This window comes from Ammospiza nelsoni, chromosome 5 (assembly GCF_027579445.1).
Source record: "Ammospiza nelsoni isolate bAmmNel1 chromosome 5, bAmmNel1.pri, whole genome shotgun sequence".
In the NCBI taxonomy this organism is placed as follows: Eukaryota; Metazoa; Chordata; class Aves; order Passeriformes; family Passerellidae; genus Ammospiza; species Ammospiza nelsoni.
Window position 1 is genome coordinate 19,879,785 of NC_080637.1, and position 71,601 is coordinate 19,951,385.

The 71,601-nt window shown below is 40.5% G+C and overlaps 2 protein-coding genes and 1 long non-coding RNA gene across 3 annotated transcripts; all 3 read left to right on the top strand.

Annotated features, from left to right (window-relative positions):
* The first annotated feature begins 1,430 nt into the window (after positions 1–1,430).
* MOV10L1 (Mov10 like RNA helicase 1) lies at positions 1,431–30,020 on the top strand. Its single transcript, XM_059471789.1, has 28 exons — positions 1,431–1,509; positions 2,602–2,793; positions 3,971–3,995; positions 4,821–4,960; positions 5,364–5,476; positions 6,276–6,466; positions 8,488–8,628; positions 9,431–9,657; positions 9,789–9,984; positions 12,440–12,634; positions 13,981–14,095; positions 15,400–15,577; positions 16,185–16,255; positions 16,631–16,722; positions 17,471–17,631; positions 18,077–18,192; positions 19,278–19,308; positions 20,416–20,594; positions 21,103–21,249; positions 22,025–22,146; positions 22,941–23,040; positions 23,419–23,583; positions 25,026–25,199; positions 25,939–26,088; positions 27,598–27,705; positions 28,412–28,549; positions 29,305–29,396; positions 29,916–30,020. Exons 1-28 carry the CDS (start codon positions 1,431–1,433, stop codon positions 29,923–29,925), a joined length of 3,648 nt encoding a protein of 1,215 aa, XP_059327772.1. The 3' UTR covers positions 29,926–30,020.
* A 17,627-nt stretch (positions 30,021–47,647) lies between these two features.
* Positions 47,648–69,531, top strand: PANX2 (pannexin 2). The gene is made up of 4 exons (XM_059472433.1): positions 47,648–47,888; positions 48,260–48,550; positions 64,457–65,908; positions 67,791–69,531. Exons 2-4 carry the CDS (start codon positions 48,325–48,327, stop codon positions 68,150–68,152), a joined length of 2,040 nt encoding a protein of 679 aa, XP_059328416.1. The 5' UTR covers positions 47,648–47,888; positions 48,260–48,324; the 3' UTR covers positions 68,153–69,531.
* Positions 56,568–58,744, top strand: LOC132073397 (uncharacterized). The gene is made up of 2 exons (XR_009418498.1): positions 56,568–58,241; positions 58,657–58,744. It is a non-coding gene; the product is annotated as an uncharacterized LOC132073397 (long non-coding RNA).
* Positions 69,532–71,601: the final 2,070 nt, after the last annotated feature.

Genomic DNA, 71,601 nt, shown 5'->3' on the forward strand with positions numbered 1-71,601 from the left:
TTTGTGATTTCTACAAAAAATTACACACTGCTCTGCTCAGCCTCCTGAAAGCATCTCCTGGAACAGCTTTATATGGCAGCTCCTATTTAAACTACTGGGACGCTGAGCTCATCAACCCAAAAAACTTTGCTTTGTGAAACAGCATTTGTTGAACAAAATGCAAAGAGGCCTTATACACGATACCCGAACTGCACTTTGTGAAGAGAACTGGTGTGAAAAAACGCCAATCATTTGTTTTTAGAATTTTTTAAAGTTTAATAGTAATAAAATGGTTTAAAAAATAGTAACACAATTAGAGTAATAACAATTTAGACAAATTGAATGAAGACGATATGAGACAATAAAAACAAAGAGTTACGGACGTCCAGGTACCTTTTTCTGGGCATCACGAGCCCGAGAAAGGACACCCGTTAACAAAGGATTAACCATGAAGAACAACAGCCCGATGCATATTCATACACTTCGTATATGATGCATAAATTCCATTCAAACACAGGATTATATCTGGTCTTCATCAACTTCTTCCTCATAATCCTAACAGCACCTTCGAGGCGGGAAGAAGTTCATTTCTTCTGATAAGAAGGCAATAAATTCCCTTTCTCTGAAAGATTTAGGTGTCCTGTGGCTGCTATTTCGCTGCAAGTCCTTTCTTTTAAACAAAGCATCTTACATAGCATAGTTTCTATTTTAACAATTTTCATAACCTAAAACTATATTTAACACAGTACTTAAGAAAATTAATACAGAATTACTTTCTGACACAACACATATAATAATCATTTTAATATTTGCAAAAAGCCAATCATAAAATACATTTTGAAACTGGCTGCTGCTGAGAGCATCACAATCTACCAATGTTCCATATGCATACTCTCCCAAGCCCAGCGTTTCACCACGCTGGAGGGACTCCGTGCCCGGCGTATTCCCAGAGCCACAGAGAGCTCAGCCCAGGGGAGGTCACAGCCGGTCCGTGGGTTCTCCCTGCTTCGGGCGCCCCATCGCAGGAACGCTGTCATACACTACGACCACAATTTCAGACAGCACCACCAGCAAGCAACAGGCTGCACACACCCTCTTCCTTTAAGCTCTTTGTGGTAGCCTCGCGCGACTCCACCTTTCCCGCGCCCTCAAGCGCAGCCGGCCGTGCACCTGCAGAGGGCAGCCCCGTCCCGGCCGCTCCCTGAGGGCAGCGCTGAGGGCGGCCCGGAGCCCTGAGGGCCCTTCCCGCCGCCGGGGCCGCCCCTGCGCGGGCCTGCGGGCGCCCCCGAGGCGCGTGGCGCTGCCACGTGACCCGGAGCGAGCGTCGCCATTGGCCGCGGCAGCAGCGCGGGCTCGAGGCGGCCGCAGGGAGACGTCGCGCCCCGGCTGCGCCCGCAGTGCTGGTTCTGAGGCCATCCTGGGGCTCCGGCTCCTCGCTGAGGCGCTCCGGGATGCTCTCTCTCCTTTCTAAGGCGGTCTCCTACTTCTGGAGACGCGCAGGCGGTGAAGATGAGAGAGGGGCGACCTCTGGTAGGAATTCCGGGCCTGTTGTGGGTTTGTGGTGTAGCTTCTGAGCCGCGAAGCGTGCTCGTCCCCCACGTGCCTGGAGCTGAGTGCAGCCCTGTTTCCTTAGGAAGGGATGTGAGGAGGAGATTGAGATGATAAGGCATCATTGTGACTCCAGAGCATGTGGAAGTTTTCCCGGAAGTACTTTTTTTGCCGTTTCCTGGGTAGGACAGGTTCCTGTTGCTGCTGAGTATGGAGTGAGGAGTGGGAGCAGTGCCCGGGCAGCCATGGGGGCCGGTCATGTCCTGCTGGGGTGCATCAGGCACTGCATCCTTGGTGTGTGAGGGAGGGATTCTCTGCTCTGCTCTGCACTGGGACAGCCTCACAATCCTCTGTGCACTTTCAGAGGCCTCAATACAAGACCTACATCAAGCCATTAGAGTGAGTCTAGTTGGAGGCTGGGCAAGACGGTGAAAGGTCTCGGGGGTGTGACTGAGGAGGAGCAGCTGAGGTCACTCGGCTTGGAGAAAAGAAAGCTGAGGTGGGACCTCAGCACAGCGCACACCTTCGGGAGGGTGCTGGTCTCCTATCTCCGAGTACCAGTGACAGGACACAAGGACATGGAAGGAAACTGCATCAGGGGAAGTTTCAATTGGACAGTGGGGAAAGGCTCCTCACTGGCAGGGTGGTGGTCACTGGAACAGGCTTCTCAGGGAAAAAGCACCAAGTCTGTCAGAGTGAAGGGGCATCTGGATGATGCACTGAGTCATATTGTTTAGTTTTAGGTAGTCCTGTGAGGAGCAGAGAGTTAGACCCCCATGATCCTTATGGGTCTCTTTCAGTGTGAGATATTCCATTAATTCATTTTTTTAAATACAGCTTTAAGCATGTTGGTTTTAAAATATTTGTATTTAACTAGCTTTCTTAATTGGTTGAAACCATAAATTGCCCTAAGATTCAAGACTTAATTGTGAAAATAATTAGTTGGCAGCTGTTGCTATTTTCATTTGCCCTTTTGACAGAATGGATGTCCCTTTTAATAGCCTTCATAACTTTTTGCATAGTTCTATAAACAAGTAATTTGGGTTTATGTCAACACTTTTCCTTTTGATGCAGATGAAAAAGCATTGAAAACAGTACAAGGAGTAGTGACAAGACTTTGCCATGATTATGGGATGATAGATGACACAATAGTCTTCACAAAGGATGTTGTTACAAAAAACATGTTGCTGGCTGTTGGACAAGAAGTTATTGCCACTGTGGAAGAGGATAAAACATCAGGTGGCCTGAAGGCTGTCAGGGTAAGAGGTGAAGATAAATAGTAGTCTCACTTTCTCCTTGAGTACCTTGAGGCTTTGTTTTGGAAGTTACTATAGTTTTAGCCTTACAAATTCTACAAAATAGGAGAAATTGCAAGCTGTTCACCTAGAGGGGATAAGCTGGGGTTTGTGGGTCATTTTATTGTTTCATTCCATTGCCTTTCAAACTATGTTTAATACTGATTCTCTGAATACAGGTGTAGGTGTAGTGAACAAGAAGCTATTACTTGAGATTATCAGGTCAAAATTTTAGTCATAGCTACTCCAGATCTGTATAACTTTTCCAAGAACATAAATAAAAACCTAAACCAATCTGTACTTTGTGATGTATTGCCTTACTTTTCATATACTGGCACAAACTTGAGATACTCTGAACATTTGATAAAAACAGACAACAGATTTGAATTGTAGTTGTTTTGCATGGTAGAGAATTAAGTCCACTTTCAAACCCCTAGTGAGAGGAGAAAATTTAGCTTCCTAACAAGCATAATTAATAACTACTGTACAAAAAGATACTTGAATACCAGTATCCAAATAGTTGAGATATTACCACTTTACTTTTTGTTTTAAGTGAACTAAAAGGTACTCCTCTATTGCAGACAGGAGCTCTGAAGCCTGGACACTGCCAGTGCAGTTTGGGGCAGAATCTGGAAGGTGCAGTTCAGACTTTGGTGGTGTCAGTGTGTTTATGTTACTTGCTTTTAGGAAGACCATGGTCAGCTCTCTGCTCAGTGTGCTCTTTGGAGCTGCTGGCCATGTGGTTTGGAAAGATCCTGGCTCCAAAGTTCGGATTTCAGTTTATTTGAGGTCCAGTCCTAATTAAACTCTGCATGGAATGATTATAGGTTTGTAGCAGGCTTTAAAAACAGGCTGCTACCAATGGTAGCAGGAAGGCCTTTTTAACCTAGTATGAGAAAGAACTTTAGTTTTATTGGTAGAGAAAAGTTGGGAAGTATCAAAAGAAAATGTATGTTGGGAGTTTTAAGGTGTTATCTATCATGTCTTAAAAACATTTCTTTAGGTCTGCAAATTACTTTCAAGTGTAAGTGCATGTGCAGTTTGCATGAAGTGTCAATTTACTAATCTTCTGAGGAACAGTTTGCTTATTCATGTTCTATCCAAGTGAAGCCATAAAAAGCACTTTGGAGAAAGTTTGATATTCTTAGATATTCCTAGTGAATGGGAAGATATGTCAGACTGGAACAAAGTATAGATTTTTCTTTCATTTTTTTACAGTAACTTTTCATGTTGTCAAGTATTATGTAATAGTAACTCTTTTAATGCAATAAAACAGTATTGGCTAAAAACAAAATAGCTATTTATAGTCAACTAGTGTTTACAAACCTCAGAAGTATGCATAGACTTACACTATTCATTACTATTGCAAATGGTAAGCATTGTGTTTAACAAAATAAATCATAAAATTTAGTAGGATAGTATGCTTCAGATTGGGTCAGACTTCAGTAAACTCATAGCTGAGGTGGTGATATGAAGAGTCTGTTAGAAGCTGCTCTAGGGGTTTTCTTAATCAAATTACTAAAAAGTGACTGGGTCAGTCTCTATATAAATACATGTAGTGTTTATAAATACCATCTTGAAAACATATTTTTTGCTTTCTGAAATAGTCATTTTCTACTTCCACTTTTGTACAGACAGATTGCTGGATATGGTGTTCCTGTCAATTGAAAAATCTTAAGTAGACCTAGAGCAAGGGAGGTATGAGAAAGTTTGAAAAATCAGCATGTAATTTTAGCAGTTGTCAGCACTGCAGCATGCATTGCTCTTTAAAAGAGAAGTTTTAAAGTTTCTCTTTAAAAGAGACGTTACTGTTTATTATTTACTCTTTTTGTGTCCAAAAAGTAACAGCTATAGTAAGTAATTGTGTAGTAAGAAGCTTTGTCTCCATTAGCAATTGAAATTTTGTATGTTTGTTGTAGGAATATGTATTTAATTATAAGTGTCAACTGTTTAAATGTTTGGGTTATTTTTGTATTAACAGGTAGACACCATCCAGAGTACCCAAGAAGAGTCCAGTCCTACTTGTGATGCCTCTGAACTAAATCAGAAAACATTAATTGGCAATATTACCTCTCTCTCTGTGGATGGTGGCTATATTAATCAGAATACATACTTTGCAATGGAAAACGTCTGGGAAGGTATGTAGGGACTTCTTGTTTCCTATTTCTTAATAATTTTGTGTATACAATAGAAATATCTTCTGACAAACTTGCAGTTGTCATCCCAAATAAATTCTAATGGAATATGCAGTGAAACATAATGAAACAGCCAGGCATGGATGGAGAAAGCTGCCAGTGCATTCTCACTGAGCACAGCCTGCATTTAAGCATAAGTCACATGTTAGCAGGTGGATTTTCAGCTAGCATCTCCTATGTAGTTTGCCACAACCTGCAAAGTAAAGGACTGCAGAGAAAACTTTGGACTCAGTGGGTCTGAATAATGCATTGTTCTGGCTTTTATTTAACTCACACTAATTCTGTAGTGGAGTAATGTAAATAGTATCAATAGTAATTAACCTTGAGAAATGTTCTGTTTGTATAGATTTCAGACCTTGTGAAGGTGACTGGGTGCAAGCTAAATATTATATTAACTCGACAACATGGAAGACTGAGGCAGTTGCTGTAAGGCCTTTGAGGTATAAACAAGTAAACAAGGTAAATGTTCTGCATGTTGTTTTTGGCAATAGGAATCCTGGGTGAAGTGGGGTTTCAAATTGGTTTCAGTTACAAATATTGGTAGATCTTCTATAAAACATCTTTAATTGAAAGATAAAATGTATTAATTCATCCATTTAGAGCATGTGTGTAAAATAATTTTGTTAAAAATAATAATTTTGAAAATGCATACATAACTTCCATTGAACAGAAAGAGTTACTAACTTACCTATTATGAATTGCTGGTTTGAATTCTTGCTATTAGTTATAATGAGGATGTGTCATGATTGGGAATTTATTAAGTTTAATTTATTCAAGTGTTTCAGCTTAAAAACAACCACAGTCTCTTCTTTTTATTTTAATTAAAACATTTGTTTGCTCTAGTAATGCATATGCTATACTAGGTTTGTGGTTTATTGTCTTTGTCTTAACTCTATATATTGAATATTTGCACATCAAGCATAGGAAAAAAAATGTCTCATTACTGCTAGTATGGAAGTGTAAATTAGTTAAGTTGAGATGTCACAAGAAAGGTATCATGGTTGAGTCTAGTGCATGTTGTAGCATGCACTTCAGTGGAACTTAATGCTTATGTGAAGTACTTGTGTTTCTTTACTCTTCTAAATCTGAAAGCAGGCGCAGTGATTCTGGGTTAGGGCTCTGTGTTTATCTCCTATGAATAACTGAAATTTCAGAATGCATTTTTGTTGATGCTAGAGGGGCTGCTTCAGGTGAAAAATGGTATGTGTGTTAGTTTAAAGAGATAATATCAAGTAACAGTGAATACAAACTATTACAGGTTTGCATTTCCAGCATCTGTGGCAGAGCTGGGACAATAGATGACAGTATATTTTTCACTTTGGATTCACTGAGACTTCCTGATGGCTACCTACCTCGGAGACATGATCTAGTGAACACGATTGTGGTGGAGAGCAGCCAGTCCTGTTACATTTGGAGAGCTCTCTGCTTGGTGCCAGTCAGCCAGGATGGGTAACATTACTTTGTTCTCTTTATAGCAGTTAGAGACCTGGTGTAGTTATGTACTTGACATTTTATTGCATCTGTTCAGCAAGAAATACTGTGACTATTTCCCTAGGTGACTAGAAGGCATAATAGACCATTGGTAAAATCAGAGCATGAGATGGTTTGGCCCTTGTTTGGGTTTTTATCTCCTTCCAGAAGGTGGGAACATGAGTGCTACTAGAGAAGCAAAACAAATAGCAGCTGCTCTCCGGGATATTGCTAGGCAGGGAAGGAGTTTTTTATGTATGTTAGTAAAATGCCAAGTTCATTGTGCTCCTCTAGTAGGGACTTCACTGTTTGAAAACAAATCACAGCAAAATTCATATAAAATACATGTTTCTTTAATCTATTTGTCTCAAGTTACAGTGATTGTTCGGATATCTGTCTTAAAAGGAAAAGTTTCATGGTCTAAATAATGGATTAATTCAACCTGCAAGTATTGATCTGAGAGGTTCTGCAGGCCCTTTAGATGTTAAATGTGGTATGAGGAGGATTTGGATACACTGCAGAAGAGGTTGAAAAAAGTAGGTGATCCTCAGTATGGCGAAGAAGCAAAACTTAGGGAAAATACACAAAAGTAAAATGGGCAACAGGTCAATAACAGACCTCAGCAAAGATCTGGAATTTGACTTTGGAGTTTAAGTGTCTGTACTGTGAAACACACAGTTACCACCTGAATAAATTGATATTTTAACTGTAAAGTCACTTTCCATGCTGAGGTCTTGGCAGGATTACATAGTCTAACTCTGCTGGCCAAAAATAAATTGTCAATTGGAAAGTCCAAGGGGAGAGCATTCTGATATCTTTCAGACATCATCTTTGGGAGATCTCTAGGAAATTTAGCCAAGGTCTTATGGCCATATATATGTCTTCAAAGGATCTACAAAGAATGATATAAGCTGTTTTGTTTTCTCTAGAGATAACAGATATAGTAAGTTGCACCTAAATGAAACTTGAAGCGTTTACATGATTTTGCAAAACAGTACAAATTGTTCATAATTTGTTTTTTCCAGTTGCACCTATTTTTAATTATGCATTTTATATAGAAAATTATTACTGAAGCCAAATTACAAAATTACACCTTAGGGTTGATTTCTCAGGTTTAGTGTACATCTACCATATCAAAAACTGCAGCTTAGGCTGCAGTGGGAGACATCTAGTGGGCTTGACTAGTAAATTGATACAGCTAATGAAAAGCAGCTGCACTCATTTTCTGCTTCAGTATGTCAGATAACTCAGGATTAATGAGGGTGTGTACATATTAGTGAGATTATTAAAATATTTCTAAATTATTTCCATGCCACTTTATCTAAATTAATAGTTTCTTAATTACAGAATAGGAACTATGTGGAAATTTGTTTTACAGGTAGAAGACACCAAGAGTTTAGACCTGTGCTCAGTGTTTCAGACAGGAAAGAGCACATGCCTGGTTTCATAGGCCTTTTTCATTAGTTGTGTGTAATAAAAGTTTTCGAGGGTAATCTTTGGTTTTCAACTGTTTGTTAGTTTTGTCCTCAGCTTGCTGATTTCAGATAGGAACAGTAAGCAGAAGACACAAGTGTATAGGGTGAAACACTTCCAGTCTAGTCATTTTATCTCTCAGCTGCAGTGCTAATCATGACTCTTGCTAAGGAGCTGCTCTTTGTTGTGTCTTTGTTCAGCTCCCAAAGAGAGCCATGGAAATTAAATTCCTTCACACATTTGATTTAGTTCTTTAGCAGGGATTTGTTAACTCCTCCAATCATTTTAGTCTTGCATCCAAAGTTTTATGCTGGTTTATGCTGACAAAAGACTTGTTGCTGCTTAAATTACTTAATCTAATTTTCTTGGAAGTATAAATGGCTGAGAAAACAAATGAACTATCTCACCTGCTTGTTTCTAAATATTGTGACTGTGCCTTGGTATAGTTTCCTAACCTTGTGCCGAGTCAAAAATATTTCCTGAGGCTATTAGTGTTTAAAAACTGCTACTTAAAATTATTTTTGCAGACAGTCTCACTCTAATGAAGGTAATGTGGATGAACCTTATGAAGACATAATGAGAGACAAAGGAGAGTTGAAAGTATCAAGAATGACTGACTTTGGAACTCTGAAGCAGGGGGAATCTAAAAGAATGATGGTCTGGATAGAGTAAGCCTTTCTGATTGTTTGAAGATTTCTTTATTTCTATCACTCTATCTGTTAACCTGTTTTACATTCAGAAGTCTTTGCTAGTTGAGCCTTGTGGTTTGTGTTATTTAAGTAACCTCCAGTTACTATGGAATTAAATTCACACTGAATTTAATGTCTGTAGGATAGCCTTTTTGATACTGAGCATTTATCTTGCAGACAGTGTTTTGAGACTCTCCAGTTCTGTATCTCTTTTCAATCCTAGTAAAATCTTTCCTAAAGCAAGGATTGAAGCAAAAGCTTTTACTTGTGTGTTTAACTTATTTTTTGTTTTTTTTTTTCTTTTTTTGTGAACTTGGATGCTGAAGAACTATTTGGCGCATCCTTGGGAGGGTTTTGTTTTGGTGGTGGGGGTTTATTGGGGGGTTGGTTGATTGGGGTTGTTTGTGTGTGGGTTTTTTTTCACATCTGGGCATCAAGGCTTACATGAAGACAAACCTGCATATCCATTCTTTGTTATTTTGTGTTCTTTCCTAAGAGTTGGTTACCCAATGATGAACTTTAAGCTCCCATTGTTTATATTATACATGGTATTTGTATATGCTTTAATGGTAATTGATGCGACCTAGAAATATTAACATAAAGCAGAGGTTCTTGTGCTCATTAGTTGGAAGCAGCAGTGCAATTTCTTTCTGATAGCAGTTATGAAATAAGGGGAACTAACCTGCTGCAGACAATTGGATTTGACTTCAGGTAGAAATAAACTTCTCAAGAACATTCACCCTGCACTTAATTATGTAACTAATCATATAACTACTTCTAGGAATAAAGGGAGCATACCACAGTCCTTAATCAGCTGCAGATTAGCTGGATGGGTGAAAGACAAGCAATTCAGTATTGAGATTCCTCAAAACTGTGAAAACAGTCCATCTTTTCCAATAAATCAAGAAAACCTCTCAAAAGCTGCAATTAATTCATTTAACAACAGTGAAGGAACAGCATGTGAGTCATTGAACCATACATCCATTATGAAGAATGGAGTCATTCCAGGTACAGTGAAATGAGTGTTTGAGTGCTGAATGTTAGCTCCTCAGCAGACCAGTAGGTTTGTTTGAGAAGATTTGCCTGTGTTAGCAATAGAAATTGTGATAACAAAGTTTATTGTTATACATTTACTCCAGAAGGAATTAATTTTCAAGATACAAATTTATCAAGGACAAAGGAAAACAATTCCTTGGTGAAAGATGAAAATATGCAAAATGGAGAAAGTGAGCAAAAAGACCATGTGGAGCAACCAACTAAGCACAGCAATATTACTCCAGAAATTGTGATAGCACCAGGTGAAAAAATATCCATAGTGATTATATGCACAGCTGTGTAAGTATTTCTTTCCCTTATTTCTAACCAATACAATGCCAAGAAGTAGTGAACATAGACTTAGCAGTTCTTTTCTGAGCATAGTTCTCTTCTTGGCATGTTGTGCTTTAACCCCAGCTGGAAACTGATCCCCATTCAGCTGCTTGCTCAATCCTTCCAGTGGGACCGTGGGGACGATGGGAAGAGTAAAAGTGAGAAAACTCATGTGTTGATATAAAGAGAATTGATAAGGTAAAGCAAAAGCCACATCAGAAGCAAAGTAAAACAAGGAATACATTCACTTCCATGGGCAGTCAGGTGTTCAGCCATCCCCAGCACAGCACGGCTCCATCACACATGATGGTGACTTGGGAAGACAAATGCTGTCACTCAGAATGTCCTCCCTTCTTCCTTCCCCCAGCTTTATGTACTGAGCATGATGCCCTATGATGTGGAATATCCCTTGGAGCAGTTGGTGTCAGCTGTCCTGCCTGTGTCCCCTTCCAACTCCTTGTGCACCCCTGGACTCCTCAGTGGTGGGACAATATGAGAAGGGGAAAAGGCCTTGACTCTGTGCAAGCCTTTTTCAACACTGTAGAAACATCCCTATGCTATCAACACTCTTCAGCACAGATCCAAGCCAGAGCCCCATACTAGCTACTATGAAGAAAATTAACTCTACCACAGTCAAAACAGGCACATGGTGTAGTATAAAGTAAGCCAATACATATTAGCAAAACATCTGGAAATGTATGTGACTGTGAAAGTAGTTACCATTTCACTGCTTGATTCTGAATTTTTATTGAAAGAAAATTGTAGTAGCTAATGAAGCAATATGAGTGGGAGTAGGTTGCATCTCTAAAATGACACAGTGAGGTGAGGATAATGCCTGCAGATGGATATATTCTTAGTAGTAAATCCATTGCTCCATGAGCACTAGAGCTAATGCAGATTTCCTCTGTTATGTCTGATGCATTTCTTCTAGTCTTTAGTATCTCGTATTGCTACATGCCCTGATCTCAAGTTTTCCTGTTCTGTGATGGGAAATTCAAGCTATGTATGCTGAAATAGAAAAGAAAATGCTTTCTTCACTGAAGGTGTAATTCACAGAGGAAGTGGTTTGCAAATCTTAGAAAACCCCTGAAAAAGAAAAAATACTCAGCTGCACAAAATACTTTCTTCATTTAGTTAAGAATGGAAGGTGGCTTTGTGGGAGCTCCTGCATTCAAGGAGGGGTATTACATTTGTGTAACTTTCACTCACTTCCAGCTGCAGCTCTACAGACTTTGTGTTCCACAGCCATTGATTCCTAGGATGGTAAAGGAATAGTTGGACAGAGGGAAATAAGGTTTAATTCATTGAAGTAATGCTGCAATAATATTCACACTACTTCTCATTTTAAATAGTGAAGTAAAGGGTAAAAAATTTCTTAGGAGGATGATTTAGCTCTAGTTTGAAAGATAGAGCTGCAGGCATGGCTTGCCTTCATGGAGATAAACATGTAGAAAGGATGATTTATATTTCGCTGTAAAGCCATAAAAGACACAAAGTCTTAGAGTCTTCTAAGAATACAGAATAAGCCACACAAAGCTTCATGGGAGGCTGCAGCATTAAGTTAACAAGGGTTAACTGGGTTTGCTGGCCACTTAAGAGGCCAGAGAGACTGCAAATGTAGACCATAAATTTGGACAGTTTGGTGTCTGTTTTGAGTTTTTATGTCAGAGAAAACCAGGATATAGTTTTAACCTGAGCAGATAGTCTTAGTTGGCAAAAGTGGTTTTCCTGCCAAAGAGAAGGTAACCTGGAATTCTTCTGGGATGCATTTGTTTCCAGCACTTGGTAGCAGTGTTGGACCATGTAGTTAGGGTATTGCACTGTAGCAGTGCTTAGGTTTCATAGAAACCAATTTGACCAAACCTCCTGGTTTTGTCCCATGTGTCACTACCCAAGCAACACTTGCAAATATAAAGTATGTTTTCCAGATTTAGAGGATTTTTCCTGCTTTCTCCATTCATGTCTTGAAGTTAGGGTTCAGTTTTGAGTAGCCTTTCACAAGGTGCTGCAGAGCAGTTACTGCAGACAGTGAAGGGATTTGCTTCAGGTTCCTCTGTTGGACCTGTTTGGCTCTTCTTTTGCAGTAGCAGTAATTCCAGGATGTTCCTTGTAACAGAAGTATTAATTCTATGCCCTAGTAGGTGGAGTGGAGGGATTTTGCATTTTACCCAAGATTTTGATGAAATTGTGGGGTTGAGATTTTTTGCTGGGGTTTTGAGTTGATATTTTTTGGTTGAGTGGGCTGGGTGGGTTTTTTTAATTTTTTGGGATACCTGGATTGAACTTGAGGTGGGGGAGCGTTGAGGAATTACCCTAAATTAGCAATTCTCATATATAACTGAAATGAGAATTTATCTCATGGCTGGGGAAAATGAAGTGTGACCATGTTGGTTTTAAGAAGATAACTTCTGTTTACTTGAAGGATTCATGGGTACAGTAAAGAGCTCCTGCTGCTTGGCTTTTCTGATTTTACTGTTGGCCGCTATATTGAAGCCACTGTAACAAATGAAGAAGAATTACTTATAGCACCTGTACAACCTTATTCTCCAGGAAAGCCTAAAAATATTCCAGATTCTCAGCTAAGGAAGACAACAGTGGCTGCCCCTAAACAAAAAAGGTACTGCCACTTTGAGTATAAAATAATACTTACCTAACACTGCTCTGTTTGGTATTGTTATATCTTTTCTGTAATGCTGAGAAAGAAAATGTGAAACTGGGAGAATCTCTACATGTTTTTACATATGCATGTATATGTTGTAAACAAGATGGTTGTGGACATTTCTGATAGAAGAGGTTGTTTAGTAATTAACTGCTTGATTTCTTTGTAGGGTTTTCAAACCGAATTTCTAATGTGCAGTATGGTAATAAGATAAAACACTGTTTCTTTAGTTATCTACTTAGTAACAATTGTGTTATTGTGGAAAAAAATGGGAAACTGAGAATAGTTTTTTGAGATCATAAGCTTCTCTAATTCATTACACAACTTTAATGTCTACATCTGACTAATGTCTCCCATCTTTCATTCAAAACTTTTGTTGGTGGTTGTCCATCTTTCTAATTGGTGTAGGTCTCTCTTCAGCATTGCTCTGCATCTGAGGGAGTTCTCAGCTCCTCCCTATTTAGTGTCATTGGCAGACTTACTCAGCATACCTTCAAATGTGGCTTCCAAGTCATCTGAGAGGATGTTGAAGAAAACTAGCCCTAAGGTGGAGCCCTGTGAAACCCCACTAGGGACAGGTCACCAGTCAGATGTCACCCCCTTCACTGTAACCCTTTGTGCCCAACCTGTGAGCCAGTTGCTCACTGTCACATGATGTGTTTGTCCAGCTGTGGGCTGGATATTTTGTCCTGAAGGATCCTCTGAGACACAGTATCTAAAGCTTTACTTGTGATGACATCAACCAGGCCTTTGAGTATTCAGATGAATACCATCAGGTCCCATAGACTTACAGCAATCCAGCAGCAAATCCTGCAGAAGTTCAGGTTCAACTTGGAGTTTATCATTCTCAGTCATCACTCTCCAGCTAAGGGCAGTGGCACTCCCTTAGCCCCTCATTGATGTTGAGGACAGAGACAAAGAAAGCATTAAACATCTCAGCTTCGTCTGTGTCCCTGTGTGTGAGGTGACCATCCTCATCCTGTAATGGGCCAATAGTACTTTTTGCTATTGGCATATTTTTAAAACATTTTTGTTGTCTCCCACAGTACTGGACAGCTTCACCTTCAATTGAACTTTGGCCACGTGCATTTTTTTCCGTACAGCATCAAGGAGCATCTTCATAAGATCTCTTACCTTTCTTCCCAGTATAACAAATTTCTCAGTTGTCACTTTGACGGAGTCACTAGTCTGTTGTGTCTGTGTGTTTTGGGTTTATAGTCATGGTGATGTGGCATGTTAATCAGCTGGTTTTTACATACATTACTTGAGCAAGCTAAATGTAATGTTGTACGTTTTCATTTTAGAAATAAGAGAAGGTGGTGTTCAAACTTTCTCCCGCATTTTACCATACCAGATGAGTTAAGAAAATGTGTGGAACAGCAATTAGACATACTGACCTTTCAGCCCCTCCTAGCAGAGGTATGTAAGTGTAGGTTTTATATAAAAAATACTTTTTGATATGGTGTTTTTGTTCAAGCACCTTTAACTTAGGAAGAATGTATAGTCCTTAGTGTAGGAGAAGATGACATAACACTTGTCAGGTAGACTTAAACTTCAGTTTGGATCCCATAACTTCCATGGGTTTCAGTATGTTACAGAATCCAAGCTTACAAAAGCATAAATGGGAAAATCTGAAAAGAGACTTGAAGTGTTTTGGGGGTTGACATCACAGAAGCTGAACAAAGATTTCTCTGTATTCTCACTTTTTAGGCATCACTGGAAGGGGTTTTTTGAGATGTCAGGAAAGTTGTTATTTCATAGAAAATCGCAATCTCTTGAATTACTGCAATAACAGAGGATTCTTTTCTGATTGTTAAAAATTGTTTTTGTAAACATCTTCAGATGTAATTCACTAAATCTTGTTCAAATTCTTCCCACAAGTATAGCAGTTTCAGAATACATATAAAACACCCCCAAAAAAGCTGTAAAGTCTTAACAAGAGTACTACAATGATTCCTTCTCCAAAACTTTGCTTTGATTTCTGGTAGAATATGGTTGCAGCTCACATGTTTTTATAAATTTTAAGTACTTACAAACTGGAGCTGACACTTAAAGTAAGAGGCTATATTGTCTGCTGACTAAACATCTCACATTAAACTTGGGATCACAGCATTAAATTAGTAGGTTAGACATCCTCTCTCAAAAAGGAAGATAAAGCTCTGTAGTGTCTATAATAATTTTACAGTGAAGGCCTGCCATCAATGGTTACTTTTTTTAACCACACCCTAAGCTTAAATAGAAGTTGGTGCTGTTGGAGAATACCTCTGCAGTGAGATTCGGTAAGCTCTGAGGGAGAAAATTCAGGTTCTTTGAGCTCGCCGTAAGTTGCATGATCATCAGCCAGGGCCAAGACTGACATGACTCTCTCTTTTCAGCTGTCTCTGTCCATCTGTTTAGATTTTTTGTTCTCTGGGCATAAACTGAGCCTAGAACTCAGTCTGTAGACTGCCCCTGAATTCAGATGGTGAAACTGCTGCAGTAGTAGGGAGAGACTCTTTAGCTGAGGGGCTTTTGTATTTGAGCTCAAGGACTATACTAATCTCATTTTGGCTATTTAGCAGGTTTAAAATATTATCTAGTGCATGGATGCATGTATTTAGATATCTTATTTGGCAACCCAGTTGCTGTGCAGTCTGTCTCAAAAAGTGTTTTGTTTAATGTTAGCAATAGTGGATTCTGTATCTTCGTGTACAACAATAATGTCTTCTGGGGTTTTTTTTCAGCGTCTTAATCTAGATAATTATAAAGCAAACTTTTCTACTCTTTTATGGCTTGAAGAGATCAAAGCAGAAATGGATTTAAAAGATTACTACATGAGTGGGGTTACTTTAAAAAGGAATGGGAACTTGTTAGTGCTGGAAGTGCCAGGAGTAGAAGAGGGCAGACCTCGCCTGATTCCAGGTAGAAACGAACGTGAGATAAAGTCAAATGTTGATCTATGTTTTCACAATGCAAACTGTATTGTTTATTCATTTGTTTAAAGAAGTCTTTCAGACGTTTGAGCACAAAGTTATTCATTTAGGCTACTGGACAGGGGACTCAAGGACACTATGTTAGTGTCTCAGTCTTACAGTGGCTGCTATCTGAAGCAGCATTGCATGTGTCTGTTCTTACAGATGTTTCAGCACTTTCGGATTTTTCTTTTACAGTAATCAGTGGGACTTTCAGCAAAAATAAACTGTGCAATGTAGTAATAGCTTTAAAAGCAATAAGTATAGCAAAAAGACTGGGAAAGCAGCTAAAATTAAATTTAGAATTTCAAGTAATATACAAGATAGTGTTTTCAAGAGGTGTTGCCTGATGGCATCAATACTAGATACCTTTTATAATATACAACTACATATGGCATTTCAAAACAGTACTGATGGATGCAGCAACTTTGCTGAAGTTAGCCTCTTCCAAATTCCTAGTTTAAACATGCAGGAGGGAAGGAGAAATTACATGCTGCAGTGAAAATGTTGTTATTCCTTGTAACAGTATTTTGCCTTTTAACTTTGTTTTCAATTAGGTGATAAGGTGATACTGAAAAGTCAGGTCTACTCAGATCATATAATAGAGTACATTGCCTATGTCTCTGAGGTAAGCAAAGTGTTTCTCCTCTTGAAAATACCATGGTCCACAGGTTTTATAGGGGAAGCTTGCAATTCCTGGAGTTGGAGACTATTTTAACCTGACTTCTGAGAAGATAGGTTTATTCTATCTGTATTTGGAATGGTGATTTTGTATTTTTGTTGTATTTTTGATAACTCTGGCTTCCGTATTCTTTTGAGGTTATAATGTTTGCCTGCTCGGAAAGCACTTTTAACATAATCTAGATATGTAATGTGTTGTTAGTAGGTAAATCTAGATTTACATTTTGGAGTTGGTGGGGGGTTAAGTGCTTCCAGAGGTGCTTTTTTATGTTTAAAGTACTAAATCTTCATCAGTATCCTGACTTTTTTATCTTTGTAACAGATATGTGAAGAAGATGTTACTCTTAAGGTTAATGCTGACTTTGAACGTGCTTACAGCTTGGAGCCCATGGATGTGGAATTTGTTCATTGCAGGTGTTTTTATAAGCTTCCAGAAAGCTGTGTTTAATGATTGCTCTAGTAGAATGACTTTTAAAATATGACCATTAGCTGTTTATTTTGGTGGACACAGAGAAAGACATAGTTAAGATCTTGCCAAGTTTTTCACTTCTTTTCCTCAACCCACCTTTGCCACCATATTCATGGTTAAAAGACTTGAACTGTACAAGTGTCCAAAGAGTTGTTATCTTAATCATTTCTAGATAGCCACACCAATGCCAGATAGAAAAATGGGGAGGAATGAGGTGGGGTGTTTGGGGGTATTTTTCTTAGGTTTTGGGTGGTTTGGTTTTGTTTTTGTTTTTTTAATGTACTAATATAGCTGCAAAACTATGCAGGAAGTAAAAGTAGCTGGTGATAATCTCCCATTCTTTTATACTTTTGTTTAATTCATGGGATGTTGTTACCTGCTTGGAGTTATGTAATAGATCTTCTCTGTAAATTCAGCCTTGCAAAGAGCTTCCTTGAAAGCGTTGAACACCAGGCTATCTTTGTATCACTGAAAAGCCAGAGACTATGTGTGTCAATATTTTTCATAGCTAAGCTGTTTATATCTCTGCAACATATTTCTCAGTAGATTCTTTTTCGTAAAAACACACATTTTTATATAAAACCTTTTTTTTATGCACAGTAAAAAGTACCAGGTAACTCCTAGGAGTGTGCTCTCACAGTATATGGAAATGTAAGCTTTTACTTTAATTACAAATCTGTATTCTGGTTCCAGTATTCCTAGCAGGCGATGCCAGTTGGCCATTCAGCAAGCTGTGTACCTGGGTGAAAAAGGTACATTTCATTTGACTGTTAAGCTGTCTAGAGGAGTTTCTTTGTGCAGAGTCCTGTGGATTTTATTGCTTTCACATCAGGGCATACTGGGAAGAATGCATTGTAATTTGTTCTTACAGGAGTTTTCCATGCCTTAGGGGCTTTTTGTTTTCGTTTGGTTTTTAAGAAGAAAAAACAATACTGAATGTGTAGAAGGTTTTGTCAAAATTATTTCATCTGTTGGCCATCACAGGCAGGAGGATAGGAAGCAAACTTTGTGAACTGTTAGAGCCAACAAGAAATGTAGGACTCATGCATACTGCTGTAATAATAGCCACTGAAATGGCTGTGCTTTGTATTACCTCAGAATTTATTAAAAACCACCGATTTCCTGTTCCATGGTTGAGTTGAACAATGCATGTGAACTTCACTTATTACCACCTTAGTTCTTATAAACCAATTTTGGCAGCTCAGACTAAGCTGATGTATCAACAGTAAAATTAATCAGTGAAATATGCAAAGTGTTTGTTTGAAATTTCTCTACTTTCTTTTTCTCTGCTTAATTTAGTGTTATTTCCAGAAAGGCTTGTGTTACAATCACCACAAGCTATCAAGACCCAGAATGCTACAGAGTATTGTGCTGTTGATGATGGCCTTAAACAACCTTCACAGCAGGAAAGTAAGGTAACTATTCTGTAAATGTTCCTTAAAATATTCCTTCATTCAGATGGGTACCAGATACTTACTGTACAGCAATTGCCAGAAGGGACTTGAATAATGGAGTATCAAAGAATCAAAGTTGTATTCTGCTGCATTCTAATGACAGAAGTTTTTGTTTGCTGCCTGGAGATGGGAGATTTTATGACAGCTGATACTATAAAGCTTACAAAATGGAAAGTGCATATTAAAAAAAGTGTGTGATTGTGGTGGAAATTGTCAGATTTGCCTTAGACTAGTTCTCATAGCTACTGTTGAGTAGATACTGTAAGTCCAGTTAATGTTGCAGGAAATAATTTTGTAATAGAAGAAAAATCATCCTTTTCTGAGTAGATTTACCCAGGCTTAGCTGCCACTTATAATATATTAGTAAAATGTAGAAAGGACTTTTGGAGGCTGCCTAATTCTCTTTCCTTTTTGAAGCAAGACTGTCACCAGCACTAAATCAAGTCAGCCTGGGGGCATGTGGCAGCATTTCTTTTTTTTTTTGTCTAGACTTTTCTCAGTGTCTGCATAACCTGTACTTCACCAGCTTTACACTCAAGATTTTTTCCTAATTCCCTAATTATTTCACCTGGAGTTTGTGCTTTACAACAAGGAGTAATCAATCAATCTGATTTGGAACCAGTATTTTTAAGATGATATCCAGAACCTTGCCAACACCACATTCCCTACAAGCAGTTTTCTCCTGTGCTGCCATCTAAAGGGACATGTCCACCAAGGAAGATGTATCTTTCAAAGTGGTCTGGAATTTGACTGCTGTTGTGGAAGCAAACAAGTTATGTAATCATGGCTTCAGAATCCTCATCTGAGCCTGCAGAGTATTTATGAAATAAATGTCTAATGTTAACAGAGCCAAAGTATTGGAAATCTTAAACTTAACATGGAAATTCCTGCACCTTCTCCTACTGTTCTTACCTTTCTGTCTTAACAGTAGGTATTCCACTTAATGGGAAAAAAATTAAAGCTTAGCAAATTCAAAATTATCAGGGAAGATAGTTGCCTGTCTTCATAAGGTTATAAATGCATTTGTCTTCACTTTCTCTTTGCAGATCAGAAAAAAGCAGAACAAACAGACAAAAGGTATGACATCAAGGGAGGTGAACATAACAGAGGTGATGAGAGTAACTCTGCAAAAAAGCCAACTTGGTATATTTTCTGTGCTTAAATAATAAGTATCACATCAGTAAATCAGGCTCTGCCTTTAAAGACAAACTCTAGAAATACTAGCAGGAAGTTTCTATGGAGGCTTTTGGTGCATGACTTAAACATCTCTAATTCACAGAATCTAGAATGATTTGGGTTGGAAAGGACCTTAAAGATCATCGAGTTCCAACCTCTCTGCCATGGTCAAGAACACCTCCCACTAGACTGGGTTGCCCAGAGTTCACCCAGGCTGGCTTTGAACACTTTGTTTGGGGGAAGGGGGAGCAAGCATCTGATATTTTGTAATAAATAAATAGTTGTTTCCCAGTCATTTACTCATGACTTTTTGATCATATTCAGAGTTTTCAATTTGTTATTGGGATGCTGTTTCTCATCTTCGGGAAAGTTTTGCTAAAGATGCTAAAACTTTTTCAAGTATCCCAGATTATTCCTATGCTTTTTTTTTTTTTAAATATGACTTTAAATATAATTTTAATGAAATGCCTGAGAGGAGAGTGATCATGCCATTTTTTGTCAAAAGTATTTTTAAGAATTTCTGAGAAATTACCTAGAATGCACTTCTGTCCAAAGGTTAATAAGATTCTACTGCAAAAAGCTGAAGTTAAACTAATTCAGACAGGATTAAGAAAAAAAAATTCTAGCAGTTGTAGCAGAGGGCTGATCATGTAATACTGGTACCATTCCCAAAGTGCCAGTTACTGGAAGTTTCTCAAGTTTTGCTGTTCTAGGACAAGAAAGTGAACTTGATTCTAAAATTACTGAATAGAGTTTTTATTGATTGTTTGGTTATGTAATCAGGGTCCTTTTCTGCTTTTCAATAAAGAGCCAGTACACTTTAGAAATATGAATGGCTTATTTTCTACTTGGTATTCAATGAAAATGGAATTTTAGAGAAATTCATTGGTTGTTACCACAAAAGGAAAACAAAAAATGTGCAGAAGCATATTGTGAATTGGAATTGTTTTAATCTACTTACATTAAAAATATATGTAAATTTCTGAGATATGCTTGTCTCGATTACAGCTGGTGAAACTGTGGCACTTAAACAGAGAGATGGTGAATTTTTCAATCCTGTGCTGAATGTGCAACAGAAGCTGGCAGTGAAAAGGATACTGAGCGGTGAATGTCGCCCAACACCTTATCTTCTCTTTGGACCACCAGGAACTGGAAAAACAGTCACAGTAATTGAAGCTATTTTACAGGTAGTAGTAAATAACAAATCAGTCATCTCTAGTCTTTTCCATGTTGGAACATTTATAGTATTTCTGTAAGTGCCAGCATATTTTTTTCCAAAGGCATTTTCAAAATACTCTTTTAAAATAATTTTCTACAGCTCCATAGAATGAGGAAAATCCATCTTCATATGGATTTAACAAAATTTTGAATGGCTTATTTTCAAGCCTTTTTGTCTTTAAAACTTCAGTGAACAGTATCTACCTTGTGGTTCCAGTAGTGCATAATGTATTCATGAAGCACAGTGTACATTAATGTGAAAATCATTAATTAGTTCTGTTATGGGTACACTCAGTTTGAGACTACTTAGTCATGACTGTTGGCAGGAGCATTTCTGAACTGCAAAAGAATGAATGGAAATCACACATGTGCAGAACTCCTCTGGGTTCTGTATTCAGTAAAATAAAATGGGAATGTTTGCACTACTGCTGCTTCTTAAATAAGCTTTTTTTTTAATATCTGTCTTCTTTAATGTAGATACACTTTACTCTGCCAGACAGTCGGATTTTGGTGTGTGCACCATCAAATGCTGCAACAGATCTGATTTGCTTGAGACTGCATCAAAGCAATCTCTTAAAACCAGGAACTATGGTTCGAGTTAATGCTGCCTTCAGGTCAGCAGAGGTAAATATTAGAGATGCCTGCCACTTAAGGTTTCCATTTTAATATTTTTACCTTAAAATACTGATTTAGTATTTTAACTCTCAGTGGCTATGAGGCTGCTTAGGTTTGCTTAGCATCCAGAGTATTACATTTCTTCAGCTTTTCCAGAAGATTAACTGGAAAGTTGATCATAATCCTTAATTTGATTGTATGAGCATAAGATCTTCACCTTTCTCTTGCTATGCATTACTCTACAAACAGCAAATAGGCATTGGTGGGGATTTTTGATTTCATTTAGGTTTTTTTTTTGTTACCAGTCCAGGTTAAGACTGCTTACACATAAAGTAAGCAAGTAGGATTGTCATCTCTATGCAGGGCACACACCTTGTGGGTTCATTTCATATATATACATATATATGTATACATATGTATATGTATTTACATGTAAATGTGTATATATAGAGATATACATTTGTATGTATATACATATGTGTGTGTATATGTATATATGCACATATATGTTTGTTTATATATATAGATGAGTACATAAAATAGCCAAAAGTTCCATTTTGATCCTTACAGTAAAGCACAGATGTCATCCATATGTACTATTTTCTTAGGAAAATTAGTTCATTCATTTTGGTGTATGAATGGGTGTTAGTCTATGTGTTTTGCTCAGCTTTTGAAACAGTTTTCAGAGAGCTTTTCTATTCAGATTTAAAATTTCTGTTTTAGGCTGGCAAGTTGTTTTACCTTTTTTTTTTTTTCAAGTTTTTTTTTACTTTTTTTTGTGCAGCAAATTGATGACATGGTGAAACCTTACTGCAAAGATGGTGATGATATTCAGAAGGCATTGTGGTCCAGGATTGTAATTACAACATGCAGCAGTGCAGGATTGTTTTATCAAACAGATACACGGTACAGTACCATAGATAGCAGTATCACTGAAGTGGCTGAATGACACAAACCCCAGAGCTTTTACAGGCTGACTGACCTGTAACTTGGGCTGTTTTAATAGTTTATTGCATGAACCTGTATTGTGTTAGAGAGCACTTGGTTTGAGTAATGTTTAAGCAGAAACTTTCCTCATGGTAAATTTAAGAATTATCTTGAGAAATGTTTAAGATTTTTGAAACAATAATGTCTCCTCTGCCCCCTGCGGGAATTACATTGCTCTTGACAATCACTTTGGCTCAAAATGATTGCCACACTAAAAATTACCATGTATTTGGTTTTTATCAAGTCTCCTTTAATAACTGTAAACAACTGTCATATCCAGTTCTTTTAACCAAGGTTGTGTCTGACTTGGATTTTAATTTCAGAAAAGGACAGTCTAAAGCTTTCCTATCTCAAGTTGTTTGGCAGAAACAAAGCTTGGGGATTGTTTTTGATGTACCAAGTGCCTTGTTTTAATTCAATATCTTAGGAATACTGAGAATAAGGGAAGCTTTTCTAACTATCTTAACGTTGCTACAATGCTTTAATTAAAGGTTGTGTATATCAGAGTATGTAAGTGAAATCAAAGAAGAAAAATGAAAGGGGATTGTTTTTTCTGTATTTCCTTCTGGAAATACCCATCTTTGCTCTGTGTCTTTGGGTTGCCTGGCACACTTGACAAGGATGTTAACACAATTGCTGAGGTCAACCACAGGGTGGCAGAATGAACTTATCTGAAAACAGCCCTGTTTCAGGTTAATGTTACTTAATTACAGGCTTGGACATTTCACTCATGTGATTCTGGATGAGGCAGGTCAAGCAAGTGAACCAGAGAGTCTCATTCCTATTGGGTTGATTTCAGAAGCTGATGGACAGGTAATTCTCTTAACATCATTTACTGAAAGGGAAAAAGCTTGTTTATTATTTTCATATTTTGTGGATTATGTAGAGTGCAAGCAGCCATTTTCTGGTAATGAGTTTTTTAATAGAGATTATTCATGCATAATATCAATTCTCAACACTTAAACAAGTTTCTTTACCTCTAGAGCAAATCTGTGTTGGGAGGACTGGGTCTGTGTGGGAGATACCACAATAAAGGATGTGTTCTGTTCTTTGCAAACAAATGTTTGAAAGAAAGCAGAATACTTGATATGAATTGGTCTTTGAATTCTGAAACATGTATGTCATTATAAAATGAAGTTTCAGTAACAATTATTTTAATCTAAAATGGATGTTTTTAAATTTCATATACAGATAATTCTCGTTGGAGATCCGAAGCAGTTAGGGCCAGTAATAAAATCTAAACTTGCACAGTCTTTTGGATTAAGTATGTCCTTGCTAGAAAGACTGTCATCAAGAGAGCTATATCTCAGAGATGAGGATGCTTTTGGTGCCTGTGGAGCGTACAATCCTTTGTTGGTGAGTTAAGCCTTCCATCAGTCTTTTTCAGCTCAATCAAAAAAGGAGAACTTGTGGTTTCTTGCCACCGTTTTGCTCCCTGATGCTTAATGATAAGTCTAGCTTGAGCATGAATTCTCTAGAAAAGCTTGATTAATTTGCATATGTGGTCTGAATAGTAAAGATGCTGACTCTTCCATCATGGTAAAACTTTTCTTTGAAGAGATCCTCTCTTCTTAAGTATCATAAGTCAAAAATGGTGCACAAAGCACAGTTGTAAATAATAGCTTAAAATTCTCTTTCACGTTCATAGTCCAGGTTTACCATTACTTCATTTTCCACAGATGAAAAAGTACAATTTCTGCTTTTACCATAAAAAGACAAACAGAGTATCTTCTTTGAAGATTAATTTTGCAAACATCATGTTTCACAAAGGAAAGAAGAGAATTTGTTCTTATTTCTGTATCATGTCTTCATTTGAAGGTTAGCTTCCCCAGATTTCTGTATGGGCAAGTACCTAAAATCTATGTTAAGTAGCAGAGGTAGCATAGTATATAAACAATTACAGATGTTTGAGCTGCTTTAATTACTGTCTGAATCCCAAACGTAGGGCTGATGTTAAGCTTCCTAAGGTGCCTTCCTATTCTCATGGTAACATACTTCAAAGGACTAAACTGAGAGCAAAAGATGACTAAATGACCATGGAAATAGAGAAGGGAGGAAATCTGATGGCACATTTAAGGGTGAAAGTGAGGGTATTTGGACCTAGGCTTTAGGTCAGGTTCAGCCTGCTGAAAAACCTGTCACAATTCCTCCTAAAATCTGTTAGCACAAACTCTGGTTGTTGTGTTCCTTACGTGGTGCTTGAGGAGAATTGGCATAGTGAGAGATCAGGAAATGGGAGGGCTTTAAGGGTAGGTTTTGACTGGAATATCCTATGTTATCCCTTTTACAGGACTGGGGTTTTTTGAGCTGGTCATTACTTTCTGGAATGCTTCCTTAAGATTATTTTTTCATTTAAAGACCTTTAAAACACCTTTTAGATGTTTTAAGGCCAGCTTCTGTCAGCTGTTCCGATGCTCCCTGTTTGCCTGTCAAGACTTTCTCAGAAAAAGACATTGTATCCATTGAAATCCCATGGAAATAATCTGACTCTTAAAAAAGGAGAATGTGTCTATGCATCAATGTTTCAAGAAACTGGAGAATGTCCCATTTGTCTATCATGTACATTCAATTCTCTTTGTTTCCCCTTTGGAAGGGAAGGGAGATGGTCCTTCAAAAAACTGCTTTGGTGTACTTCTTACTTACAGAAGACCACAACTGCAGTTTTTGCCTTGAATACAGTTCTTTGGCAGCCTTAGAAATGCTAAATGCTAGTGGATGGTAAGGTAGTAGCTGTGTTCTGAGAAGTCTGATGAATAATTACCTGTCTCAGTTACAGATTTTGGATTTTGTCTTTGCAGATCACTAAACTCACAAAGAACTACAGGTCACATTCTGCGTTGCTTGCCTTGCCATCTAAATTGTTTTATCATAAGGAGCTAGAAGTTTGTGCAGATACCTCAGTAGTGACTTCTTTCTTGAATTGGGAGAAATTGCCCAGGAAGGGATTTCCATTAATTTTTCATGGAATAAGGGTATGTGAAATGTTCATACAGTGAACTAAATGTATAGGCTTGCTAGCAGCTTGCTGATTTCTTTAGAATAAATTCAAGAAAGGATATGAAAAAAGCTTAGTATGCCTTTCACAGGTAATGTGACTTCCTGACCATCTGATTTTAAAAACAAATACTTAAGTCACATATTTGCTAGGAACTTGAACAACTGCCTCTTGAAATGGCGACATTTTCATGGAAGTTTAAATTCATAGCAGATGACCAGACTGGTGTTACCATCAGCTGCTCTAGATTGCTTTTGATGAGAGTTTCCTACATTCAGATGGATACAAGCCTCTAAAACTAAAGGATCATTAGAGCTTAACTTGGCAGGGGAAAAAAAAAATCCTTGAATCTTCCAAGAAGTTAGTAAGAAGTGGTAATATCTGCTGCTTGGAGAGGCTTGGTTTAGAACTCTTCCACCTTGAAAAAAGCAAGATGTCAGCTTATTAACATGTTATTCTGAGTTGAGATATAACTCCTTTGTTGCATACTTAAAATACTTTTGTTATATTGCTTATATTTATAAATGTATAAAAATATATATAAAATGTCAGGTAATACTTGTTCTCTCGAAAAGGTGTATAGAGAGGGAGAGAAATTATATAGAATATTCCATCACTTTTTTTGCATTCAGGAGGTATAAGAACAATGTGTTAATAAGTACATAGTCATTTCTGCACCTGATCTCCATCATCTCATTTCCTTTCCCCCAACACAGGGCAGTGAAACACGTGAAGGTCGCAGTCCTTCATGGTTCAATCCAGCCGAGGCAGTCCAAGTAATGACGTACTGTTGCCAGCTGGCCAGAAGTGAATACTCTGCAGTGCCGGTGACAGACATTGGAGTGATTGCGCCATACCGCAAACAGGTACAGTGTTCAACAGGTCTGATGTCTTCAGAGCCTCAGAGTTGCTGTATTCTCCCTTCTCAGCCTGTTGTCTCTCCCTGGTTAGGCATAGAATGGCCTTGGGACAACCCGCGCTCCAAAGGACGAGTGCACTCTTCAGATTTTTCGGTCTTCAATATTGTTTATTAATTCTTATCTACAAAGTCATCTCCCAGCCTGACAGAGGTCTGCCCAGCAAGACAGCCATGGGCACACTGACCTCCCACTGGGCAGTCGTCTATTTTTATACTAAAAACTACGTATAAGACATTTACCTTTACCTTCCAATACCTTTTACCCTTATTAACAAGTGCACATTTAATGTGAACCAATCTTAAAGTGCCAGCATCACCACCAAAGATGGATGACAAGAAGAGGAGGAGAAGGACAAGACACGCCCTAATTCCTCCATCTTGTCTCCTAAAAACCCCCCTGTACCAAAATCCCAAAACTTGTATTTTCACCCTGTGAATAATCAATTCCTTCACCACTTATCCCCAAGTGGTGAAGGAATTGGACACCTCTTGTCCTCACAGAGGTGGCACATCCCGTGCAGGGTCAAAATCCAACCACCAAGCACTTCTGGCAACATTCCAGGATTTCCGAGCCCCCAAAGGGTTGTCTCGGTAACTCTGGACATCAGGAGTGATGTGCTGAGTTCCCACACTGTATTTCATCCCATGTATTTATATGGTGGCTGTGTTTACAGTTATTTGTTTTTTCAAATATTCATAAGTATTCATACTGTTGATGTTGCTGAATTTCTTACACTCCATAAACAATAATTTCATATGATTTAATGCGACTTTGTCCTTCATCTGCCTATAATACAAGGCATATGATAGTAATGTCCACATTAAAAAAGTCACTTTGTATTGCAGGAACACTGATTAGAAAGTAGTCTTTGACTGTAATCTTCAGCATAGTCAGGCAGGATTTCTTCTTAAGTCTTTTGGAGCACTTCAGTTATAATCTCTGAACAACTTTTAGCAGATGGCAGTGCAGTAATCCCATATGTACCAGGATCCCAGTGCCTGCGACTCCTTGTTCTCTCTCTCTTTTGGTGGGTACTTAAGATCATACCCCACATCTGCCTGTCACTCTGCATAATGCTCCTGGCAAGCAAAGGTGGAATCTTTGTGGTCATCTTCTTCAAGGGCTAATGGAAGCTGCTTGTCCTTGGATCTGTCATATGCATTGTTTTGGATATGATGCACACTGCAAAAAGAGGGTTTAAGGATCTGAGTTATCTTTAAAATCTGGACTACTAAAAATCTTGCCTTCTATTCAGTTTATGGTAGAGAGTACTCCTTTACCTAAGTTGTGTATTAGCTGTGATACTTTCTTGTAGGAAAAGTTACTATGTTATATGAAAATCTTACTAGTGAATGATTGCGTAGCTTGGTGTATGTGGTATGGTTTTGGTTTTAAAGCAGTCCACCCTCAAATGTAACACTAAATTCCCTCAACCACATTTTTTTTTCTTGATAGGTGGAAAAAATTAGATTTCTTCTTAGAAGTATTGATTTGGAAGACATAAAGGTTGGCACAGTAGAAGAGTTTCAAGGGCAGGAGTACATGGTTATCATCTTATCAACAGTGTGTAAATTTACTGTGGTACTATTGAGAATTTTTATGTGTCTAATTTTCTGTGTTTCATTTTTGATATAGGCCTTTAAAAAATTTAGAAGCTATATTTTTGTCAGTCTATCACAGTATTTGAAAGCAGAGCTTATTAAGTGCATGCTTGTTTAGTTGCTCTTCTCTTTAAAATATGGATTGTTAAAAATCTGTTGCTTTCTGTTTAAATAATGGTAGTAGTACTTCATACTTGCAGCTTGGAGGAAGAATCCAGGATTTTCTCACTTTTTTTTTTTTCTTCCTGAGGGCAGTGGTACTGTACTTACTTTCACAAGTGGTATGATGATCAACATCATACCATAGCTTTTCAGTCCACTATTAGAACTCCCTTAAAGTATTTCTAGGTATGTACTGCACTCTTATTTATAAGAACTCATTATTTAGGTAATGAAAATTTTCTTTTTTCAAAGATAAGTTCAAGTATGGATGAAAAATGGGTAAAAAATAATGAGTCATAGTTTTAGCACACTACTTGCTTTGGCTGTTTTTCCTATGCTAAGACAAAGTACACTGATTAGGCTACTGAAGAAGGCATACTGAAAGACACATTGTGAATTGTCATTCAGCTGAGTGGATTTTTGCAGTAAGGAAATACTATGTTAAAGTTACACTGTGGTATGTTGTATTCTCATCATTTTATTTCTAAAACTATCCTTAATTTTAGGTACGATCTCAGAAAATGGTAATTGATGATGAAAAACACTCTCTGGGCTTTCTCTGTAACCCAAAGAGATTTAACGTAGCAATTACTCGAGCAAAAGCTTTGCTGATTGTCGTGGGAAATCCTCACATTCTCGTGAAAGTAAGTTTTGGGTTTATATCTTTGAATTGCATATGTTATTTGCCCCAGCAGTTGTATGATTTTGTGGTTAATCTGATGTGAGGAAGCATCAGAACATGTTAGGAATATTGTCCTCAGTCTGCATTTGGGAGTATCTGATATCCGTGTGTTCAGTACAAACAGACAGTTCAGGCACACACACAGTAGATTTCTAAGTACAAGGGAAATCCTGCTCTGTGCATACAGACTCCTAGCTCCTTTTTGTCTCCAGCCTGGAGGCTCTGACCTCCTCTCAAGTTCTCCAGCAGCATGCAAGTCCATTAAGCATGTTCTGAATGACCTCACACAGTTAGGTTCTTCACAAAATGTAGTTGCATCACTTCAAGTGGAGGGTGGCAGAAGTGATTGTTCCCAATTAATGCAACAAGTGCCAGGGAGGAGGACTCCTTTTGGACTCGTGCATGGTCCTTCCACAGGAATAAGTTCAGCTTGTCTTAATATCTCATTTTATGTTTGACAAACAACAAGGAAAACAGTGTTCCAGAAATGGTCTGAATGAAAATTTAATTCCCCCACACCTAACATGTAACTATGTGAGAGCAGCTCAAGAAGAGGTACCTTCCTCGCATTTTGCACCATACTTGCACCATTTGTAGAGTTCTTTTTCTGGAAGAGATCCTATTAAGTCTCTTACATTCATGTGCCATGTTAATTTGTTTGGAAATTTCCTTTTCAGAGCACCATGATTACAGTTATATATTAATTTTCTCTTGTAGGATCCCTGTTTTTGTGCACTGTTAGAATACAGTTTAATGAACAGAGTTTATATAGGTTGTGACCTGCCCACAGAGCTGGAACACCTGCACAAGTAAGTGTCTGGTCTTCAGTTTAACCTTGCCAGATATTGATCAGTTTTCAGTATTTTTAGAGCTGGTGTCATTTGTAAGATTGATCAGTACAACAGCCTGGGTTACCATAGTAGGATTGGATTTTGCATTCCTAAGTAAACATTATGTAAACATAATGGTGTAATGTAACCCTGTTTTCTCCTGCCCCATAAAAGAATCTGACCATTAATTATTAAATAAGAGCTGTTGTTGAGTTTGGTATCTTATGTATCCCCAAATGATAATGGCATATTTGATCATCATTAAGGTGGAGGGTACAGCAGAAGTATTTAAGGTGATTTCACTGTAGTTAGCAACAAAGTGCTTGATATTTTAAATATGTTTCTTCTAATAACATGTAATGAATACAGTGTTCAATGGGTATTATAGGGTTCAATGATTATATATAATCACCCTAGATTATACTATTTTTTTTAATCAAAACTGTTGTTTATGGGAAAGGTAAGCAAGATTTTTATGTTACTTTCTTTAATTGACAGGTGTGACTAGTGTTTTGGTATTCAAGATGCATTCAAGAGTTTGGTATTCAACTGTTTTGAAAATAAAAACACTTATAAGAAATTTAGTCCTGAGCAGATCAAGCACTTTTTGTCCTCAGGGAGAGGCACATGTTCTGAAATGGATAGAAGTTTCTGCAAACAAGATTTTTTTTTTCTTTTAAGAAGTGAAAAAATTGAAATTATTACTGTAAAGTAGTAGTGGCACCTTATTAGCTTTTCTGTTTAAAATGTGTATTAATGTGCTTCTGCAAAGAACAGTATGCCTGAATCCGTCAGACTTCAGGAGAAAAGTATTGAAGGACTTCTACATCAGCTTTTCTATATTCCATAATCGTTTCAACTTCTCAGTTTTCTCAGCCTTGTGTAGTGCCACCTAAAACTGGACTGTCCCAAGAACATAAATGTGTGTCATTGTTGTGGGAGCATTACAGTAATATATGTTTGATGTGAACTGGAATGATACATTAAATATTTCCACTCAACTGATACTGAGTACCTTAAGCCAAAACCCTACTTCCAGTTTTTAAGGCCTTTGTAAATACAGCTGAGATCACACAGGGTGTTCTTGCTTTCCACTGTAGTTTAGCCATCTGCTGTGGTGCATGTCAGAGCAATGCCTTAAGTGGTGGGTTAAAGAAAAAAAGAAAATTAAAACTGTTTTGCCTTCCTGTAAATGTGCTATAAAGTATTGTGTTTATTTTGGCAAAATTAAAACAGAACCATAGATTAGCAGTATTTCTGCTCTTGGCTTAATTTGGCTCTGTGCTTTCCCATTAAACAGTATTTTTGTCTCTTCCTTGTCCTTTCCTTGGTGGTTAAGTCTTGCCAGACAGCACTTCAGGAGTAGCACGACAATTAGACACTGTGTTTAAAAATTGCCAGTACAGCAAGATGGCTTTCTGTATCAAACAGAAGTGTGTTAGATAGGAGTATAGGCTACAGAGAAACAAATAAGGCAGGGGAAAAAGATGGGAAGCTTCTGTTTGTCTTGTTTACAGTCCTTTCATGCCACTTCCATTCCTGGTATGCACTGTGCTTCTTTCCCTTGCAATGCACAATGTGCAGCTACTGTAACTTATCTGCACTCTTCTTAAGGAAAGGTGATAGTATTGAATCTGCACATGGGTGCTAAAGGTGCTGCTCTAGCTGGTGGTGAGGGAGCTGGGTGGTGATTTGTGGCTTCTCAGTTCTTTCATAAAAGCACACAGGTGATAATGCAGAAGGGAGGTCCATGAGACATTCCCTGTCTGTCAGGTCCTAACATGCTTGGGCATGTCTTTATTAGCACAGTAAAGCTAGAGCCCCCAAAATGATTTTGCTTCAATAAAAGTTGGGTATTTGGTGCTATTTTGTGAACAGAGAGAGCTCTCTGTTAATGTGCCTTTTAGTGCAATGATGCTTAGTGGAAGTGTGAGTTTTCATAAGAGATCCATGTATTCCTAACAATATGGCACTTCCCCATCCCTGGAAGTGTCCAAGGCCAGGCTGGATGGAGCTCTGAGCAAGCTGGTCTAGTGGAAGGTGTTCCTGCCCACAGAAGGGGGCATAGAACTAGATGATCTTTAAGGTGCCTTCCCACTCAAGCTATCCAATAATTCTGTGAGGCTCTGTCTGTCGAACAACAAAACATGTCCCTGTATGACTGTGGGAAATGAAATCTGTGTTGTCTTACTCTTCACATGAGACTAAAAATAGAATGAAAGTTTTTAAAACATCTCTCATTTGCCCCATCTCTGGATCAGAAAAGGTTTAATCTGATAAATGAGTACCAGAGAGATGCTGCCAGTCACTGACAGCTTGGAAAGTGATGGCTGTCACAATATATGTGTGTGTTAAGCAGCCTAAAGAGCAGTGAAGCTACTGTAAGGGAAAGGGGACACAGTGTTGTGCCTCAGAGTGAGACTTTTTAACCAACAGCATACCTTGTTGACACAAAGACAAAACTGTGCTCCAAAGGACAAGTGCTAATGGTGCAAAATTGTTATTTTAATTGGTCCTTGACAGTAGAGTGGCCCTGGGGCAAGGGAGGGTGGCAGGGCCTGCAGCATGACCTGGCAGAGCAGCCCAGCTGGAGCAAGGTGCAGGTCCTGCTGCACTGGGATGCCTGCCCTTGGCACAGAGCAGGTGGCCAGGCCAGCTGGGACAGAGAGCTGAGCCAAACCCATACACAGCCCTGGCAGCAGGGAGGGCAGAAGCATGAAAATATGCATATTGTCAGCTCTTGGCATTTTGCTGAAAACACCTTTTGGGAAGTCAAGGGCCTTTGGTGGTTTCTCTTCTGTTTTTAAGAGCTGTGCCCTGGGCAGTGAAGAGGATGAGGTAGTGAGAGCAGAAGGGTAGTGAAAATCTCCCCTTTGGGTTCCTTTAAATTAATGAGCAAACTGCCCAGATGGCCTAAGTGAGGCAGAAGAAGAAATCCAACATAAACAATTTATTTAGACTGCCTAAAATGAAGACATCCTTTGTGTGGAACAGAATAGTGACCAAAAGGCATTTTCACCTTGTGGCATTCTGTTTTGGGAAGAGCTCTCTCTGCAGAGTGTTCAGGTCTTGCTGTGGAAAAGAACTGTGCCTGTAGCACTCCAGATGTGTATTTCCATCCTTGAATTAGCATGCTTGTTTTAATAGATTCCCTATCTCTGCCACCAGTCCAACAGCCTGTGCAGAAAGGGCAGGTGCTGGCATGGTCAGAGCCAGTCAAGTTCAGTATGTGCTGTACTGTCATTTTTCTGGCAGGTGATGCAATTTCTTCTGTCCAAATTTCTGTAGTCTTGAGGTTGTGCTGGAGTTGCATCTTGGAAGACTTGACATTTATCAGATGTGGTGATTTTTAACTTTAGAGCCAAGGAATTGCTGGTAATAGGGTAGAAAATAGCTGCAGTTAACTTTCTCAGGATGGTCATTTATTTTACTTAAGCCATCACCCATTTTTAGAAACAATTTTTTGACCAGTCTTCTGTCAGATTTCTTCATCTGAATAATACAATCAAGGCGGTTTTTAAGTGTGTTACACTAGGTACTGCTAGCCAGGGAATAAGTCATTCCAGATACATTCTGTCCTGTTTGAACTGAAAATGGTAACAGTAATATTATTCCTTTTTACTTCATTATATCTAGAATTTAAGTCCTAAAAATGATTGTGTGCTGCAACCATGTGTGGCCTCTATGGTAGTGCCCTGTACATGAACCTCATTTGTGTATGGAGACATTGCTACCACCACAGAAGAGTCTAGCAAGAGAAAACTTCAGAAACAGATTTTAAAAGAAAAAAAGGGACTCACAACAGATACACATGGAAAGAAACATGTAACAAAAAAAAAAGGCTCATGAATTTATTAATAGTAGAAATAAAAATAAATTCATTACAAGCAGATTAATGCTATGTTTTATATTGCTGTGTAATCTTTATCCAGATTAATCTGCATATCTGCCTGGGATTGAAGTTAACAAGATTTGGTCTGGATTTAAAAGCCAATGTGTATTGTCCTGCTGCCTGCTTGTAGAGAAGATACCCTAAAACAAGTTACCATTGTTTCCTCACCATGAGAAATGTGAACAGTTCAGCATAGTTTCCCCTCTGTTTCCCGTGCCCAAGTGTTTGTGTCACTCTTTGTACATCCAGGCCAGAGCAGAGTGCTGCCTTTAGTCATAGACTGCTAAGGAGTAACTCTTGATAAGAATCAGCCTTGCACCATCATATAGCTGAAGAAACAGTAGTGCAAGCCTGGTGACAGTGGTTAGAACTGCATGTTAATGTTCCACACATGTTCCTTCTATAAATGATGTTTCAGAGAGTTTTAACAGTAAATTTTCCAGTGAACCATGTGGAAAATTCAACTTTTACCTCATAGCACTGTAGGTACATTTTTAAAATATCTCTTGAATGTGGTAAAGTGCTAAAGTGCTTTAAAATTGCATTCTCTCTTTACTTCTGTTTGTCCCCAGTGCATCAAACTCCTCATTATTTCCTACAAAATAAAATTACGTTTGCAATCCAGGAGCAACCTGTTCCAAAAATATCTATTTTAGTAATTCTTTGTGCTCTTACTGTAAAATGAATTTGCCTTTTTTTTTTTTTTTTTTTTTTTTTTTTTTTTTTTTTTTTTTTTTTAATACCGGGAGTTTTTGCACTGTGCTTGTGGCTGGAAACCCATAGCACATCAGACCTTGTATCAGCAAGCCTTCTGCTGAATGATAAATCCACTCATCAGGAACTTACCTTATGCAGTCTGAAGATAGGGCTTAGATACAAAGAAGTAAATTCACTCTTCTCAGCAATGCCATTGAAATTCAGATATTTTCCTAGACAGGGCTGAGTACTCCATGCCCAAAGAGGAATGTAATTTAAATTTTTGTTTTTGTCCACCTTGTGGACTTTACAGAGTTTTTGAGGCTGTAGATCTGTTTAAGAGTTTCAACTTTTTTTTTTCCCTGTCTCCTTTTTGTGCAATAGGTAGGTATGTATGCAGAAAGTCCCACAACATGTGAGGAGGAGGTTAATGCAGTACCCTGAGTGCCCTTATGTAAACATAGACAACTAATGTATGTTAAAAGTGTGAATCAACTCACCATTTCCATACAGCCAGGCCTGTGGAGATGTGGATTTACTTACCTCATGTTAAAGACTGGGAAATGCAAAAATGTTTAAGAACATGAGGAATGAAACCATCCCAGATTCTCTTTAAAGGTAATCTCAAACATTAGCTTCTAAAAAATATCTGTGTACTGTTTGCCCTAGAAAATTAACTTCTTTCTTATTGAGTTTTTTTCTTACTTTGAAATGCAGCTGCTTTATGCAGTGCAGATACAGGCTCTGTGTAAGGACATTCTCCATTCTCCACTGACTGCAAAGCTAAAAATCCCATTAAAAGCCCAGGAGGTAATATGATTTTTTTTTTCATGTTCACAAAGTGCACTGTCTCTACATCAGTGTGTATTTGCATGCATGGGGCTGAAAACCTTTCAATGATGACTTTCAGTCAGGTACACATTGAATCTCTTTCTCCCCTTTTACCACAATATTACAGTTTCAGTGTGAATTTTTGAGCAGCTGCTGCCTATTTTGTGGTACATGTAAGCAGTGTCTTGATCCATTAACACCTCAGTGGTTCCATTAGCACAGATAGAATGAGACAGGTACCTCAGCAATTATTCCACCTCACTGACATCTTGTGCATCAGCAGTGCCTGGGGAGGCACATACCTTCCTGTCCCTGGCAGAGCAGGGAATTACTGCACAGCCTCTGCAGAGCCACAGAAGTGTTGTGTTTAAAGAAACCATGGAGCCTGATCCAGCTCCTGCTGCCAGCAATTCCATGCTGTGTATTTCAGATTTTGGTAGTGACTTCTGCTTTCCACTGTGTGATACAGAGCAAGTTTTATACAGCACCTTGTTTCTTTCTTCAGAAAATAGGCTTTTGCAGGTTTTACTAGTTGACATTCCTTTAACACTATTTTCTGGTTTTATTTCTTTTACTAATCAAAAATGTGTATTTGTCTTACATTCACATAAGAAAATACACTGGGACCTAATATCATAAAGAGTAATTTTCCTTTTGTGGCTTTAGAATCATGATGAACAGCTACAGCTCGCAAACAGCTGAATGCCCAGGGGCAGTATTATATTTTCTGCAGATATTACCTGTGCTGTTTGACTTGACTGTTACTTTTTACTTTCATTTTTCTTCTTATGTGAAAATGTCATTATATCCAAATTTAATTCTGCTCCAGCAGAAGCTTTATTTAATAATATAATTTATTTAATAACATGTGTCTAACCTTTCTTCATCAAATATCTTTCCTGTTATTGTCATATTTCCAGCAGCTTGTGAATAAGCATGAAAGTTATTCATATGCTGTAATTTTCAGTATCAAAAAAACTAACAAATACATACTAAATATCTTAGAAAATCCTTCAAAAGAATCTAGTACATCAAATAATTATTTCTGAGTATATCAACCAAATTTGTCATTTTGTCCAAGTGTATTTGATACAGTTGGCTTCAGATACGGCTTTCTGGGTTCCTGGTATAAATCCTGCTCTTCTCTCTGGTTTCTACCAAAATGCATCAGTTACAAGAAGCTGTCCAGCATGGTGAAGAGCTGGAATGCTTTCAGTTCTTGCCTGCAGAAAACATGACATGATCTGACACTAGCAGGGTTAGGAAGAAGGCACTCCATTCCCCAGCCTTCATCCCAGGGGGTGTCTGCCATTACCTGGTTGGTTGGTATTAGCTGTGACACTTACACAGTCTGATCTCTGCAGGTTCTCTTCAGGCCAGACCACATGGCCCAGAGTTCCCCAGGTATAATGGCGGAAAGGGATGTGTTCCATTTTTAATAGAACTTCAGGGTTCAAGCAGTTAAGTTGAAAATAGTTCAGATTACTTTTTAATTAATTCCTTAATAAACAGTTTGCAGACTGTTTCTTTTAATTTGGGGGGATTTCATGTGACTATTTTTGAATAAGCTCTAGTAGAAAATGATGGGATATAAAGTATCTCCCTGCTACTTTCCAAAGAAAATGCTAATTTACTAATTTAGTGTAACTTTATTTTCTGCATCAGGACTGACAACTTTACCATCCCTGCCCACTGTCTACCCTGTCCAGCTCTCAGAGTTTCATCTGTTGCAAGTTTGTATAAGGAACTTTACCTCTTGTGTCTGTCTGGACAGACAAAATGGATTTGATCCATAACTTCAGCTTCTAGCCTTAGGCATGCTGTAGCAATAGGGGCTTGTGTCCAAATTAGTATTTCATAATATAAATTCAGAATAGTGAGAAATGATGCAACCACTGATATTTACTGGTCAGAGGTAAGTAGTTCACCCAGGATACTCCTGGAGATGTCCACATTACTACACCTAGGTTACAGAGCATTCAGCAAGAGCCCAATTGCTAAGCCATGCACAAGTGCAGATTGTTTACACACACTTGTGCAGTGCTGTAGCTTTACTAATGAGAGTATTTCCACTTCTGTAAGTGTGGCTGGCTGTGTAGAGCAATAAAGTTAAGAAAGTGTGCTGGGTTATAGAAGCAAGGAAGTAGCCATCAGCGCCTGCAGGTTTGCCAAATATAACAAAACGCTGCATGAATTTAAAAAGTTTTGCCCAAGGCTTCACTCATAGGATTACAAGAAAAACCTCTTATGTTGATAGATGGGAGACCAGGTCTTCATTACATGTGTCGCACATTACATGTCCTCCTGATAGCTCTTAGGGGGAACATCCCTTACAAAGCTCAATGTTTGCAGCCAGGAATGGAGGGACATGATTTGTAGCTACTGTACAGCACTTAACAAACACTACATCCCCAAAGTATATTTTTTTTCTGGGTTTGGGCATCTTTCCAGATGTAAGACAGACATGAAATGCTACCTGTGTAGCATAAAGGCGTAGAAGAGGTTTAGTGTGGAAGAGACCTCTGGAGATCACCTAGTCCGTCCCCCATGTTCTGAGCCTGTCCCAACAGGGTCTGGTTACTCAGGGCCATGTACAGTTGGATTTTTAGTAGTTCTGATATTGCTTATTGCTTTTAAGAATTTACTCCTTCTCTCATATATTTGAGTTCTAATTTTTTTGAGAAACACTGCAAGAATTTTTCCTTTGTCAGTTCTTTACTTCAGTCACTTCTTAATCTCTGAGCTGAAACTAAGCCAAAATATTCTTGTGTAAGCAATAGTCAAAGGGGAAAAGATTATGAGTTCTTGAATAGTAAAACCAGATATTTTAACTCTTTCTCGTTGTTGCTGTATTATTACTCAAAACTGCTATATTGTAAACTTGCCAAAGCACTGGTTTTATTGGGAGTTTTTGTCAATCTTGTTGGACATGTGTATTTTGGCATCTGTGAGAAAATAAGCTTACATCTGGAAATTAATGCCAGGAAATGGAGATTTGTACATGCCCATTTGCAAACATTAGGCAGCAGAAGCCACTGAAGATTGTATTTTGGTTCTGCATTACCTTTTCTGGGATATGAAATGAGGAATGTCACCAGCTGAAGTTCCTGGACACTAAGTCCTTCCAATATCATGGAACATGTCTTGTGGGTAGACCAATGCCTGAATTCATATGCAGGCAGCATCTGCAAAAAGATGTGACAAAGGCTGCCTGACCCCCACAACTGAATATACAAGAAATAATTGACCGTACGAGGTAGGTAGATGTTGGCAAGTATCCACACATCTGCACATGTGGATGCCAAGCTTGAGACAAGTACATTACCTTGGCACCATGCCTGCTGTCATGCCTGACAGGCTTCAGGCAGCAGCCCTCATGGTCCTGCTGTGCCTGTGACAGTGTTGTGGGAGTTGCAAGGAGCGAATCCGCCCTCCTCCATGGGAAAGCAGAACTGCTCCCAGGGGCACACGTCCCTGTGGTGCATTGTGAGGCTTGGTGTTTTGTAGCAGGCTCGAGGGCAGAAGTTTGTTGGGCTGCCAAGGCATATGGCTTTGCAGGGCCTGCACACTGCTTGTGTTTGCTGGCAGCTGTGGCTTGAGACAGTGGATCAGAGGGGCAGTTCATCATGATGTGAATTCACTGAGTATGGAGACTGAACACAGACCATACAATAAATCTGGCAAACAAGGCAAATGCTGCATTCTCATCCATCAACACTTGGGGAACAGTGGAACAAAACACGGCCTGGTAGGTGGGATGGTGCTGCCTTGCTGACATGGGATGACCAGTAAAGGCTCCACAGTGTCTGGAGGATGGTGTGGCTGCAAGGGAGGTACGCCAGCCTTTCAGGGCCATGGAACATCACTGACAAAGTCCATTCAAGTACTGAAACAGCTCTCAGCTATTTTACTTTGCAATCCAATATACTTAGAAGATGCAGAGTGGGGCTGGCCTGTGCATGTGGAACACAAAAGTGAAATGGTATTGGCTTGAAAATCACCTGGATGTTAAGACTGTACATACAGCTGTGACTTGGTTTTGTTACAGTCTGTAACTGCAAAACTAGACGTGTTTTACAGATAACTTACAGATTTTTAATGTTCTTCTGCCTTTTGGCATTTTTTTATTTGAGCACTCCTGGGATGAGGGCACTGTTAATCTTTATGGAGTATTTTGTGCTTAATTAATTGTAAGGACTTAGGTAGCTGAGGGCTTTTATTTTTCTTTACAGAGTAAGATATCAATTAAAATGTAAATCTTTACAATTGCCTTCTTTGGGACATGGGGACCCCTATAATCGAGCTGTGTAGATTATTCACTGTTTTCAAGTACATTAATAATAATGTGTTGGCACAGCCACTCCTTCTTAATTCCTTGCAATTAAATGGACAATGCTAAGTGTTAAAAACAAGTAATGACTCATATGCATTTTGTCAGTTTATGCAAAGAAGGTTAAAATAATGAACAAAAAGTGATGAAAAATGGAGGAGGAGCTTCACTTACTTTCTCATCCCTTCTCATTTCCTTTCCATTTTACATGTTTACTTGACTATGTGATGCAGGGATAGCTAGAGGCTACCTGGATGAGACTTGTTTCTCCCCTTCATTTGCTTGAGCTGTCCTCCCTGGAATGGCCTTCATACTGCAGTAGCAAAAATGTAAAGGCCAGATTACCTCCCTGTTAAGCATCTGCACAGGAATGTTTGCAGTGAAAAGTATCTGCCTCTCTCCTGAATGAGGCAGAGACTTCAGATCCCCACTGCAGGGAGAGGGGACTGTGTACTCATAACCCTGTCTATGAGATCCTCATAACAGGATCACAGACCCACAAGAAAACTCTCCTGACTCCACAAACCTGTGTTAAGTTCTCTTCTGTTAGTCCTGCTTGTCTCTCCTTCCTGGAACACAGCCTCTCTCTCTGCCTCTGCAGCACAGTGTTCCACAGCTCTCCTCCTAAGCCCACACAGGGTAGCAGCAGGATGCTCAGCCTTCTGGCAGCACAGCTCTTCGTGCAGATCTGAGAGCTCCCTCCAGAAGCCACCATGCTAGAATTCCTTAATAAACATGCAAGAGAAGGAATCCTTCCAGTAATACTTCTGTATGTCAAGATGTAGAGTTAAAACCTTCCTTTCTCTTAATATACCATTTATTTGAATGTCAAAGAACAGAAATAGCAGGGTAATAATTGATCATAACAGAACGCTCTGAGCAACTATAAAATTGCATTAGCATTTTCCTTTATTTTTCATTGAAAATTCTGAAATCTAGTAGCAGAGGAGACAGTGTGATATCCTAGGGATTTCTCACTTATCTTTGGAAGTGAAAAACCTGAGCCTTCTTCAGCCTGAAGAATTTGAATATGTAGTTCTCAATAAAATGCCTTATCATGCTATGAAATAGGCTACAGCAATGTTCTCTGTCTGCCTTGCTGAAGCAGAACCAGAGTGCAGCACAGTGCAAGATTAATGGGACCAGGGAGAGGGGACACGCTATAGGGGACCTCTGTGTAGTACAGCAAGATGAGGACTCCCAGCAGTTTATGAGTTCCTTGGCTCCAAATTATATTTCTGTATTTTAGCTTGTGATGCTCAAACAAGCAGGACTTAGAGCAGATATGAGGGCTCTTATTCCTTCACTTAGGGCTTAACAAAAAGAACCATCATCATCTCATCTGTGCTTCCTTCTTCATTTGCATTACAAGTTTACTTCAACTTTAAACACTCCTTGCTACAGTGAACTGGAATTATGACTGCCTTCCATGTGATACTTAATACCACCGTCTGGCAGAATGAAGCCTTCCCTTTGCAAGCTTCAGAGTGGAATTTCAAAGAATGTTGCTGATTGCAGTCTGTACTGAGAGCAAAGCGTTCAGTGTGTGCTTTGCTTACTTTGGTCAGAATTTAAAATTTTGAAGCAAGAGACTAAAACAAGAAACAAGCTCTTCTCTGTCAGCAGAAATATACAAGTATAAAGACCACCCTTAAGTCAATATTGTCATGGTTTAACCCCAGGTGGCAGCTAATCCCCCCACAGCCACTCACTCACTCCCCCAGTGGGATAAGGGGGACAGTTGGAACAGTCACAGTGAGAAAACTCATGGGTTGAGATAAAGACAGTTTAAAAGGTAAAGCAAAAGCCATACACACAAGGAAAGCAAAGCAAGGAATTAATTCACTTCCCGTGGGCAGGCAGGTGTTCAGGCATCCCCAGGAGGGCAGGCCCTCATCATGTATAGCAGTGCCTTGGGAAGACAAACACACTCTATCACTCCAAGTGACCTCCCCTTCCTGCTCCTTCCCCCAGCTCTAGATACTGAGCATGATGCCCTGTGGTCAGCTATATCCTTTGGGTCAGTTGGGGTCAGCTGCCCCAGCCGTGTCCCCTCCCAACTCCTTGTGCACCCCCAGCCTCCTCACTGGTGGGGCAATGTGAGAAGGGGAAAAGGCCTTGTCTGTGTAAGCACTGCTCAGCAACAGCTGAAATTTCCCAGTGTTTTCAGCACAGATCCAAATCAGAGAACCATACTAGCTACTGTGAAGATAATTCACTCTATCTGAGCTAAAACCAGCAAAAATACACAATATATTATGTCTTTAGTCTCATTTGATGTAATACAAATTGCCAAAATTAAATTCAAATAAATTTTTAAGATGCTGTTTTCTTGGGGTTTTTTTCCCTTGGTATTTATTAGTTTGTGTACTTTCAGTGGGCTCTGGCTGAATGTCTCTTCAGTCTCCCGTTGGTGATTCCATCCCCAGGTCCCATGCTCTACCCTGCCAACCCTTTCTAACACTGTGCACATTTCTGGCCACAAGCAATCTGTATGCAGCTGCAGTCTCTGCTACTGAAGTGTTTCAGTCCTGTGTCTTCAGCTGCAGTATTGAGCCCACTCAAAACTTTGGGCTTGCACCACTGCAAACTGTCTTGGTTCAATGATCAGTGTTATAATGACACTGGGAAAAAAGCATTAAGCCAATGCTCAAAAAGCCCCACATCACAGGACAAAAAGTACTGCCCATTTAATCTTCTTCATTGTTGGGGATAATCAGAAAGTCTTGGGAAAATGAAATGGTTTTAGATTTTTGCATATAAAATAGCTTTTAAAATAATGATTGTGGTATCTTATGTGTCTGACTCTGCTCCTTTAGACTGGAGACCTGATAATGTAACTAATACTAAAAATGTCTATTGATTAGTGTGCACACCTGTAAGAGACTGATAGCACTCTAACTGGCTAATGAACAAATGTCTGATATGAGCAGGACTCACAACTGTATCACCACAAGACAGCAATTCTGAGTTACAATTCTGTGGCCTGTTACTAGTACAGCTAATTAACAACTGCTATGCAAGCTCCATCATGCCACAATTCCCTTCCCTTTTCCACTTACTTACTATTGGGCACAAGCCTTTCCCTCCTCACCCCACCCTTGCACACAAGTCTTTTGGACACAGACCCGATGAGAGTGCAGGAGGTTGTTGTCTCAGGGGTGTTGTCTGCCATCCTGGGGGAGCTGGGTCACAGAATAGCTTTACCACTGGAGGTGTTCACACTTCTAGAACCAGAATATCTCATCCCTCTTTGTTCTCCACAGGAATATTCCTAATGCCTGTTTGTTTGTGGTTTTGTTTTTTTTTTTTTTTTTTTATTTCCTGGGCTTTTTTTCCTATTTAATTAATTCCTAGTGGTTATTTTCCTGAACCTACCTTGTCACCAACCCTGCACCTTTTTTTCTCTGCCTAGGGTCCTCCCAGACAAATAGGACCTATTTAATGACATGCTTCTGATTATTTTTTCCTTAGTGGTCCCAGTTCTGCTGTATCCACACCCAAATTTGGTGTTTCTAACACTGTTATCCAGGCACCTTTGATCCAATATGGTATTGCTCATACTGCTATCTAGATAGTCCCAAAACTCCCTTTAGACCCTCGTTCAAGCTGGTTACATTTCCTCTATACCATGTGCTTTTTGAACAGAAATATGTTATCTTACTTCAGCCTTGACTTCCCTACCAGCTATTTAAGCCAAGCTGTTTCTAGATTTATGCAGAGACAGCTTGCATACCAGAGCAACAGAATAACCCATTTTGTGCTTATACAATCTCTTTGCCCTTGAGCAGCTTCAGTTACCCTCCAGGTTCCCATGGTGGCATTAGCTGGTTTTGAAGCCCAATGTTTGAGTCTCTGGCTCAGAGTAAGCATGTAAGGAATGTCCTTTGAGGAGCAGTTGAGTACTTCAGGCCTGTCTGTTTTGGAGAAAAGGCTGAAAGGTGACCTCATTGCTACTGAGGAGGGTAGGTGGAGGAGGAGACTCCATCCCTTCTCCATCCAGTGATAAAGTCCCATGGGAGTGGTTCAGAGCTGCCCCAGGGGAGGTTTTGACTGGACATTGGGAAGCATTTCTTTACTGAGAGGGTGAGAAAACACTGGCACAGGCTTTCCAGAGAGGTGATGGATGCCCCCAGCCTGGCAGTGTTTTAGGGGTGTTTTGACAATGGCTTTAACGATCTGCTTTAACTTTTGGTAAGCCCTAAAATGGTCAGGCAGTTGGACTATATGTTCACTGAATCTGAAATGGTCTATTCTGCTCTAAACAACCCCAGAAGAGACTCACTAGCAAGGAGATGTGCATTGCAGCAAAAAATACTTCATTGATGTCAGCAACCATATCACATCTTCTTCTTAAGAGTCACTTTTTCTTCCCAGGGAACACAGAGCCTCCTGCTACTGCCAAAATGCCAGGCTGCATTGCCAGTTGCTCCTTTTCACTATCACCTGGCATCTCACTTCACTTTACCACCAAAACCATCACCTAAGACACAGTCACAGCTCCCTGCCATCTGCCAGCTGCCATTTCCAACCCTACACAGTCCTGTCTCACTGGGAGCATTCTGCAGAGGCTGCACTCACCAAAGCTGTGCCTGCTGCTCACACAGACAGACAGACAGACAGCACCTGCACAGCCATGGCAGCACTGACTGCACACCTGCCCTGGGGAGAGCATTCCTGCCAGCACAGGAGTAGCTGGGCTGTGCAGGGCCACACCACCCCCAGGAGGAGAGATGTGATTCCCAGGGTGGCTGGTGGGGTAAAGACCACGGGGATTTGAGCCACAGCCTGGCTGAAGGTAAGAAAAGCCCCACAAGTGGTTTCTAGTCCTGCTCCTTGACAGTGTTAACAGGGAAACTGCATCCTTTCCGTAAATTCGGTGTGAGGAACTGCATGAAAGATTCATGGCAGCATGACCAATTTTAAAGCCTTCATATTAAAAGGCAGCAATTCTAAGGACAAGGACAGCACACAGTCGCCCTTGGGGAAATGGCTAAGCTAAGACAAGCTGCAATATAAGAGACAGTCAGTGGGATTCATGTGTAAACTCTGGACACCTACAATGTGTAAATGATTCATCTCATTTGGAAGAGAACATCTACGTTTGGTCACATGAACTGCACTGTTACATTTAGCTGGTTCTCCTCCTACATGGTTCAGGAATAGTGCTCTGCAATATCTCGCTCAGGCACCTTCGTGCTTGGATAGATAAATCTCACGCCACATCTAAAGGTAGTATCCCTCTGCTTAGAAGGTAAATTCTAGGTGCTAGAAGTGTCCCTGTCAGAATTTGAAATCAGTCATTTCAAATCAATCTCAGTTTTTCTCATTTGCTTTTGAATTTCTGAGCCTTCAGAACTGGAGAAAACAAGACTTAAAAAAGACCCACACTTTACCTTCAATAATCAGTATTTTCTATGTGATAACAAGTGATTTATTCAAACTAAAAAAATAATACTTCTTTTTTGATCTTTTGTTAGAACTAATTAGAATTCCTTCACATGACTTTCCACTTTGATCTGTAAATCAATTTCTGACCCTACCAGCAACTTGTGAAATATTTATTAGCACAGGAATATTATCACAGGCTGATTATTTTCTAGATCACCCAGCAGCATACATGTCAGGATGTTATTACTGAGAAACTAGACTGTGGTGTTTATCTGTAAATTGTGACAGTAATTTTCCATGTCCCACACTCTGCCTTGCTACAGGTTTTTGTTTACCCATGTTCTGGTCTGACATGCCATTCCATCTTGCCTCTCTCTTTGGCTTGCTGTACAGACATCATCTTGCAAAGCAGGATTACAAAATCAATATGATTAAATCAAATAATGGCATTATAATGAAGTAAGCTTCATAGGAGAAATTTTAATCACTCGTGGATGTCACATTTATGTTAAAAGCAGAGTGTCTGATTTATGGTTAGTCTTCTATGCCCTGGATATTAAATGTGGAACTAGATATAATTTAAGGGGAAGATATAGTAGATGTCTGCAGAAGTATATGCGTCATGGAAAAGATGGGCAGGGATGGATCCAGATATGCTCCCATAGGGGCCTGTCTAATTTGATGATTTGATTACCTTTGGAGCAAACAGAACAAGGTAGGTTGGATACAACAGGTTGTAAGCCTTTGGAATTCCTTAATAAAGAGGCTGTGGATGCCAGAAATTTACACAGTCCCAACAGAAGACCAGAAAAAATACCCTGCGATCTTTTGGGGGTTATCAAACCATCACAAGCTCAGGAAATTTCCTCAACATTGTTGGAAGCTGGAACAGTTAGGGAAAGGAATCAACAATGAGGGCTACCTCATTTTAACACTTCCTTAACTGACCAGTTGCAGCCACACTTGGAGATGTAGGGGAGTAGATGGCTGCTCCTAAGTTTGTAAAGTTTGTAGATGTTTAGACCAAGGTTCCTCAGAAATGGTTACTACAGCTGGCATTATTTCTTCATGGAAAAACATGAGCAAGCATCTAGAGTCAGCATCTAGATAGCACATGAGTGCTAAGGGCTGAGGTAGGGGAAGATAGGAGAAATGCCACAGGCAGTCACTGAAAACAAGAAGCAAGCTGATTGTTTTGAATTAAGTAAGTGGATGGGTGAAGGAGGATTCAAAAAGAAGATGACATAGTGAGAATTAGAAAAGTGGTCTTTCAGCTGCAGTCTCAAGGAGCAGAACGAGAAATTCTGAGCAAAAGTTTTGCACAGCAGCTGTGCTGCCTCAGGCTGTCAGTGCCATGCTCAGCATCATCCCTCTGGCAGCAGCAGTAACAAGTGCAGAAGGTATTTTGGTTCTTTTTTGTTGGAATGGAAAGCTCTTTATTAGAGGCTGATAAAATACAAATTATTCCAAATGCAGCTAGAGCAAGAGAAATTGATGCATCTATCTCTCATCATAGATAGCTAGGATTATTGAGGCTTGCAGCCTGAGCCAGAAACTTTTCCTCAGCTGTGGGAACAACACAGGCTGTACACTGTTCCCAAGTTCACCACACCAGGATCCTCACTGCTCTGCCTCCTACCTTGCCCTGCCCAGGGTACAGCTGGTGACTCTGTACTACATGACAAGTAACCACTGTACCTGCACAAGGGGGTGAGAAAAGGGGACCTCTCCTTCCTGCCTTCTGCCTATGAGGCAGATACTGCATGTCCTTACAGAAAACCAACAGAGGCAGAGCCCATGGAGGATTAGATGCAGGAAAAATTAAGCGAGTGATGGTTACAGGTTCAGGCTCTATTTAGGCTCTATTGCCTTCAGTACTCTTCAGGAGCATGTGGCACCAACAGCTTTGTGTCTGCTGCCTGGGATCCTTGCTCCGTGACCATCAGGACATCCCTCTTGCCTAGTTCATTATCTCCCTGCCTGGAGGGAAGGACCCCTGCCAAGAAGTATTATTTAAAGCTTGCACCCAATATTTAAACTTGAATAATAAACACAACCATCATACTGTCACAGTGACCAGGGAAATGAAAATTTCAACGCAAAGATAAAAATCCCTGCCTTGCTCATGTGAGTTGCAGATGACAACTGCAAATCTTTGACAGAAATATCAGCAATATTTAAGTTTACTTCTGGTTTTTACCTAAGTACTGCTAAATATAAAATCCATAAACAAGAAGCAGGATCTGTGACCTGGAGCTTTTGACACCACGGCTGCAGGCTATGATGCAGCACATATGGCCTCCTTTGATGCTGTGTGGTGTAGCTTTATTCCCAGAGTGTTAATGCGTGCTCCGTTCCCTGCCTGTTCCAGAGCACAGCAAGGTGTGGCCATCTGTGAATACACAGGTCTGGACATCATCAGAGGTTCTGGGTGAAAGCTGCCCTCTGCTTCTAGGCTGTTTTACCAGGTGTGGCCGACACCTTCTTTAAAAGAACAGCATCTGGAAGGGCTTTCTATTGGCAGCACTTAAATCCCTGACGTGCCCGCAGATCCAAGACCTTCAGGGCCCGCTTGGGTGAGGGTTTCCCTTTCCCTCATCACTACCCTCTCTATCCGTCAGCCGCGGGAGCTCCCGCGTACCCGCGACTGAGCTGCCGTGTGCGGGCTCCGGGCAGGAGAAGGGAGGGGCCCCGCGCCCCGTCCTGCCGGGATCACCGTTCCCGGTGCCGCCCGTGTCCCTCCGGCCGTGCCCGGGACCCTCCCGGGGCCGCCGCTGCCCGCCGTGCTCCCGGGCCGCCCGGCGCATGCGCAGTGCCGCGGCCGCGCGGTGGCTCCTGCGGGGACGCGGGCGCCGGGGCCGCCGCGACGTGTTGCGCTCGGAGCCCGCATGGGCTGTGCCGCACTCGCTGCTGCGGCCGCGCCGCTCCCGGCCGCCCTGCTGCGGCCGCGCCCGGCTCCGCAGGCTCCAGCTGTTCGCTGGGATGCCTTAAAGGACCTCTGCCTTCCCGCAGTTCATTTCGGGCTGCTCTTGCCTCCTCCTCCTGCCCACGGCTGCGAGCGAGCCCCTTCTTGAAACTGCTCCGCACGCTATTGCTGCTCGGTGCAGGCGGGCATTTCCATGCGAGCGCCAGGCGCCCGCTGCTGTAACGTGCATCAGCACATCAGCCACCTCCCGCTCCGAGCCCGGAGCGATTTCATTACTTGTCGTGGTGCAGGGACCATTTTTCGGCAGGAAGGTCCAGTGTAAGTTTATTTTCGGCTTCCGCTCTTCTGTACCGCCGTCGGTTTTGTTCAGCATCCCCCGGGAGCCGAGGGAACCGAAGCTGCCAGGTAAATGCCCCCTTCCTTGTCTGCAGCACTTGGGGAGGCGGCTCCGGTCTGCCTGCTTGCATGGCTGCTGCGCCGCTGTTGTACGGCACGGGTTGCGAAGCGGAGGCAGCGCTTATGGCACAGCTGTCACCGGGCATCTCGTGTCGCCGCCCGCCTCTCGTGATTTGGCTCCGCAGGCTGCGGGGAGCGGGGCTGCCGTGCGCCGCACAGCCGCCGCTGCCGCTGCCGCCGGGGTCGCGGCCGCCCCGCCCGCCCCGCGCTGCCCGGGCCGGCGGGGGCTGCGCGCGGGGCCGGGGGAGCGCACGGGGCCGCTGCGGCAGCGCGGCCCGGCCGCGGCCCCGCCGTCACCGCTGTCGGTGTTGTCCCCGCAGGCCGGGCGGGCGCCGCCCGTCCCCGGGGAAGCCCGGCGGCGTGAGGCCGCCCGCCGCCGCTGCTTATGCAACACATCATCGATAACCACCCCGACATGGCCACGGCGCTGCTGGCGGGCGAGAAGCTGAAGGAGCTCATCCTGCCGGGGCAGCAGGATGACAAGGCGGGCGCGCTGGCGGCTCTGCTGCTCCAGCTGAAGCTGGAGCTGCCCTTCGACCGCGTGGTCACCATCGGGACCGTCCTCATCCCCATCCTCCTCGTCACCCTCGTCTTCACCAAGAACTTTGCCGGTAAGGGCGGCAGGACGGGCAGGGTCGTGTGCCAGTGCATGCTGAACGAGACCCTGGTGCTGGGAGATGTCAGCCAGCCCTCGCCGTGGCGGTGGGGACAGCGGCAGGGTGGGGACAGCGGCAGGGTGGGGACAGCGGCAGGGCGGCAGTGCCGCTGCCCCAGAGCCACCTGTGCTCGGGAGGCGCCGCTGCCCCTCGCCGTGGGGGCAGGACAGCGGTGTTGCCTCGCTGGGCAGGGTGGTGCTGTCGCCGTCCAGGCCGATCCCCAACGGGGACAGCTGCTGCCTCTTGCCCTGGCCGGCAGGCGAGGGCTGGGGCGGTGCTGGTGCTGCCCAGCCGCAGGTGAGAGCTGGCGTGGGTGACAGAGCAGGTTAATAATGCTTGAGGTGGATCCTGGACAGGTCCTGAGCTGGACCCTGGCTGATGTCAGGCATTGTCCTGATGTTACTTCTACAGCGTGAGTGTTAACACAGCCTAGCAGGGAGAGGCTGATGCTTTCATGGAGGCTGATACTATATATGGAGCCCCATGCAGTGTGCTGTGCCGGATTGTGGCAGTGGGAAGAAATCACTGGTATCTCTTTTGCTGAGGGTTATCTTGCATAAACTGGTGACTGTCTAAAAAGCCTGGTTTGAATGCCCATCACCACCAGCCTCAGAAGGTCACGTTTTGGTGAGCCTTGAAAATTTCCGATCCAGTGAACTGTTATGGCACCTTTTGGGCCACTAGCACACGTGTAAGCATTGTTTTGCTGTGTGGATTGTAGGCTTGATGAGTGTAGCTGCCAGTGCATGACTGCTTTTAATGTCCCTTGCAGCTCCATACTGAAAATCCATGGGAAATTATTAGTGCTTTAATGTGCAGGACTGACCTGGCAGATCTGGCAGTCCGTAGCTTGTGAGGTGAGAGTTGGCTGTAGTTAACCAGTTTAAACATACCAGAATCAGGCTTTGCATGCTGCTTTGGGATTGACTTCCAGTCCTTAATACTTGTTTTCATTATGAGGTGAATTAAATCACCTAGCAGTATAACTGCTTACAAGTGGAATCTGGAGATTTTTCTTAATTATAGTTAAAACTTTTTTAATCTACCTCATTTTTTTAAAAAATTAGTTTTATAGCTCAAGATCTTCAGCCACAGTTAGTAAGAATCTCATCTTTTGGCTGCTCTTCTGGAGGTATCTTGGAGAAACCATGTTTACAGGGTACATAAAAACTGGCTCTTCATAGCAACTGAAAGACAGGTTTCAAGGTCATCTGTGGGATGCAAAAGTTTTGTGATCACTTCCTCTGCAGAGAACTAAGCTAATGAAAAGGCAATCCTACAGCAGCTCACAGGAGTGCATGCTTACATATATGCTTTCATACTGTTTGAGATGCACAGATTTGAGTACACCTAAAGACAGCCTTGGATGCAGGCAAGGTCTTGCCCCTTTCCTGTGTGTTCTTGAGATAGGGCAGGATTGCTGGCAGAAGCCCCTTGGTGCCTCGCTGCTTGGTCAGACAGCATGCTTGCTCCATGTGAGGAAACCATCTGAGGCTGCAGATCGTAGAGAAGTGTCCAGTCTGAGACTCAGATTTATATAGTGGATGTCCCTGTGTAAACTGTAGTCCACACACATACAGAAGAAACAGGGCCTGTTGAATTTGCTCACATCTGCCTGTACTTCTGCTGTTGAGTTTATTTTGTGCTGTGGAAGACTGTTATCTAGGCTCACAGCTGTGTTCCAGATTTATTTTTCAGAAGGACTAAAGGCAATGTCACTTATGTCTACTTATGGGCTGTGTGTGCTGATTTGACCCAGTCAGATAGATAGATTATCTATCTAGATAGATAGATAGATAATAAGCAGTAGGCTATTGTGTCCTGCCAGGACAAAACTTATAAGATAACACAGAAAACACCTTTACATCTCTGGGAAAACGTGGTGGGATAACGTTCATTCTCTCATATGATGTCATGTTTGTTCAGATGGTCTCAGTTAGAAAAATAATATGGGAAAAAGAAAATGTTATGCAAGAGAATGTAATAGAAAAGGTCTAAGGATCTAATAAAACTAAATAGATAATTTTTAAGCTTAAGTCAAAGAGTTCCAGGTTAATTAATTCATTTCTGCTTCCACAGAGTTCAAGAGCAAAACTTACATTAATTTTAATGTGATCTTAATCAGATGTTGCTCTTTTAATGAAACAGTATTTACTCAGACTTCTTTGCTAAGTCATGCATGTCCAGAGATACTGACCCTGGTAATAACAATAGTTCAGCTGGATTCATGCTTACTACTGATTCTGCAGTTTGTGTTGTTTCACCCATACACTGTCACCAATCTTGAAAAAAATCTAACTTTTTTTTGTTTTGAATACTGCTCCTTCTGTGCAATTTAAATAGTAGCTATGTAAGTACAACCTTTGCTGATGAAATTGAGTAAGGTACCTACTGCCTTTTGGTTGTGAATATCATAAGAGCTTCCCAAACTTTGCTTTGGGCCCTTGTGTGCTTATCTGATACTTGCCATTATTTTTCATTCTGTTTATGATACCCAGTGCAAGCTATGTGAAGATACCATCATGCCACTAAAGTGAAAACAACCCCCTTTTCTGGGGTCTATACCACGTTACTTAATCAGTATTGATAAAGCTGTTGGAACAATGGTGTGTGCACTCGAGACATGAAAAGGTAGTTGTCCAAAAGCAGTGATTTCTCAACACTTTTTTGCTGAGGATTGGAAGAACCCTCATGATCAGTGGATAGAGGAGATCAGAGCCTCTTATCTAGTTTATGTGTGTGCAAAGTGTAGCTGAAAAGTCAAGACCAGCTGTACAGTTTGTGCAACAAGACTGGACAGAATTGGTCAGGCAGGGTGGGTGTCCTGCCCTGGGGATGTGCAGAAGGCTCCCCATCATCATGGAAAGCTGGGAGTCCCCAGGCAGCAATAGCTCTGCTGGGGACAGAGGCTGCAAGAAAGCATGAATGAAAGCAAAGTTCAGCCCTACATCAGAGGACAAAGAAAGAGCATGGTGTTTATTTAAAAGATTGTAATTGACAACCTTAAAAATCATTATGCCTGTAGTATAATATATTGTATACTCTATTTTGCCTGTGGCTGCCTAGTGAATTATGTTGTTTTAGTGCCATGGGCAAAGTCATTGTTTAGGTAAACACATGTGCTCTTCATGTAAGTGATTTATTTGCCCTTGACTTGGAGTGTTCTGATCTTTACATTTCTTTTGAGAAATTTAATGACAAATTACTGTTTTGGTAGCATAAAAGGCAAGACCTAATTGTTTAGCAGATACTGTGCCAATATTGTGAAAAAATCACAGTTCATCTGAGCTTAATGTGTTACAAAAGACTTTAAATTAGATACTGTGCTTTTCTGCTATCATAAAGTCATAGAACGGTTTGGGTCATAAGGTACTTCAAAGATCATATAGTCCAGCTCCCTGCCATGGACATGGGTGCCTTCCATTAGACCAGGCTACTCAAAGCCCTGTCCAGCCTGGCCTTGAACAGTTCCTTGAAGAGATGGGACATCCACAACTTCTATGGACAATCTGTTCTGGTGCCTCACCATCCTCACAGTAAAGAATTTCTTCATTGTGTTCAATCTAAAGCAACCCTTTTCCAGTTTAAAACCATAGTCCTGAGAAACAAGCCCTGCTAAAAGTCTGTCCCCATCATTCTCAAAGCCTCCTTTCAGTGCTGAAAGGCCTCAGTAGGGTCTTCCTGGAACCTTCTCTTTTCCAGGCTGGACAGCTCCAGTTCTCTCAGCCTGTCATAGAAGTTCTCCATCCCTCTGATGAGTTTCATGGTCCCTCTGGTCTCACTGGGGCAGATGTTTCCTGTGCAGAGAGTTTCAGTCCTGCACATGGAGTCTCATGAGGACAGAGGGGAGGGCTCTGAACCTCCTCCGTGTTGTGCAGCCCTGTCTGCTTGGTGTCCTTACAGTGTGGCTCAAGGGGGAAAGAGGGGTTGTCATCCCTGGTGGGCTTTGGCTCTATAAATGAATCTGTAACGTAGCTAAAATGTATTGGGAGATAAGGTTTTGTTTGCATACTTCACTACTACATTGCCATCTGGGGTGCATTTGGGGTGAAATTGAGCTCTCTGCAGGAAGAAGGCAAAGGGCAGACACACTGCTATGGATGTGCTCCTGAAAGTTAAATTCAGACTGCAAAGGAGGCAGTAAGAGCTTGACCATTGATTTCAGTGGGGACAAGAGTTCACTCTGATGGCTGAAGAAGATATGATTCCTGCTCTGGCCCCCACTTCCTAAAGCTTTTCACAGGAGGAAAGAAAGTCATGTAGCTAACCTCCGACAGTGTCATTTCTGAGTCTCCTTAATTTCCTTTGGTTTTCAAGCAAACCAGTGTGATTCCAGAAAGGACACCCCTAGAAAGTTAATTAAAATAAATCTATGAATCTATAAATCTTTTCCATTTTACTAAGCATAAGATCATCATAAAGTCATCTAGGAGCGATATTCAGCTACCCAACACAAAGAAAACCCACATGAGCGCTCACAAAAGAAGAATGAATATTATTTCCCTTTCTAAAACTCAGCCATGAATGGACTTCATATAAAACTAGAATATCCTCTATTTAGAGGTCAATGTATGATGACCTTGAGGATAATAAAGAAAGTTTTTGAGACGTTTTTCTCTCACCTAGTGGATGGAATCTGTATATAATTATGACTTTTCTGGTTTCCTGGAGTGAGGGGGCTATCAGAAGGCAGCGTAGGCTAAAGGATATCTCTCCAATAGTGGTGTCCTTGTTGAGGTAACAGTGCATACAGTGGGTGGTCCCAAGGGAACTTTGGTTTGCTCTGTTTTTGTTTGAAAATTACTGATTTAAAGATAACAACTAATTTTTTATTTAAATATGAGAGCAAATGTGTTTGAAAGAGCACATGGCATAACCCCCATCAGAACAGTGACATAACCCCCACCACACCCTATATATTCTTAGCCATCTTCTGGAGCACTCATGCAGATGTGTATGCAGTTCTTTGCAGAGATCCATGCTTGTATTTGACTCTCTGGAGATTTGATTTCTCATACCAACCTTTTTATTTCCTAGCAGTTAGTTATTCCCGTGCAAACTAGAAGTAAAATACAACCAGTATGAACAGAGAGTTCAGATTTGATAGTACTGCACTGTCCCAGTGTAGGAATAGGTGACTATTCATACTGGTACTGCCTGGTGGTAAAGCAAATTTTATTGCTTGTTACTTTTGTATTTCCATTTTAGCTGCATTGAAGCCTCCTGGATTGTTTCCTTTCCTATGATAAAGGTTTTGGGATTCTTTTTATTGGAAGTGTTTCTTTCTGACCTACGGCAGCCTTATGTTAATATTTAGTGAAAGAAATGGTAATACACCAAATTTAATTACATTTTAGAGGGTAAAGATTTAAGGTACATAGTCCAGCTGTAGTCTGTGTTCGTTTTCAGTTTATAACTTTTTTTAGTTATAAAGTTTCAGTATCTCTTGTCAAGGCATGGTCAGTATGGATATAGATAAACAAGATCAGTCCATCAGCCTTTGCATTTTCACTTCCTTTCCAAAATGCACAGAATGTGGAGCGTTAGACTGCCAGTTTGAGGTGGGTCTGTTTGATGTTCCACGTTTTTTGTCCTTCACTCTCCCTGGTTTTGCCATGGCACCAGTGCACACCAGCTGCAGCCAAGGGTGGGATGCTGCTGGGTCAGCCTGTGCTGTGTCCTCTCCTCCCTGGCTGGCAATGGTGCTACAGCAGCGGGTGGCAGCAGCCTTTGGTGTTGAGTGTCTCCTGGCATTTGCTGCACCTCCAGCACACTGTTCTGTAATCCAGTAGGTTGAGAGACACTTGGTTTTCATGATGTGCTGCTTAGTTCTTTTGTGTCACTTAATGTTTTTAGTGAGTGGTTTAAATATTCCAGTGTTGTGCTGGGTTGAGAAGCAGCCCCATCAATAATGTCTGTGGGAAGTTCTCTCTGTAAGGGACCAGACAGTGGTGGGTTCCAAAGGAGATTACATTACTGGGTTTGTTGTGTTATCTTCACAATATTGAAATATTTTGGTTTCCAAACTGATGTTGTAATGGTACTGCTAAGTCATATCCCTCTTGTACAGTGCCTCACACTTTCTGTTCACAGGGAATTATTCTTTCCATATTGCAGTCATGTTTGCTTTTCCCACCCGAGCTGTTAAATGCTGGTATTTTATTAAAATAAAGCAAAGCATTCATCCAGTTGATTTTTATACTTTAGTCAAAAGCCAAGCTTTGGCATTGGTTTTCATGGTAGGTTCTTAGAACACTGCCTACAAAATACAAAGGAGGTTGCTCAAAAATACTGTATTTCTGTGTCTCTTAGCAGTGGTGTAGTTCAGCCCTCTACCATCCTTCTGCTGGAAAATTTTCATAAGAAAACAATGGAAGGAAACAGTGTTTAATGGCTGAAGTATCAGTTCAAGGTTTTATGGTATATTTTCTGATTTGTAATCATTTGCATAAGCAATGCTTGCATTACTGTGTAATACAGTATATGCATGAGTTCAGTGTCTTTTTCACTTTTCACCCTACAATATGTTTGAAATAGTAGATGTCATATTTTTATATTGTGAGATGGAGTTTTATTTTGTATTTCTGGTCACTTTTCATTTCTATTTGTTTCAGATTCTGTCAGAATAATTACATATGCTTATTTAGGTGACTTACCTAATAGATGGCTTTTGATCTTACTTTCCATTTTTTCTCTCCAACTGCACTTGAAGAAAGTGAAGATGGCATTTTCCCAAGTGACTTTGTTAGTGCTAAGAGTACAGAGCTGGATTGTTCAGTGTATGACAAAGTGATGACACCACTGCAGAAATTGTTCTGAGGTGATATTAGCAAAGAAAAGAGGATTTAGGGAGGGTAGCAGTACCACTTAAGTGCTTTCTTAGCACATGTTTTTTAAAAGGAATACAATGATGCAAGCACCCACAGGCTGGCTGCAGTTTGGCTGTTTGCATTGCTGATGGAACTTTTCCCAAAGGATAAGGGCCCTTTACACACACACAAACTCGAGGTGTGCACAGGATACACTAGCTGGGACTCTGTGAGCTTTGATTGTTTAAAGATTTGCAGTTCCACAGGTGAAGGGTGAATAGAAAGGTATTCTTGAGGAAATGCATGAGCTTTACATCACTCCACTGCAGTTCCTAGGGACTGCAGATATTTTTTCTGTCATAAATTCCATTTCTCAGACCTCATCAACTCACATGCATCATCATTTTTTAATCATGTCTTTAATGACCTGTTTGCATTATTAACCCCTTTATTTTTTCAAGTGTCATATGTGGGAAGAGGTCCAAAACACAGATGAATTTTAGCTTACTGCATACTTTCAGATAACCAACAGATTTGAACAGATGGCAAAAAAAAATTTCTATTTAAGAGCTACCTAATCTATTCACCTTTGACAAAAGGAAGCCTTGTGAATAAATAAAGAGTAAGGTCAAGACTGTTTTTCAAAGCTGAATTATTTGAGGCTCTTTGTTGTCTATAAACTAGATAGAAATCATGCATCCATGATGTAGAGGAAATTTCAGCTTATGTGGTTTCTTACATGTATAAAAGTCTTCAGGAAGAATCTGCATCATCACTGAATTCCTTGGGTCCTCTCAGTATTAAAAATAGCTGCAGTGGACACGCTCAGTACGTGTATATGTTTACAAAAGCTGAATAATTTCACAGTAAACCAGCATAATTCTTGTAGATTCCTTCTTTTCCACATGATACAGGATTTATTCTAAGAAAAACATTGAAATCAGTAAACACATTTTCATCACTGGGGATTTTGTCTCAGGCTTGTATTACACTCTTGCATTTGAATGGATGCAGCTGTTCACTGTGATAGCAGGCACAGTTAGCAAGCTTTGGGGGTTTGTTTGCTTTCCTTCAGTGGCACCAAGCCTGTCATGCAGGCTCAGGTTCATGGAGCAGTGCTGCAGCCAGGTGCTGAGGTGTGTGGTGGGGTTTTTGCAGCTCACAGCTCAGTGACCATTTCTGGAGTTTCAGTTTAATTTTAGTTTTATGATGATGTAATTATTTCACATTTTGAGGTTGAGGTACCTTACCTTCTGTGAGATTGATGTTTTCCTCAGGAGGTCAGGAGCCCTCCACACTGGAATGGCAGAGCCCTTGGGAGCCTCGGGTGGTGGATTGTTCTGTCTCTTCTGTGGTGAATCAAAACAGTTCTGATGCTTCACAAAACCCAATTTCTCTACACATGGAGGAGCCAGTTTTCCAAAAGCAGCAGAGCAGCCATCTCTGGCCTCTAAATACTATGTTATTAACATAATGTTATTACCTAATGAGCTAACTGTTGGTCCTTTTCTTCTTTTTCAATATGAATTTTTCTGGGTGCTGTACTTTATGCCAAGAGGTACTTAATACAAGCCATCTTTTTAATTTCTAGTCATTAAATAATAATAATAATGCAATAGAAAGAACATGCTGTTTCGTCTTGCTTTCTGTGATTGTATTTTGTACTCGACCCATGCTTTAAGAAGCCACCACAGTTCATGTCTCATCAGTTTCACTGGATTTTCATGATTAATTTCATTTCAGCATTTATTCTTGCAGTTCCTTCAGGTGTTACTGCAGTCCACATTATCATCCTCTCTGAGTGCATGTAATTGCTTTGGGGTTCCATCTCTAGAGGGCAATTTTTGACCTCTGCAAAACATTAAAATATTATTTTCACACTTTACTATTTCTCCTATGCAGAAGATCTGTACATCACTGAAATTCCACTCACCTCCTCATGCAAGCACTAAATTTAGAAGTGAACGTTATTCAGATCTCTTTTGTAGGACTGACTGCATGGCTGAATTTCGTTAATTATATTTAGATTAATACATTCCTTTAAATTCAGATCTAACCTTCCCTCAAATCTGGGCACCAATAGTCAGCCACTATAAATAAGCTCTCTTTTCAGTCACTTTACCATGCTGCATGGCCACTACATGGTAGAGGGCAGCTCATGACTGAGGACACATTCCTCTGTAGGAGCAGCCTGAGGGATTTCATCTAAGTGTTTCTGCACCTTCCTCAAAACAGCTGCTGTTTCCAATACACACCAGACAAGCAGGAGTAGGTGTCTGGTTTTCCTGAGTAACCTGGGCAGGTGTACGAAGCCTGAAGCCTCAGATTTCCAGTAAGTGTGAGCACATCAGCTGCTTTTAGAAGAGCCAGAGTCTGTTACATACAGGGAATATGGTTCTGTAAATTTATATATACACTAGGAAAGTGCATTGTTAATTCATTGATTCTACAGATCCAAAATATTTGCAGTTCAAGCAGCAGTTCTGCAAGGCAAAAAGACCCAAATTGGAAATACAGGGAGACCTGCTGCTACCCCTGCACTTCAGTTACCCTTGTGGGTGAGCCATTGCCAATCAATCTTGGAAATTGCTTATCCGCAGCTCACTCTTTATGACTAATCCTTACAGAGTATAGGCAAATAAAACCCAATAGCAGCAGTGGTTTCCTGTCTCATTTTTTTAGGGACTTTCTTTTCAAGATTTTTTTCTTAAACAGGACAAGTGGTTTCAGAGATTGGGCAAAAAAGGCTTTGCTGATCATGGAGAAATTTGTACCTTAGGAAGACTTCATGGGCATGGAACCTCTATTCAGACTGGAAAGAATATTCCCTAAGAAAGGTAAAGGTATTTTCTCTTTATTTCAGTAAAACTAGTAATTTTTAATAATTAGCTTGCTGAGTTAAGGCTTTGTTTGATGGATGTTTTCTCATTCATATGAGTAAAGTCAGTGAGTTCAATAGGACTGTATGACACACAAAATTAATATCAGGGATCCATCCTTACCTTGTACTAATTTCTAGCCTTTAAATATCGTTTAAATAAAGTAGTTAAAATAAGTGAGTTTTTCCTTTTGCTGACAGTTAATTTGGGTATTAGCTAGCATTTGTTAAAATCATTTGAAGCAGAATTACATATTCCTTGTGGACTGTGTGACTGGGATGGAAGACATGTATACTGTTTAGATGATATTTTACTTTCTTAAACTACATTTTCAACCTCAATAACATAAATGTTCTTTATTCGTTTTTTTCAGAGAGAAGAGGATCCAGGACATTTCTTCTTTTCCATTTAAAAATTGCTGAAAAAGTACTAAATAAATTATTTCTGTTTCTAAAAATAAACAGTTTGCCTCCTGCTTTCTTGTGCAATCCTTTTAGTACTCAAGATGAATGAGGCATGTATGCAGATAGCTTCCATGTATGTGCCACAGAGCAGTATGATAAGGAATACCCTTGTTAAATACCAGCATTTATTGCTGAATTCAGGGAGTTTCTAATTTGTTTTGTCTATTAGAAATGTGGGTACTGGGGAGTGATGGTCAGGGAGATTCAGAGATTCTACCTCAATGTTGGATTTCTCCTTGGAGACAAGAGGAGAGGACTGCACAAGGAGTGCTTCAGAGATCCTGGCTGGATTGCCAGCTTACCTGCAGAGGCAGGTTGGGCACAGGGATGAGGATGATTTAGAGCTCTCTCCAAGAGGGCACAGTGCCAGTTGCTAGGAGGCATTAGGCTAGCATGAGTGTGCAGTATATTTACCTCAGAAACTGCAGTTATCAATATCCTTCCCTGATACTTAGCTGGGGTCTCCAGCTCGAGTGTTCAGGCCCTTGTCCAGAGGCTGGAGGTGCAGCCTGTTCACAGCACCTGATCACCAGCTCTGCTGCCTGCGCCCTGGGTGGGGTACTGACAGTCACATGGAATGTTAACTAGATCCTTGAAGAAATCTTCACACAAGAGCATACTTACCTTTGCCTTGAATTAAATTCTTGCCTTGCAAGAATTTTCTTTTTATATTTTTGTATTATATTTTCTCAAAACTGTTTCGTTTTTTTCTGTCTGCTGTTGGAAAATTTTACTGTTTCTTTTGCTTTACGCAATTATTGCGTTGGAATGCTAAATAATGCATTTCAGTGGGAAGATTAATGAAGAGTGATTTCTTTTTCTAGAGTGAATTCTAAAAGCTGGAGGTCACAGGAGGCATATGCAATATTTTATCATGGTTTATATTTTGGCAAATATACTTTATTCCACTGGGAATGTATTAGGTATAAAAAATAATTTGCCCTGTTATGTAGGAGCATATACTGTTTATTATTAATATTTTTTGTAGTGCCTACCAAAGCACTCTAAATGTGTATTTTGCAGCCTGAAAAAAATGGTGTTTAATTCAGGGCCTCTCAAAGAGCACAGTTGAATGTATATTAAGGTATGTGGAGGTTGGGGGACCACTGAAAGGAGGTGGCTGACCTTGGGTTGGGAGTAGTAGGAGTGGCAGTGTGTGCCTGCAGGAAGCCCACAGGCATTTCTCCAAGCCTTTTCTAAAAGCAGCAGACTTGACAGCTCCTAGCTTCAGTACTCTGACACTTCACTCCTTTCCATGCTGTCTGGATTCTTTCTAAAGAGGTGTTTGTGAGCACAACCCCTTCCATTATCCCTCTCCCTACCCTGAGTGTCTTCTGCAGCCATGCACTTTCATTCCCCTGAGATAAGAGTTCTGTGCCACAGCACCTCCCTCAAGTCACTTCTCTCCCTTTCAGAAATGCTGAATATGATGGGATGGGGTGAGATGTTGCAGAATGAGGAATGTGAAAAAACTTATCTGCCAAGGGATTTTAATTTCTCAAGTGGCATAACACAATCAGTTGTATTACACAACTAAGTAATTCTGTGTTGTTTATTTCATCTTGATTGCATGTCTGAAAAATGCAGTCAGATTTCTCTCATACCTTATCCTAGGGGACAGTTCTGCAGATTTCTAGAAGCTACTTAGGTGCATAGTGAGCAGGATAAAATGTATTTATGTGCAATTGTTGAAAACATCTGATATATTGAAAAAAGGGAAATGAAACTTCTTAGTGTGCATGTTTAGGCTTAAGTTAGTATGAAAAAATCATCACATATTACTATCAAAGCCTTTTTTTTAATGTAGTAATTACTAGGAATATATCTTTCAAGGAGCAGAGAGACAGATTATTTTTATGGGCTTTAAACTAGACAACGTTGAGAGGATGACCAATCCACTCAGCCACAATAATGCTCCCTAAGCTTTTAAAAATTTTCTTTACAACACTTCATTGCTGTACACAGTTAAACTGTGGCATCTCAGGAAAAAGCTGTGTTTCATGGTGGCTGGAATGGCTATATGAAAAAGGACCTTCACAAACTGTGTAATTTTCACCATGAAAGAAGAGTATCCGTAGAAACTTTCTATATTTATGAATATAAAGTTAAAAGAAAATGCATTTTGTATATTGCATGATCCAACGCCAGAGCTGTGATTTTAACACCATTGCAATCTTTTTTTAATGCTACTTGCCTATCAGGAGAACACTGTAAAACAAGCAAACAAAAAAAACTGCTGTGTCTTCTTGCCAAGTGCATAAAGCAGAGGTCTCCCAGCTAAGTGAGTTATATGTGTGAGAACAACGTGTTCCTCTGCTGTCCTCATCAGATCTGCATGTCAATATCCAGCTATACATCGCTGCCTTTCATAACAAAATCAGCTTCTGACATGGTGGTTTTCTTTTTCATTAATTAATGATGGACACAGGCTGCAGTAGAGAAGAAACAGTTCCATACCCTGCTGTACCTGGATCAAACACCTTCAGGGTGTTTGTTAAATGCCAGGTTAAATGGTGCCACTGTCTAAGAAGGAACATTCACAAAAACTAACTCAAAACCTGGTGTGGATCCTGCTTGGCAGCCTCTTGTCAGTGCAGAGAGACAGGTTCTTTGTCCAGGCAACAGCTAAATGACTTTGCTTTGAATCACTTCAGAAGGGAATTCCTCTCTTCTCAGTTGTCTGGACCATTTTCTAGGGGAATGAGCTTCTAGGTTTGATGCAATGCTTTGTAAGTCAAGTCCTGCTAAATATCCCTGTGGAATAACTTTACCAAAATTTATGACATAATCTGGCAGTAATTATAGGTGAAAGATAATGCTTAGAGAGGTTGTGGCAGCCCCATCCCTGGAAGTGTTCAAGGCCAGGCTGGGTGGGGTTTTGAGTAGCCTGGTCTAGTGGAAGGTGTCCCTGCCCATGGCAGGGGGATTGGGACTAAATGATCTTTAAGATCCCTTCCAGCCCAAACCAGTCTGTGATTCTATGATTCTATATTAGAAAATACCATCTGAATAAAATTATGTTGGAACCCCACTGCTCTCACTGCAATCAGTTAACAGAAGTCCCACTGGCTCTACCGAGGATTTGTTTTTATCTGAAGAGTCTTGGGATTTACATGTTGTACAATGAAAATCATGCCAATTTTGCAAATATGCAAAGAAAATACTAGACTAGTAGCAACAAGGTACAAAACATTGAGTAAGAGTGGGACACCATGCTCAGCTGGCCAAATAAATTAGAGATCTTTTACAACCTCACAGACAATTAGGTCAGATAAAAACAATTTGAACAGAGGAAAAGAGAGCAAATTCCTCTCAAGTGGCGTTTGCTTTTCCTACTGTTTGGGACAGCTTCACTTTGTAGCCTGCAATGCAGCTGGTCTGTCCAAACTCAAGTTCTGAAGCTCTTTAGACTTTTTTCACCAAAGCAGTGGCAGTGGATGGAGTGCAGTTAGTCTATCAGTGATCTGTCCAATCTAATTGTAAAATATTAAGACATTTTTGTTTTGTTTGTTTGTTTGTTTGTTTGTTTGTTTTAAAGGAAAAAGATATTGGATTGTTGCTGTATATATATACAATTTTGGCAAAGGTCATCCTAGCTTTTGGGTCTCAGTGAAGAGAACTGAAAGAACTAATCAGTTTATTTTATACCAGTAACTGATGCAGGAATCAAAAAATAGTCCTTATGGCTGATTTGTAGCAATACTTGCTGCTGTTTTCCCAAGTATTTGTGATGTTGAGACCTGGGAGAAATGAACTCATGTCTGCCAAAGAAAACATGGTTTCATATTGGAAAGTTCTACTGGGCTTAGGGATACCCAATTCAAAAAAATTCTGCTTATGAGAAACATAGCATTCTGCTTTGCCTTTTTTTTCCCCATGGGAACATTTTTACATGTTCTGTTTGGTCTCCTGGAGAATTCTACAAGTCTTTGACAGTAGGAGATTAATTTTTTTGTATGCATTCCTTCATGGGTAGGGTTGGGAGGCTGCGTAATTATGAAACCAAGGGAGTCAATGAGCATTTTTCATGTTACATATGGCTGTAAGTACACAAAAATAGTCTAAATTAAAGGGCTTTAATCCATCCTCTGAGACTGAAGTTAGCTCATTTTAAAATAGTCTTCAAAAACGATATTAAAGTATTTGCAGGGCATGCTCACTTTACATGCTGTCTTGAGTAGCAGCATTTATTCTGCCAACTCTGTTTAAGTTGGTAGTATTAATTCTCTCTAGGTCACAGAAGAGGTTTGTACCTCGACACCAAAGAACTAACTTTAGCTGTGCTCACATGTGAAAAGTAACTGGTCAAGTAGGAGTCATTTGTTAAGCCAAAGATTAGTGGGATTTGCCTGTCTATTAATTTTTAATATTCTATTTGTTGTTGTCAATATAAATTTTTTTTTCATTTTTATTATTAAGAGAACAGTGTCACCATGCTCTTCCAGGGAGCTCTTCTTGATCTGGATTGTAAACTTTATTCAGAGCCAGAGCAGGCTTGGTGTTCTTGAGCAATTCTCAAGTCAAGAGAGCATGCCTTTTCCTATGGGCCTCATTCTGGGAAGTTTTTTAAAGGTGTACCAGAACACTCTAAAATATATTCTCTTTGTTCTACCTGTCAAAACATGAAAACATGGTCTTCCTCTTTGAATAGGACGTCTTCATAATGGTCGTTGTTCTTTGGGGAATTAATGCTGCTTTACATTTCACAAGTTTTTTCTCTCTTTCATGTATTGCTAGAAAAAAATGATCATGTAAGAACATAATTTATCTACTGGGTCAGGACCTTTATCTCAACATTCTGATGATGATGGTAAAATACAAATGTTTAGAAGGAGTGTTAAAATAGACAAGTAGGTGGTGTAATTTCCTTTGACAAACCCTTTCTGTCCTCCAGCAGACTATGACTGAAATATTTCCTGAGAGAAAAATTGCATCACTGTGAATTTACTAATCCTTGCTATACTTTCTCTCCTATTACTTTGTCTGATTTCTTTCTTGATCCCCAGTATCTGTTTCTTCCGTAATACAGTCTGAGGGCAAGTTGCATTTAATCACACATTGTGTAAAAATATCAAAGTTACAGTTTCAAATGTAGACTTTAATTTTCATACCAATGAATAGTTGACACACTAGATTCTGTCCTGGTCAGTCACATTTTTATTCAAGAATATTAGCTGAGAGGGATACAGTTGACTAAATCTTTGTATGTCTTGATTTTCATTTTTTTTTCTCTCATATCAAATGAGTTGACTTTGTTAATAATTATTAAAAACATTACCTTAAGCTACATCTAACTTATTTCTGTATAGAAGAATTCTTAGCTGGGATAAACCTTAAATTTCATATAATTTTCAGCATTTGCATGGAACATCCTCAGCTACTGGCTTTGTAGTGAATATCAGGTCTTTTAGCTTTACAGAGTTCACGTCACAGTTGCTCAGGATATTGTTTTCAGAGAAGTCATTAAACCAAAATATGTATTTCTTGCTGACATTTCTGACTCAGGGTCATTCTAAAACTTTCAGGTAAATAGTTTTGCCATAGGGCTTGTGAGGATGTGTTCAACCTGAGCTGGCTAATGGATGTGGAGGGCTTAATGGTCATGTGAAGATACAGTAAAATAAAATTGATATAATTTGAAATGTTTATTTTCCAGAGCCCCTTTTGTAGGTTAAATGCACAGCAGTGACTTTTCTCTCTGTTATACAGAGGAGCCAATATACTGTTACACACCACACAACTTCACCCGCGATCAAGCCTTGTATGCCAGAGGATATTGTTGGACAGAATTAAAAGATGCCTTGCCAGGAGTTGATGCCAGCCACTGGCCCTCCTTGTTTGAGCATAAGTTCCTACCTTATGCACTGCTGGCTTTTGCTGGGATAATGTACATTCCAGCTCTGGGCTGGGAATTTCTGGCCTCCACTCGACTGACTTCGGAGCTTAATTTTTTGCTTCAGGAGATCGATAACTGCTACCACCGTGCAGCTGAAGGGCGGGCACCAAAAATAGAGAAACAGATTCAGTCCAAAGGCCCAGGGATAACCGAGAGAGAGAAAAGAGAAATCATTGAGAATGCAGAAAAGGAAAAAAGCCCCGAGCAGAACTTGTTTGAGAAATATCTGGAAAGAAGAGGACGAAGTAACTTTTTAGCTAAGCTTTACCTTGCAAGACATCTGTTCATCATCTTTTTAAGCATCATACCAATCACATACTTATCCACCTACTATGCTACACAGAAGCAAAATGAATTTACGTGTGCACTAGGTGAGCCTCCAGACAAAACGAGCAGCTCCAAATTGCACATCAGAGTGAACTGTAAACTGCCATCTGTCCAGCTCCAGCGGATTATTGCTGGTGTGGATATCGTTCTCCTCTGCTTCATGAACTTGATAATCCTCATCAACTTGATTCACCTCTTCATATTCCGCAAGTCTAACTTCATATTTGATAAACTGAACAAAGTCGGAATAAAAACCAAGAAACAGTGGCAGAAGTCCCAGTTTTGTGATATTAATATTTTGGCCATGTTTTGTAATGAAAATAGGGACCACATTAAGTCATTGAACCGTCTGGATTTCATTACAAATGAGAGCGATCTGATGTACGACAACGTGGTGCGCCAGCTGCTCGCGGCGCTGGCCCAGTCCAACCACGACGCCACTCCAACCATGCGGGATTCAGGGATCCAGACCATAGACCCAAGCGTTGATCCAGCAGACATTGATGCCAATGAACAGCTCATCATTAAGAGGCCAAGGAAGAAGATGAAATGGATCCCGACCACCAATCCCCTTCCCCAGCCATTCAAGGAGCAGTTAGCCATCATGAAGGTGGAGAACCACAAGCCTGATAAGCCCAAGCCCGTGCGGAGAAAAACAGCGACCGACAGCCTTATCGCTCCTCTGTTGGAGTCTGCTGCAAAGACCTCACAGCAATCATCCGCTCACAAGAGCGAGCCAAATGCCATCCCAAGCACAAGCAGTGACAAAAAGCACACACGGCACTTTTCCTTGGATGTTCATCCATATATACTCAGTAGCAAAAAACCCAAGCCAGAGGTTCAAGCCATGCCCTCGATGCCTACATCAAAAAGCCAAGAGGGTGGATTTTTAAACCAGGAAGAGAATGTTGTAGTGCATGTTACCTCCTCTCTCAAAGGTACAGTATGCCATAATGCCCATACCACCTCCACAGGCCATAATTTACATAGCAATCTTAAGGAACTCAGAGTTTATTGAAACTGTTTGACCTGCCTTGCTAGATTTGGGGATAGCTGGTAATCTCAAGGTTTGCAGGTCTCAGAAATAGAGATTCTCTCTCTTAAACAACTGTATGGAGGGTAAGGATCATTCCAGGTAGAGATGTACAAAACAGGCTGCAGGCAGTTGGTGTGGGTAATCTTTCAAATGTAAGCAGGTTTTCACAACTACAAATGTGGGCATGCTCTGCCAAGGAAATGAGGAGCATTTGGCTTCCATGATACCCTTCCTGCTCCACCAGCACCTGGCACATTTCAAACCTGCCTTATTTTCAAGTCATACGGAAACTGCCATGGTAGATGACAGTACCCTGAACAGTAACAGCCCCTTAGGGGTGTGTGGGAGACTATTAATGGCACTTAAAGCTGCCTGTGGAAAAAAGATCTCTTGGACTACCAACTTTCAGGGGTTGTCATATGTTTTTCACCCAGAAAATTGAAACTCAGCTTGTTGACATTGTTCTTCACGCACACTTTAAATTGCCCTGTGTGCTATGTGGACCAGAGGATGGATGTTCTGAAGTGTGGGTGCTGGTCAGGGATTCAGGATTTCTGCCTTTCCCTTCCCATGTGGCCTCACAGGAGATGCTCTTTCTGTGCCTCAGTTCCCTGTGGGTCCTGTAAAGCCTGTCCCTTTCCTAACTCAAGGGAGTGTTTCAAAAATATAAGTAATTGCTATGAACTAGGATGATGAGGAAAGCCATTTGAACATTACAAAAAGTGATAGATCAGTAAATAAACTGATAGAGAGATATCTTCTTGTTTATTTTTGTAAGCTACTGACATAAGAAAGAAGCACAATGCAGTTGAAGTTACAGAAAAATCTGTACGTACTTAAAGCAATGGCTCTCATCTCATTACAAGCTAAGACCTCCCTCTGGGCTTCGACAGACTGACCTCTACCGTCACCCCACTGCCCAGCAAAGAAGTGATTTGAGGTATAAAAGTTTCTGTCACTTCCAAATCCCTATGCTCCTTAGAGTCCTCCAACTCCCCAATGTGCATGTGAGCTATTCTACAGCATTCTTTATCCAGTCACCTGCTCTGATTTCAACTCCTCAAAACTTCTGGGGTTTTCTGGTTCAATTACCTTAATCTAAATTAGTACTTGAATATTTTAAGGGCAAAAAATAATTACTGGAGTTTTGAGGCTCTGTGACTCCCTATTCACATTAAAAAATTTCAACTTTGTTTTTGAGTTAGACCTACATTGCAGTCCATCAGGTAAGGCAGACTTATAAATTCTGGAAAGAGACTTCAGTTCATGACAAATTGCTGAGTTCTTTCTAAAGACAAGTGGCTTACAATGTGTAACCACTGGTTTTTCCCATTGAAAATATCAATGCCTTTTGTATTGCATCCTGTGGATTTCAATAGTCATTGCATTTGTCAAAACATTAAATCATACTGTTTAAAAAACACTGACCAGGCTAGGAGGGGAATAAATATACTTTTCAGTTGTTTTGGTATTTTTTTCCTTCATTTTACAAAAATATCATTCACATAAGGAAGCATGAGCATGCATAAAAAAGAGTGAGATTTAGAAACCCCACTTCTTGTTTGTCCTGTTTCCCTGAGCTTACGACCCTGTTGTTTTCAAACAGTCCTGTTTGGATTTCTCAAAGGGTCCCAAGAAAATTCCACTTGGGATCCTCTTCTGATCCCACTGAAATCAGTGGCGAGACTGCCAATGCCTTTTATTGGTTCAGGACACTCCTCGCTGATGGACTGGAATGGTGGGAGACTACCTGTCCTTCATCTGTGTGTTTTGTTCTCTTGTAGACACCCCTCACCCTGCAAAAGAGATCCTGTACTCATCCGAGGCATGCAGAACTGTGCCCGCGGCTGCGGCTTTTGTCACGTGCAACCACAACCACATAGCCACCACTGCTGCTGCCACCAGCGTGGCTCTGAACCAGGTCAAGCCAGAGCCCGCTCCTGCTCTGAGCTGCAACCCAGCCCACCCCTTGCTGCACATCAACACGCTGTACGAGGACCACGAGGAGGAGGTGTCCAGCATGATGGACAATGGCATTCACTCTCCGGCAGAGCCCGGGGAGATGCTCTCCATCCCCACGCCCAAGCAGATCCGGCTGGCGACGTTTGACGAGCCCATGGCCATGGTGAGCTCGGTGGAGTACTGAGGGCAGGCCCGGGAGCGCTGGCCTCGGTCCCTCCCCCAGCAATGCAACTCACTGCATGAGCATGGAGAGTTTTCTCACGGACTATCGCTTCTGGTAATAACACCAAACGGTCTTTCAGGATCACATCATAAGCACTGGCAGTCATTTGCAAAATAGAATAAAGGAAATCTGGTGGAAATAGACCTTTAACACTAAGACAAACCATTAGCTCTAACTCTAAACTATAGCTTCCTGATTGAAATGGAATTAGCACAATTTATGAACATTAAGAGTCTAATGGCATGCCACAGCAATTTTAGTGAGTGTTTAAATCCTTTGCATTCAGAATCACTGATTAAACTTAACATGGAAGTGAGGTATACTTCTTAATGGCAGCAGTTAAATAAGAGTTCTTTTCTAAGCAGGGAGGATTTTTTTTTTTAATTCAGGATTATGAAAAAGTTATATGCAAGCAAAATTTGTGTTTGTTTGTTTATTTAGCTCACTGATGTTGGGCTTGATGAAGACTTAGCTGAAAGGGCCTTACTACCACCAGCATTTAAGTGCAAAAGATTGACACACTCAATCTCTTGCATTTATAAATGAAAATACCTGAATTATGCCCCGCCCTTTAACATGCTTATATGTTTGATGGAAGATGATTAAATTAAGAGTTTATTTTTTTAAATATATTTTACCATGGAAAAAATTACTTTAATAACTTTTCAAACCAGGTGTTACTTTTAACAAAATGTGTAGAAGAGAGTCATTGTAGCTGCTTATTTTTTCATAGTGTATTTATGAACCAGGTTAGAAACTTTCATGGGTGCTTCACTGATACGAACAATCTTACAGGGGTCATTACAAAATATCTTAACAAAATATGAAACCAGCAAACCTGTTTTCAAATAACACACAGTTAAAGAAGTCTATTAATTCAGTTCTACAGATTTGGCTAGTCCTTGATTCAGCAAAAATTAAGGCCATGGATGACACTGAAATGACTCATGTCTAAAACTAAGCACACACTGAAATGGCTTTGCTGGATCTGGGCTCTAGTGAAGGCAGACAATAATGCTGCAGTATGTGCTATCACTGATTCAGTATTTGCCATCCTTGGCTCAAAGCACATCTTCATGCCCATTTTCCTATGATTATGATATGTGTGATCTAATAGAAAACTCTAGTATAACTAAAACGTCTATAAAAGTGTATCATGCAATAACCATTCTCAGCAAAATTATAGTGAAACAAAAAGTGACTGTGTAAAACAATATTCCTAGCTGCATTCAGAATTACAGACTGTGTGTGTTTGCTTCAAAATTATGTATAATGGTAGAAAAAAATATGCAGCACAAATATGGGACTGAAATCTTGAGTTTATTTTTAATTTATTACCTCAGACATGGATATATTATACCAATATTTAATGAAAATAGTACTGAAAATAAATGCCTATTATTCTGAATATTTTAATGTGTACTACTTCCTAGCTTAGTGTTACAACCAACCCCTTAAGCAGGGAAACTGAAGTTCTTGTCAATAGATCCCTTGGGGTGTATTAGAGTAAAATGACACTGAATTACCAGTGTACATTTTTGAGGCAAGTTTATTTTAAAACAAATTGGTAGCACTGGAAAGGAGCCATTTTGTTTCTTCTCTATACAATTATAAAAATATGACAAAGAAAGTATATGAGGACAAGAAAGAAAGAGATGGGAAGGACCAGAGTAGATAGTGGGGAGGAAAGATGTCACTGCTCATGGATCTGCAAAAATACTTGATTGTTGCAATTTTGATGTCCATGGTTGGAGTCGTCAGGGCAGTCTTGATCTGTTGGGGCCAGCACCCAAACAACAAAGAGTTTGACAGCCTATATACATTCAGGTTTATGTGGGAATGCCCCAGTAGTTCCCCCAGGGAGGGGTTTTCTTTGGGGGTCTTTTGATGGTTTGTGGCCCCTTCCAATGACATGGTTGCTTCTTTGGTCCTGTTCCTGACTGCGCCAGCTGTGCCTCCTTAGGCAGGAATAGCTTCAGGCCCCTGTATGAGTGCCCAACACCTGCCCTGGGAGGGAGTTTTATGCTGTCAGCCTTGCTGGGGGAGAAGAAATTGGTATGATGAAAAGCACTACCTCATCTCTGCAGGATGGGCTTCTTAACAGCCTTTTACCTTATCTGGCATAAAAATGCTTTGTTGAAGACATCATTCCCATGTTATGAGGGAAACAACAGCCAAGCTCAACCAGCCCATCCAAGCAAAGTTCAGTCCATCCCACAGCATTACATTTTATGATAAGCAGTATGCAGGACCTGTGATTTACATAATGGAAAACCACCCTTCCCCTTACATTAATTAAATCAGTTGTGCCCACTGCACGGCCTCTTTGGCCTGAACAGCCCAAGCCCATAATGGCAGCAGGGCACAGGTGCTGCCAGCAGGGCAGAGGGTTGGGGACAGCTGGAGGAGCTGGCTGGAGCACCCTGAGCTCTCGGAGCTGAGGGGGGACATGGAGCTCAGTCCTGGGCTGCTGGGAGATGGGACTGCAATGCTCCTGCTGGCTTGTGTCCTTCCAGCCCTGGGCAAAGGCACTGGAGTGACTTTAAATAACAAGTCTGCCCCTGCATAGCCTGGGTCTCATCCCACTCAAGGTACAGGAGTGGAGCATCACCTGTGACAGGATTGCAGGCAAGGTCAGTGCCTGGCCTGGTGGGTTACTGCCAGTCACTCAGAGTCACCTGAAAGCAATGGCTCTTAGCTTCTGGAGACGAGTCAAATGCCCCACTGCAATTTTTTAGATTGATTAAAACCATTATAGTCCAGAACTTGTTAGACCAATAAATAATTAGAAAAAAAGAAAACAGAAAATTGCCATAAGACTGGTTACTAAAAGCAAGGTGAAAGAATAGGACCCTAAGGCCAGTTTTAAAGTGATGTAACTTCCTTATGCCACTGTGCTCTCAATTGTCAGTAGGCAGTGTGCTGAATTTCTTGCTGGCTGCAGCAGCTCAGCTGATGATTTCACAGCTGAAATTGTGGGGGAATCCTTGAGGCTGCCCATTCACTCTCCACTTGGTACAGCTACATAGGTCAGTACTGGTCTGGAGTGATACATACCAGTATATGGAAGTACCAGTATCAGGCAAAGCAGATTTTCTCAAAATCAAGGATCTGCACTTTGTGAAGTGTTTTGAAAGCAGCAAAATTCCATAACTGGAGAGAATTTCATTACATAGAAAATGCAGGGCCAGATTCTCAGGCACGTGCCCTTACTCATCTGATGAGGGTGGTGTTTCCTAGGAAGGGTTGCCCACAGAGGTTCACATGTTGCCTTTTCATTCAAGAGCAGGACTCAAGTCTGTGTGGACAGTGTCCTTCTCTGTGACACTGCTGGTTCCTATTGATTTAGCAGCTGTTGCTGCACTCACAGAAATCAATATCAGACTTGACCTATTTAAAGAAAGAAAGGA

Coding starts and splice junctions, on each gene's coding strand:
- MOV10L1 (XM_059471789.1), top strand. CDS start 1,431: ATGCTCTCTCTCCTTTCTAAGGCGGTCTCCTACTTCTGGAGACGCGCA. Junction 19,309..20,415: donor GCAGAACAAACAGACAAAAG/GTATGACATCAA, acceptor TCTCGATTACAG/CTGGTGAAACTGTGGCACTT. Junction 25,200..25,938: donor TAATTTTTCATGGAATAAGG/GTATGTGAAATG, acceptor CCCCCAACACAG/GGCAGTGAAACACGTGAAGG.
- PANX2 (XM_059472433.1), top strand. CDS start 48,325: ATGCAACACATCATCGATAACCACCCCGACATGGCCACGGCGCTGCTG. Junction 48,551..64,456: donor CTTCACCAAGAACTTTGCCG/GTAAGGGCGGCA, acceptor TCTGTTATACAG/AGGAGCCAATATACTGTTAC. Junction 65,909..67,790: donor TGTTACCTCCTCTCTCAAAG/GTACAGTATGCC, acceptor GTTCTCTTGTAG/ACACCCCTCACCCTGCAAAA.